The sequence below is a fragment of the Bubalus kerabau genome, chromosome 4 (genome assembly GCF_029407905.1).
Source record: "Bubalus kerabau isolate K-KA32 ecotype Philippines breed swamp buffalo chromosome 4, PCC_UOA_SB_1v2, whole genome shotgun sequence".
Classification (NCBI taxonomy): domain Eukaryota; kingdom Metazoa; phylum Chordata; class Mammalia; order Artiodactyla; family Bovidae; genus Bubalus; species Bubalus kerabau.
The window spans coordinates 163,812,532-163,883,664 of NC_073627.1; the positions used below are offsets into that span (position 1 = coordinate 163,812,532).

Consider the following 71,133-nt stretch of genomic DNA (forward strand, 5'->3'; position numbering starts at 1 on the left):
CCTCCCGGGGGGTGCAGACATGGTCAGCAGGAACCACGGTGCAGAAATGCCTCCCTGCAGACCCTTGCCCAGGGACTGAGCACTTTGCTGTCGCCTTCGGGAGCTGTCCAGGTGGAGGGCAGGCGTGAGCAAGTCAGGGTCAGCCACCAGTGGCAGTCCCAGCCTGCCCCCTCGTCCATGAGTATTAAAATGAACTCGAGGATGCTGCCAGAGGTTGGGGAAGGACCGCAGGAACATCCTTGGCCAGCACACAGTAGGAGCTCAGCAGGACTGTCCCCCCGGCCCCCTGGATCACTCAGCAAATATCATCAATCAAGGCTCCCATGAGATGACACGTTCAGTGACCCAGAAAGGGCCCCTGTCTTCCAACTCCGGGAACTGGAAGGAGGGTGGTCCTGGCGCCGATCAGGAGAAGGAGGGGGTGAGGCCCACCCCATGCCAGACACTCTCCCTCTTGGGGGGCCCGTCGGTCACCTAAGCAGACAGACCCAGCCTGGAACCAGCATTCCAGCTCACACCCATGTGGGACCCCAGTGCCAACAGGAAGAGCAGGCAGGACCCAGGGCTACCAAGAATGCACCCGGTCATTAGGGACTGACCAGGCATCACGTGCCTTGAACACGTCTGGGGAGAACAGAGGAGCCCTGGCATCAGAGGCCCTCCGAGTGGTGGTATTATCATTGGAGCTGAGGAAGCCGAGGGCACAGGGGGGAAGTTGACCAGGCCCCTGTGGTGGTCAGAAGTCCGACCCAGGCCTCCCACTGGGGCTCCGTGGCTTCCTGGCCCGGCGGTGCTCGGGAGCCGTCCTGTCTGTACCTGCCGTGCACACACGCTCCCCGCAGCTCCTGCTGGACCATGAGCCGGGGACGGGTGTACACACAGGATGCCATGGAGGCTCCCACACCACCCTCGGGCCTGAGACTTGGCACCCATAGTTCCCTGATGGCAGTGACAGGGCCCTCTGTGGTGGGCGGCAGCTGTGGGGTCAGGCTGGGCTGGAGAGGTGTGCTGCCCAGGAGCCCTCTGGGGGCAGCTAGGGACCCCAGGCTCGGCCTCACTGAGGCCAACCTTCCAACAACCTAGGTGGCTGCCCTTCAGCAGAAACGGGTGACCGTGACACACAACACGCCGGCTCAGGCAGCCGTGGGGACGAAGAGGGAGCCTTGGCATCCTCGGCCACCAGGAATCCCCCTCGGGCAAGTTTTTGCTTGTCCTGTGATTCCCTTCTTCCTTCTAAAAGGAAAGTGCTGGGAATGACTGTGGTGAGGTCGCTGTTCCGGTGAGTTGAGCTGGGAGCAGAGGTTGAACCCCATCCAGTCTGCCATGGGCAAGCCTTCCCCCTCCCCTCCCCCACCTCGGACGGCACAGTCCTGGTCACTCTTCTGGGCCTTCTTGGCTCTTTAGGAACTTTAAGGTGTGGGGTTTGTTATTTCTTGTCTTTGTCCAGCATTTGGTGGCGGTCCATTGCAAGGGCCCTGACCCTGTCCCCTCCCCGAGCCTCTTGGCCCTCCCCATGCCCACGCCAAGGCTCGAGGCCCCTGCGGTTCTGTGGCCTCCAGACTCCCCACCCAGACTCCCCACCAGGAGTGTGCATCTCAGTAGGGGCGAGGCTGGCACTGAGTGAATCTTCAGTGAGGTTTTTTCCTTAAAAACCATCCTAAGTGACTTTGGCTCCATTGCTTTTTGCCAGAAACCTACAATGGTCCCAAGAACTTTGTACACTCCAAGGGTGGTGGTGACTGGATGTGGAGCCCAGCACAGACCCAAGTCAGTCCTGCCCTGAGTCCCACGGCCCGGCCACACCATCCCCCTTCCATGGCCTGGCTTTCTTCTGCCAGGACCTTCAGAATGGTGGAAAGGCAAGTGTGGCCTCAAGCTGGGGGGCCCAGCGTGGGCTCCTAGCCCCTGGGGGTCCCCTTGGGACATCTGGTGGACCATAGTCCCCACTGCCATTGGGCAGCTCTGTCTCGGGAAATGTTGTGTTTCTTTGCTTTTTTGTGTGATGCAGCACCCCAGTTACTCTCGGGGCGATTGGGAAGTCTGCTGGTGTTACAGGCTCCTGCCTTAGATGGGGAACATTATTGCTGCATTGACGCTGCTCACTCCATACTGGGAATCTGTTAAATACAAATGGCAAGGGGAACAAAGAAAAACAGAAAAAGAAAAATGGAGAGTGGCTTGGTTGCTTCAGGTCTCACCTGTGATTAAGAGTGTGTACAGCCTGCACATGAACCCGAGTTCCCACACCTGCCAGCTATAAGGTGCCAGGCCCTGATTTTAGAACCCTAGCTTCACTAAGGAGTCACTGACAGATACAGTTTTTGTGTATTTCAGGTCTACATTGTGATGACTTGATGCCCATAGACATCATGGAATGATTGCCCAACATATGCATCGCCTCACACAGTTAACTCTGTGTGTTTGTGTATGTTTAAAGTTCTTATAATCCATGGAGAAGGCAATGGCACCCCACTCCAGTACTCTTGCCTGGAAAATCTCATGGACGGAGGAGCCTGGTAGGCTGCAGTCCATGGGATCGCTAAGAGTCCGACAGGACTGATCGACTTCACTTTCACTTTTCACTTTCCTGCATTGGAGATGGAAATGGCAACCCACTCCAGTGTTCTTGCCTGGAGAATCCCAGGGACGGGGGAGCCTGGTGGGCTGCCGTCTATGTGGTCACACAGAGTCGGACACGACTGAAGTGACTTAGCAGCAGTAGCAGTATGCTAGTCTTATAAAACAAGGTGGAGAGTGTTCCTTGTTTACCCTGAGAGTTCCTGTGAGCTTGCTGTTTTTGTCCCTAGATTTTTGGAAGAATTGATTGGCAAAACCAGTTGGTTTCATTGTGGGGAGGCTTTTAATTTCAGATTTATTTTTTTTCATGCAAATAAAATGTTCTGATTTTGTATGTCTTCTTGGGTATATTTAGGTAAAGCATTTCCCCTTTGCTAGGCAGCAGACTCTCCTATTAGTAAGTGAACTGTGGTTCATGATATCTTTCTTATCTGCAAGATGTGTTGTCTCCCCTTTTAAAAATCCTTGATACTGGTGATTTGTGCTTTGTCGCTTTTTCTTAATCAGTCTGTCTAGGGGCTTATCAGTTTTATCAGTCCTTTCAAAGAGCCAACTTTTGGCTTTGTTTTTTAAAAAATTTCATATTTGCTTTATGTTTCCTTATTTTCTACTCCTTTTTCTTCCATCTGCCTTGTGTTTCGTTGGCTATGCTTTTTTTTCTGGTTTCTTGAGGGAGAGGCTCAATTGATTTTAGCCTTCCTTCTTTTCCAGTATATGTGTTTAAGGCTTTAAGTTACCATCTAAACACAGTTCGCTGGGTCCCACAAGCTTGAATAAGCCAAATTTTCATTATCTTTTATGTAAAAGTATTTTCTAATTTACATTGTGTTTTTAAAGATTATTCATGAAATTCTACAAGAAGTATGTCATTTATGTTCCCAATGTTTGGGGAGGTTTTTCTAGTGACCCTTTTTTGATCTCTATGAATTCCATGAAGAGCCCCGTCTTAGTCTTTTGGGGCTACGGTTATAAATACCATAGACTAGCTGATAAACAGAAAGTTGTTTCTTATAGTCCTGGAGGCTGCAGAGTCCCAAGATCACCAGCAGGTGCCACGTCTGGTGAGGCCTGTTTCCTGGTTCCTAGACTGCCTGCTGCTTCTCCCTGTCCTCGCAGCACGGGACCCCATTCCCTCCTGACCTGACCCCTCCCAGAGTCCCTGCCTCCTAGGATCATCACCACGTGCAGGGTGAAATTTGAGGGCACATAAACCATCAGCCCATTGCAATCCGTAAGTATACCCTGCATTCGTTCAGTGCTTTGAAATAATTCGAGCTTTCCTAAGGACCCAATACATATTCATTTTGTTATATGTCCTTGGGCTCTTGAAAATAATATGTATCAGTAGGAATGCAGTGTTACGTGCCTATCAGTTAGATCAGGTTTCTCAATCGTAATTCAGATTTCAGTAGCCATGTTGAATAAAGCAGAAGTAGGCGAAATTACCTGTAATATATTTTATTTTTACACTCTCAACATATGATTATTTCACTGTGTAATCAACATAATAAAACCTAATGAAATATTTTACATTCATTTTTTCATGCTAAGCCTTTCAAATCCAGTGTGTGTTTCATGCTTGCAGCACATCTCATTGTCGAGCCAGTCGCATTTCAGGTACTTCGTGGCTGCAGGTGACTACGTACCGGGGAGCCCAGCTGCATGGGATATGTGCCTTTAATGTCTCCCACTGCAATTATGAACTTGGCTGTCACTCCTTTTCTATTTCTGTCAGTTTTTATGTATTGATATTTTGAGGTTATGTTATTAGGTACATTCAAATTTAGAATCCTCATCTTCTTGGTAGACTGAACTTGTATTAGTATGAGATGCTCCTCTCTATCACTAGTAATGCCTCTTACTTTAGACACTATTTGACGGTGATATTGCCACGTCAGTTTTCTGTCCTTGTTGGCCTGGGTATCTTTTACTTTCACCTGTCTGTGGTCTTCCATCTTAACATGTACCTGTGTGAATAGTGTATAGTTTTCATTTTCCTCAGTTTGACACTTTTTATCCTTTAATGAGAATATTTGCTCTATTTATAGTGTTGATATTTCAGTCTGTAGATGCCATGTGACTGTGTGTCTTCTGTTCGCCCCACCTAGTCTGTGCTCCTTTCTCTTGCCGTCCTTTAGAAGTGTGAGGTGTTTCTCTGGTTCTGTGCTCCTCTGTCAGGTTGTTGGGGGCACATTCGCACACACAGCGCGTGTTTTACATTGAAGTCTAACTTAGCACTTTTACTGCCTCCCTGACACGACTGTTTCCTCCTTGTCACTGCTATCCTTTAAAATTTTAGATATATTTTTGGCGTTATCATCATTGTAGAGTTAATATTTACCCTCACAGTTACCTCATTGTTGGTCTTTCCTTGTTTTTTATATTTCAGTCAGAGACTACTTTTCTTTCTCCCAAAGCACTGCCTTGATATTTTTTTAGTTCATGCCTGTGGGTGATGAGTTGTCTCATTTCCATTTGCCCTAAAAGTCTTCATTTTGCTTTCACTTTCGAAGAGTGTTTTTGTTGAGTATAGAATTCCAGGTTGGTGGTTATTTCTTATTCAGCATTTTACAGATGCCAGTCCATTATCTTCTGACTTCCTTTGACTTGAAAAGTCAGCTTTCAGTGTTGCTGTGCCATTAAAAGCCACTCCTTTTTTCCTCTGAGCGCTTGAACATTTTCTTCTTCCCTTAGACACCCACAGAGCTGCTGAAACCAATGTGTAGTTTTCATTTTTGAGTCAATGCTCTGATTCTTGAACCAACTCTTGCCACTGTCCCTGTCAGTCAGTTCAGTCGCTCGGTGTCTGACCCACTGCAACCCCACAGACTGCAGCACACCAGGCTTCTCTGTCCATCACCAATACCTGGAGCTTGCTCAAACTCATATCCATCGAGTTGGTGATGCCATCCAACCATCTCATCCTCTGTCGTCCCCTTCTCCTCCTGCCTTCGGTCTTCCCCAACATCAGGATCTTTTCCAATGAGTCGGTTCTTCGCGTCAGGTGGCCAAAGTATTGGAGCTTCATCATCAGTCTTTCCAATGAATATTCAGGACTGATTTGTTTTAGAATTGGCTGGTTGGATCTCCTTGCAGTCCACGGGGCTCTCAAGAGTTTTCTCCAACACCACAGTTCAGAAGCATCGATTCTTTGGCCTTCAGCCTTCTTCATGGGCCAACTCTCACATCCATACATGACTACTGGAAAAACCATAGGTTTGACTAAATGAACCTTTGTCAGCAGAGTAATGTCTCTGCTTTCTAATATGCTGTCTAGGTTTGTGATAGCTTTCCTTCCAAGGAGCAAGCGTCTTTTAATTTCACCATCTGCAGTAATTTTGGAGCCCAAGAAAATAAAGACTGTCACTGTTTCCATTGTTTCCCCATTTATTTGCCATGAAGTGATGGATCTAGGAGAAAACAATGGCACCCCACTCCAGTACTCTTGCCTGGAAAATCCCATGGATGGAGGAGCCTGGTGGGCTACAGTCCATGGGGTCGCTAAGAGTCGGACACGACTGAACGACTTCACTCTCACTTTTCACTTTCATGCACTGGAGAAGGAAATGGCAACCCACTCCAGTGTTCTTGCCTGGAGAATCCCAGAGATGGGGGAGCCTGGTGGACTGCCATCTATGGGTCGCACAGAGTAGGACACGACTGAAGCCACTTGCAGCAGCAGCGGATGGGGCTGGATGCCATGATCTTCATTTTTTGAGTGTTGAGTTTTATGCCAGCTTTTTCACTCTCCTCTTTCACTTTCATTAAGAGGCTCTTTAGTTTCAGCCCCTGGAGGCATTTCTTATTCCCCTTTCTGTCTTTTCTCTACCATGAGGGGCCACATTTTAACAATGTGGTTTAACAACAGGCTCCTTCGCTATATTCTATACTTTTTTCCCTCATATATATATATATATATTTTAACCTATCTGTTCTTCAGTTCACTGATCCTCTCTTCAGCTACGTCCAATTTGATGTTAAGCCCAGAGACTGGGTTCTTAAATTCAGTCACTGTTATTTGAAAGTTCTAGAATCGGGTTTGATTCTCAGAAATTTTTCCTTTTGTCAAGTATATTTTTGAACTGGTGAAGTTTGCATCTGATACCTCTAGCATACCTCTGATATGCTGATACACATCTGATACCTCTGGATCGGTTTCAGTTCTTTTTCTCTTGGTCCTGTTTGTTGTTACACCCTTTTTGCTTGTTTTGGTTGCATGTTGGATATTATCTATGGAAAACCCTAGAGTTTCTGGTGATGCTGTCTTCTCCAGAGGTTCCTCTGAGGCAGACCTCTAGTGGGGACAGAGACGTCTGTTCACTCAGGGCCTGAGTGACTTGAGGCTGGGGTGTCCTTGTAAGCTGAGTCTCAGCAGCCTTCACCCACCTTCCCCCCGACCGCAGGGAGGAGCCCTCCAGCATGTCCATCTGGAAGCCTGGGATGCCTCCCATGGCCTCTTCTCGGCCAGTCCTGAGGCCCACCATCTGTCTCCCGAGCACCACGAGGTGATTGATACTCAGTGCTCAGCCGGTTTGGGCAGAGTGTTGGGTACGTTTTCTGTGCCTCCCTTTTCTTGGGGAGCTTAGTCTCTAACATCCGGACTGACTTGTCAGGCCTGAGCTCGAATTTTTGTCTTCCCAGCCCAAGGAACCATCCAGAGCTGTGTTCGCCAGTACCCTCTGCTTGACTTTTCCCCTGCCTTTTCTTCCAAGAGTCAGCTTTGTTCAGATGCCGCGAGGGAAGGAGTGGCCCTCTCAGTGTCCAGCTCCCTCACTGGGCTTTTGTTTGAAATCTTGGATTGTGGCTGCCTAAGGACCTCTTTTTAAAGTGTATTTAGCTTCTCTAGCTCTTGGTAGGCTGACCCACAAGCTGCCTGTGTCTATAACTGGAAGTGGGGAAGCCCTGGGTGTCTTCTCTCATCTGAAGCCACATGTAAAATTCACAGTAATTATATTGATCATCTTTGATACCGGGGAAAACAAGAACCAGAGGTCCATGCTTAGTACCCACGGTTGTGTTTTTGATCAGAATCCCCAGCTTCCCTGGGCTGTGTCAGTGCCACTTCAACTTGGGAAGAAGGTGGAGCAAGCGGCCCATGCGGCCTGGGGACAGAGGAGCCGGTCTGCCCTCTTCCCCTGCCCCTGACGGCCCAGGGCAGGCCTTGTGATGACGGGCTGCTTGTGGTCCAGGAGAAGGCTGAGGAGGCAAGGGTTGCATGAACTGTATTCTGTGACGTGGTCACATGCGTGTTTCCTTTTTCAGTTTGAAAAAATGACTGCTTTTAGTCTTCCCTCCAGTTTGAATTTAAGGTTGAAAATGAAGATTTTATTCTTAAAGTTGAGCACAGTGATTTTACAGTCTTTTTGAAAGCAACAGTTGAGGTTTTAAAAAGACATCTCCGAGAACTCCAGCAGATAAAGCCAAAAAAAAGAGAATGTGTTCAGCGTGAACTGCGGGCGGGACCCCAAACTGTACTCTGTCCCTCCCAGAGTCTGTAATTGCTGAGATGGGTGGATAGAGGGTCCCAAGCACCCTGGGGACCGAGGTCCTCAACTGAGAGCTGAGGTCCCAGCTGAGCCAGGAGCAGTGTGGCCTGTGCCCTGGTGAGTGGAGAGCCGCGAGGCTGGGAGTGGGGCCAGGAGAGGGGGTGGGAGACTCGGGCGCGGAGGTAGGGGCAGCACCTGGCTGGGTCTGGGAGGCGCGGGCTGTCACGGCTCGAGGCAGGGACACCCCTGAACCTCCACCGTGCAGCCGCCACGGGGCAGAGTTGTCTGGCATCCCAGGGTCGAAGTTAAGAGGGCGAGTTCACAGCAGATTGACGGAACTCCTGTATCCACTGTGGGTTCATTTTAAGTGCCTGGAGCGAGGTTGGTCAAGCCCTTGCTGAGCTCGAGGGAGGGAGTCAGTCAGGGAGGACCGAGCTCAGGGTGAGAGTGAGGGGCAGCTAGCGCGGTGAGTCCTCCTCACCTGAGTGGGTTCTGGGGGCACCCTTGAGTTCAGGGGTGCCCTTTCAGTAGCCTCACTGGAGACTTGTTTGGGGGGTGAAGGAGGCAGAAGCCCACTTAGAAGACATGCTCATTCCTAGTGCTGGTGGTTTCTGAAGCAGTTTATACTATTTGGTTCGACTGTGAACCAGTATCCTTGCAGGGTTATGTTTGACGGTGGGCCTGAGCTGTGGGCATGGCTTTCCTTCTCCCACACACCACACTCCCCTGACGTCTTTTTGGCAGCCCCTCCCCCCTCTGTGCACCCCTGATGATGGGCCTGAGCCCAGCCCCCCTGTTGCCATGGAGCCCCTTGTGACTGAGTGGGTTTCAGGTTCTGGGCTCCTGGGAGACATGCTGGAGGCAGAGCCTTCGTGCCATTTCTTCTAGAGACAGCAGTGCTGATGGTCATAGTGTGAGAGCAGTGTGTGTGAGAGTGGTGTGTGAGAGCGGGGTGTGAGAGCGGTGTGTGAGAGTGGTGTGTGTGAGAGTGGTGTCTGAGAGTGGTGTCTGAGAGTGGTGAGTGTGAGAGCAGTGGTTGTAGTGTGAATAGCGGTGGCCGTAGTGTGAGATCGGTGGTGATAGCTCCAGTGCTGAGCTATCTAACCGTGAAACAGCAGTTGCCCCCGAGTGGGGGACTGCCCCCATACGCGAGGATGGGTCGCAGAAGGGCCCGCCTATGGGCACTTTTCCAGCGCTGCAACCCCAAGGCAAAAGCCAAGACAAGGAAGACCTCGGCCTCGGCCCAAGTTCTGGAAGCGGAGTGGACTGACGTGAGAACAGCTGGGGGCTGGGCCCGTGGGATTGTCCCTTACCCAGTGAAGCATTGGGGCTGTGTTTCATTTTGTTAGCATGGTTGTGGGCCCTGCCGGGGGTCCCTGCCAGCCAGGGCGTTTTGGTCTTCTGGGCAAGATCGACCCCAGCAGGTTGACCTTGTAAGTGGTTGTGCAGGTGCTGCGTGGAGGATGGCCGGGGGCCCCACCTTCTGAAGGGAAACGCTGGCTGGAGGAGTCACTGGGGCACGTGGATTGAGCTATAGAGTCAGTCCTTGAAGCAGAAAGGCTAAGCCCCTTATCGTCTCCCATCTTACAAAGCACAGAACAGTGTGTCCAGTATTTTAATGATGGCTACCTACTGCTTACATGTATAACATACACCCTCATAGTTCACATGTCTACTACATGCCTCTTACAAGTGTTGGGCAGTGTTCTAGGTGCTGAATGCTCAGTGTGTAGTAGGGGATATGCAGCCCAGGATTTTTTTATGTGTGTGAAGAAAAATAGAAGAATGAAAGATGCCGTGTGGTTCAGTTTGAGCAAGTTCACCACGTAGATGGCACCGTGTGCACGAAAATTGTGATAAAATACATAAAACATGAATTTAACCCTTTAACCAGTTTATTGAATGACTGTGTGACTTCAGTGGGGTCAGGCTAACAGATGGCTGTGGGGTGCCATCAGCCTTTTTCCCAGAGGAACACTCCAAAGCCTGGTGGCCTTGTAGATCTTCCCTTTCTTCTGCCCTGTCCCCAGTGGTTCTAGGTCACTGGTCTGTGTGTCGTTTAAGAACCTCTTTGTCCAGTTTGTTGTTAGGTTTATGTTTAGGAAAGTTTCTCAGACTTCCCTGGGTCTTGAGAAGGCAGGCTTGGATTCCAGGTTCTCCCCTGCCGCGTGCCTGCCAGGTCGAGGTGGAGGCTAAAGGCTGGTCTGAGTTGTGGTGGTCTGTGTGGTCTTGGGGTCAGCGGACCCCTCTTCTCTGGAGGGGCAGGGAGACCCTCTGTGTGGAGGCTGGAGAGACTTGACAGGGTCAGTCTTCAGTCTCGCTCTCTTTTTAATTTGTGTTTGCATTTAGTTACTTACTCATTTAACTGTTTTCTAGGAGTTGGCATCACCTACGGAAGAAGTCAGTGCATGCCAAGAGCAGCTTCTAGCAAGAGGAAAAGAGATTGCCGAGATGAGAGCTGAAAGGAACAACACCAGGGTCAGTAGGGGGATTCTCACGTGTGGACAGTTGCCCCACGGGGGTCACCACTGGGTTCCGTGTTGCTGTCTTTAAACTCTGTCTGGTTTTCAAGTCATTTTTCACATCTTCCCACTGAGCAGACCGGGGTGGATCAGATCGGGGTTCTCATACTTTGCTTCAAATTGATGATGAGAGCTAATATAATTTTAGTACATTTGAGGGGGGAGTTCTCTTAACTTACATTTTTGTCCATGCTACAGTGTGTGTGAGGTCTTAGTTCCCCGACCAGGGATTAAAACTCAGGACCCCTGCAGCAGTGTGGAGTCTTAACTACTAGGCCACTGGGGAAGTCCACTCTAACTTTCGACTGAACTGGCGGGATTGCGACTTGCCTTAGCATGGTTTCGGTGTTAGCATGAGGCTGAGAGGAGTTATCGGCCCTGAATTCAAGTATGAGGTTGAAGGTGTTCCTTTGGCCCCGCCCTGCAGCTGCTGCTGGAGCACCTGGAATGCCTGGTTTCACGCTATGTGCCGTCCCTCCGGAGGAAGATGGGCAAGCAGCAGGCGCAGTCCCCGGCCGGCATGAGAAGCGAGGTGGAGGTGCTCACGGCCCTGAAATCACTGTTTGAGTACCACAAGGCCCTGGACGAGAAGGTACCCGCCACCCGGCCGTCCTGGATTTGGACACTTGCTGCCTTGTTAGGTGGATGATGCATGTATTTATGTAACTGGTTGACTTTTGAGCTTCTTGAATTCTTGTAAATACATTTTTTCTGTAAGAAGTCAGAATGTTATATGGTTAAAAAGTGTTGCCTGTGTACATGCTCAGTCATGTCCAAGTCTTTGCGACCCTGTGGACTGTAGCCCACCATGCTCCTCTCTCCCTGGGACTTCCCAGGCAAGAATACTGGAGTGGGTGGCCATCTTCTACTCCAGGGGATCTTCCCGACCCAAGGATAGAACCTGCCCTCTTGCATTGGCAGGCGGATTCTTTACCACTGATCCACCTGGGAAGCCCCAGGTAAAAAGTATTAGTTGGCATAAATGTCTCAAGATTTATTATATTCTGTATATCAATTTGCAATTAAAAACTAGGTAATAGGATTATTTTAGGAACTTTTTTTTCCCTCTCTAACTTAGAATTTAAAGCTGTTAATAAGCAGATTTTCTTGACGTTAAGATCAATGAGATGTATTAAATGTCTTCTGTTACAGTAGCCGTGTTAAATTAGGGTGAGTGTACACTAAGATGTGCACTAACATATATACACACTTCAACACACAGTGACTCGGCCCCTTTTATTTCAGTTGAGAGCGATTACGAGGAGCACTTGAAAGGTGTAGTTTGTTAGAAGAAGAATTAGGTGCCACACATAAAGAGATAAGTTTGATCAGTCATCGTGTAATTTCCGTGAAGGGTTTGTCATTTGTATCCTTTCATTTAAAAGAAGTATGAAGGCTGTAGTGGACATCAGATGTTATTTATCTTTCTGATTGAGGACCCTCCCACTTGGGTTATTTTAATGACTAGTAACCTAGACTTGTGGCTCAGAGCTGCAGGATCTCTTAAGTACCCCCTTTGTCCAGTAGAAGACAAAATTCTGACTCTAATCACCTGGTTCTCTTTGGGATGGATAGCATCACCATGTATTTTCTTTTTATGCTGTATTTCAGTTTTGAGTTGAGTTTTTCCAAATGGAGTTTTGCTGTCTTGACTTATTTCTTTATTCTGATTCAAACTTTTGGTTTTAGCTGATGATTCTTAAAGAGAAGAAAAACCCGGAAAAGATACTGATGGACGGGGTGCTTGATGTAAATCCCAAGCAAGAAAACATGCCAAGCGCCGATGGAAAGGCAAGTCCCCGGTCCCACTCGATCTGGTTCTCGTCTTACCATCCAGTCTGTGCAGGGCTGTTGGGACCTCTCACCAAAGCACCATGTAGTTCTGTGAGACTGTGGCAGTCGTGTGAGCTCCAGAGCACAGAAGGCAGTTTTGACCTCACCGGTTGCCCGGAAGTGCTGTGTTCCCTGCCTCCCAAAACAAGGCTGTCTAAGGCTTCCTTTCCCCCTTAGAGAACCCGCGATGGCTCTCTGGCTCGGGTGATCCAGCTCCAGGAAATCATAAACAACCAATTGCGGGAGAGCCAGAGGAAGGAGCTCCTGAGCCAGATGAAGGAGCTTCTGGCAGCCCTCTCTGCCCAGGTGACAGAGATGGAGGAGGACCTGGACACGGCCAGGAAGGACCTCCTCAAGTCCGAGGAAGTAAACGTGAAACTAGAGCGGGACCTCCGCGAAGTGAGTGACGGTGGACGTGTCTGTTGTCCTGAGGTGGAATGTGGGTCCCTCGTTCTCCCGGTGGTCTCAGCCTGGGGATGGCTGCGTGAGCAAGAGCAGAGCTCTGGCGAGACCGCAACTGGCTGCCTCCCCACCTCTGCGTCGAGGTCTCGGGGTAGAAGAGGCCTGGTCCAGGCGGTCCGTTGGCAGTGGACCAACATAAGGGTAGCCCTAGCGCTGTGCTGCACCCTGGGTGTGGGCTGCTCATTTCTACAAGTTCTAGGGGGCCTAGTGTGTTCCTTTTTAAAAAGTTCATTCATCCATTCATTCATTGATTTGAGTATAGTTGCTTTACACTGCTGTGTCAATTTCTGCTGTACAGCAAAGTGAATCAATCATAAATATACACATATATATACACACACACACACATCTCCTTTTTTAGATTTCCTACCCATTAACTTCACCACAGAGCACTGAGTAGAGTTCCCTGTGCTGTACAGTAGGTCCTTACTCATTGTTGACTTTATGCATAGTATCAGTAGCGTATATGTGTCAACCCCAGTCTCCCAGTTCATCCCCCTACCTGCCTGTTGAATGTATTCCCGATGATGCTGAAATTTCCTTCTGATTCACTCAGGCGAGCCTGGTGACGTCTGTGGAGCCCGTTCTCTCGGAGAGATGGGAGCATGCTGTGTGGGCTCTGCTGAGGCAGCTTGCCTGGCCATCTTCTCTAGTTTCTGAGGTTCCGCTCCTTGAAGGGATGTGTGACAGTGACACGGCGGTCAGACAAGACGAGTGGCATTTGCTCACCCTCAGATCCTCAGGCCCGTGCTGTGTAACCATGTAGAATCATGATGCTTCTGGTGGTCATGTCTGCGGGTATCATGATTTATGAGAAACTACCTAACAGTGATTGTGAAAACAGAAGAGTGTTGGGGGCTCAGGCCTCCTCCTCAGCTTTCCTTTGTACACAGGCAGACAGCCCACCCTGCCCCACCCCTCCACCGTGAGACCGTCTCAGAGAGAACCCCTCCAACATGTTTTCCAGCAGGTGGACTTGTTTAGTAGCTTGGTGTGAGTAATTCTGTGTGAGAACTCAAAACAGAAATATTTGCACATCTTTGTATAACCTGTTCACATTACTCTTTGGCAATAGGAGGAGATTAGGTGGCAGAGTTTAATATGTAGAGAATTCTGGAAAAAGCGTTTTTAGAACCTTTCACTTTTAATGTCAGGACTACATTGGTTACTTAGTGACTACGGAGGGACCTGAAATGGAGTTTGAGCTGGCGGACAGGAGCTGCACCGGCAGCAAGTTCTGGTCCTGGTGTGAGCGTTTCACACATGTGGTGTAACTCTGCTTTAGAAGAACTAGGCTTGAGAAGGCTGCTTCCAGTTGTGTTACACTTTGACTTGTGTTTCCACTCATTGATATTCTTACTTTAATTTTGAGGAAATTGCATGAGATTTTTCCAACTTTACCTGAGGAAATGAACCTCAGAGCTCCCTGTTGGATCTGTTGAAGGTCCCTCCCTGTTCTGGGTCAAGCACGCCTGTATGGTGTAGGAGACAGAGGTCCTCGTTTCATGCCAGATCCCTTCCCTCCTGGAATTCTTGCAATGACAGGGTAGTTTAGTGTACTTTTTGTTTGCTGTTTGGGTTTATTATGTAGAAAAGAAGCTTGGTAAATCGAGTGGCCAGACAGACATTAAGACAGATGGGTGCCATTGTGGCAAATGTGACATTTGAGGTACGCGCGATTTTGCTCACGTCTAAGAAAACTGCCATGTCTAGGAGTTTACTTTTGAGGATGCTAATTTTGTGTTTGATTTGAAACTTAGGATTTAGTCCAGCTTTTTTACTCTTAAGTGTGCTGGAGTATTCCATGATAATGACTTACTTTTCTCCTCTGTAATGCCCGGTGTAGGCCATGGCCCAGAAGGAGGACATGGAGAAGAGAATCACTACACTTGAGAAACGCTACCTCGCCGCACAGCGCAAAGCCTCCTCTGTGCATGACCTTGATGATAAACCTGAAAATGAAATCACAAATAAGGATTCTCTGCATCGACAGGTAATGGCCTTTACTGACCTGTGTCTGACTTTTATAGTAGTGAATACTGAGGAAGGAAGGTAAAGACCTTTTCATGTGACTCCCATGTTGGAAATCAAGTCCCAGTGTAAAGTTCTTATGACCCGAAAATACTGTGCTCGAAAGTGTGGATGTACATCATGATAAATCAACTGTACTGAAAAGAAATACAATGTTTAAAAACTGAGGGTGACTGCAACTTACAGGTTTGAATGGTTTGGGATTTGGTTTAACCATTTTGTGGAATTCCACTCCTGACTCTTTTGTTTTACTTGACTTGAATCTGTTGGCTTGTTAGCATTTTTCCTGAAAGAGCAGAGAGCAGCAGGGAACTTCAGGGCAGCTGGCTGCCTGTTGGGAACTGGGGTCTCTGTGACAAAAGGCAGAGTTAGAGCTCCAGTCTGATTAGGGTGTGTACTTCCTATGGTTTGGTGAGCTTTACTCGCTCCTGTTCCCGTGTGGTCTCAGATAATCAGGACTTACCCAGGAAAACCAAATCTGGCTTCTCCAAAACAAAGTGAGTCAGTCTGGTGTGTGTGACAAAGTGTATCATTGGCCCCACCACAAAAATAAAATCCTAGAAAGCCATTGAAATTTATGATGCGAAATGCTAATTAAGAGCATTACGATATACAAAATAATGGCTGTAAAAGGCAGATAAGAAAATACTATGTACCATATGCTGTTGTTTTCCGAGGGTTTTAAAGCATATCATATTGTTTATGTGTGTACATAGAGTAATACCCACACAGAAAGCATAAGAAAACTGCTTAGAAGCAAATGCTAACCTCTCAGGAACCCGAGTGTATAGATAACTTAATTTTTTTTCTTTTTCAAACAAGAATCTAAATGTTCTACATTGAAAGTTTTTCAGAGTAAGAAGATCTGTTAAAAGAATAATCGTGCATTTACAAATATTAGTTGACTGGCATTTCACCAGGCACACTCTGATCAGGTCTGTATTTCAGAGAAGATGAAAGCCGTGTTGTGGCTTACAAGCCCGTGGCCATCTGCGGTCGGTAGGGTTCCCTTCAAATGATGATTCTGGTGATGTTTTAAGAAGGGTCAGTACTGAACCCTTATTCCCTTAACTTGTCAATAAGAATGAATATGCTTCTACAGAAAACTGATCTTCTTTAATATATAAGAACTTTTTTTTTTTTTAAAGACTTCTTTGTGGACGTTTCAGATCAGATCAGATCAGATCAGTGCTCAGTCGTGTCCAACTCTTTGCGACCCCATGAATCGCAGCACGCCAGGCCTCCCTGTCCATCACCAATTCCCAGAGTTCACTCAGACTCATGTCCATCGAGTCAGTGATGCCATCCAGCCATCTCATCCTCTGTCGTCCCCTTCTCCTCTTGCCCCCAGTCCCTCCCAGCATCAGAGTCTTTTCCAATGAGTCAGCTCTCCGCGTGAGGTGGCCAAAGTACTGGAATTTCAGCTTTAGCATCATTCCTTCCAAAGAAGTCCCAGGGCTAATCTCCTTTAGAATGGACTGGTTGGATCTCTTTGCAGTCCAAGGGACTCTCAAGAGTCTTCTCCAACACCACAGTTCAAAAGCATCAATTCTTTGGCGCTCAGCTTTCTTCACAGTCCAAGTCACATCCATACATGACCACAGGAAAAACCATAGCCTTGACTAGACGGACCTTTGTTGGCAAAGTAATGTCTCTGCTTTTGAATATGCTATCTAGTTGGTCATAACTTTCCTTCCAAGGAGTAAGCATCTTTTAATTTCATGGCTGCAGTCACCATCTGCAGTGATTTTGGAGCCCAGAAAAATAAAGTCTGACACTGTTTCCACTGTTTCCCCATCTATCTGCCATGAAGTGATGGGACCAGATGCCACGATCTTCATTTTCTGAATGTTGAGCCTTAAGCCAACTTTTTCACTCTCCACTTTCACCTTCATCAAGAGGCTTTTTAGTTCCTCTTCACTTTCTGCCATAAGGGTGGTGTCATCTGCATATCTGAGGTTATTGATATTTCTCCCGGCAATCTTGATTCCAGCTTGTGTTTCTTCCAGTCCAGCGTTTCTCATGATGTACTCTGCATATAAGTTAAATAAACAGGGTGACAGTATACAGCCTTGATGTACTCCTTTTCCTATTTGGAACCAGTCTGTTGTTCCATGTCCAGTTCTAACTGTTGCTTCCTGACCTGCATACAAATTTCTGAAGAGGCAGATCAGGTGGTCTGGTATTCCCATCTCTTTCAGAATTTTCCACAGTTTATTGTGATCCACACAGTCAAAGCCTTTGGCATAGTTAAAAGAGCAGAAATAGATGTTTTTCTGGAACTCTCTTGCTTTTTCCATGATCCATCGGATGTTGACAATTTGATCTCTGGTTCCTCTGCCTTTTCTAAAACCAGCTTGAACATCAGGAAGTTCACGGTTCACATATTGCTGAAGCCTGGCTTAGGGAATTTTAAGCATTACTTTACTAGCATGTGAGATGAGTACAATTGTGCAGTAGTTTGAGCTTTCTTTGGCATTGCCTTTCTTTGGGATTGGAATGAAAACTGACCTTTTCCAGTTCTGTGGCCACTGCTGAGTTTTCCAAATTTGCTGGCATATTGAGTGCAGCACTTTCACAGCATCATCTTTCAGGATTTGGAATAGCTCAACTGGAATTCCAGCACCTCCACTAGCTTTGTTCGTAGTGATGCTTTCTCAGGCCCACTTGACTTCACATTCCAGGATGTCTAGCTCTAGGTGAGTGATCACACCATCGTGATTATCTGGGTCATGAAGATCGTTTTTGTACAGTTCTGTGTATTCTTGTCATCTCTTCTTAATATCTTCTGCTTCTGTTAGGTCCATACCATTTCTGTCCTTTATCGAGCCCATCTTTGCATGCAATGTTCCTTTGGTATCTCTGATTTTCTTGAAGAGACCTCTAGTCTTTCCCATTCTGTTGTTTTCCTCTATTTCTTTGCCTTGATCGCTGAAGAAGGCTTTCTTATCTCTTCTTGCTATTCTTTGGAACTCTGCATTCAGATGTTTATATCTTTCCTTTTCTCCTTTGCTTTTCGCTTCTCTCCTTTTCACAGCTATTTGTAAGGCCTCCCCAGACAGCCATTTTGCTTTTTTGCATTTCTTTTCCATGGAGATGGTCTTGATCCCTGTCTCCTGTACAATGTCACGAACCTCATTCCATAGCTCATCAGGCACTCTGTCTATCAGATCTAGGCCCTTAAATCTATTTCTCACTTCCACTGTATAATCATAAGGGATTTGATTTAGGTCATACCTGAATGGTCTAGTGGTTTTCCCTACTTTCTTCAATTTAAGTCTGAATTTGGCAATAAGGAGTTCATGGTCTGAGCCACAGTCAGCTCCTGGTCTTGTTTTTGCTGACTGTATAGAGCTTCTTCATCTTTGGCTGCAAAGAATATAATCAGTCTGATTTTGGTGTTGACCATCTGGTGATGTCCATGTGTAGAGTCTTCTCCTGTGTTGTTGGAAGAGGGTGTTTGTTATGACCAGTGCATTTTCTTGGCAAAACTCTATTAGTCTTTGCCCTGCTTCATTCCGTATTCCAAGGCCAAATTTGCCTGTTACTCCAGGTGTTTCTTGACTTCCTACTTTTGCATTCCAGTCCCCTGTAATGAAAAGGACATCTTTTTTGGGTGTTAGTTCTAAAAGGTCTTGTAGGTTTTCATAGAACCGTTCAACTTCATCTTCTTCAGCGTTACTGGTTGGGGCATAGACTTGGATTACTGTGATACTGAATGGTTTGCCTTGGAAACGAACAGAAATCATTCTGTCGTTTGTGAGATTGCATCCAAGTACTGCATTTCGGACTCTTTTGTTGACCATGATGGCCACTCCATTTCTTCTGAGGGATTCTTGCCCGCAGTAGTAGATATAATGGTCATCTGAGTTAAATTCACCCATTCCAGTCCTTTTCAGTTCGCTGATTCCTAGAATGTCGACATTCACTCTTGCCATCTCTTGTTTGACCACTTCCAATTTGCCTTGATTCATGGACCTGACATTCCAGGTTCCTATGCAATATTGCTCTTTACAGCATCGGAACTTGCTTCTATCACCAGTCACATCCACAGCTGGATATTCTTTTGGCTTTGGCTCCACCCCTTCATTCTTTCTGGAGTTATTTCTCCACTGATCTCTAGTAGCATATTGGGCACCTTCTGACCTGGGGAGTTTCTCTTTCAGTATCCTATCATTTTGCCTTTTCATACTATTCATGGGGACGTTTAGGAAAAGCAAATACTCTGGCAGGAGGTGTTCTGCCCACTGAGACCAAGCCCAGGAACAGAGAGAAAAATTCCCGTGACGCAGCTTCCGAAACAGAACTAATCCAGTAGACACGTGCATTTAGGTTTTGTCTCAGCTTACTAAAAACGGCAGCGGCTACACCACTTGGCCTGTTTGGATGCTCTGCTCTCCCTTTGTAGGAGGAGGATAAAAACCGACCTTTGCAGGAGCACCTGGAGCTGGAGGAGCAGAAGCTGCAGCAGACGCTGCCCAGGGCGGAGACGCTGCCAGAAGTGGAGGCTGAGCTGGCTCAGCGGGTGGCCGCGCTCTCCAAGGTGCTGCTCTGGGTCCTTGCGGGGCTGGCGCGGGGAGGGCCTGTTCCATGCTGTCCCACCGTGCCCCTCCCCGTGCTGCTCAGTCCACAAAGGAGCGCAGCCGCGGGGAGCGTGCTGCCCGGCTGAGATGGGAGCACGCCCTGAGTGTCAGACAGTCCCGGCTCCCGTGTCATCCCTCCGTTAATTTCCCTCCAGTTTTGTCCTGTGTTCTGAGTGTCCCCAGGACGCTTCAGCTCCAAGTCACTGCTGCTCAGAGTTCAGTCAGCACCTCAAAGCCTAGCAGGATAGAGAGCTAGAAAAATCCCATTCTCGTTTAAGAGATGGCCAAAATAGCTCTGTAATGAACACAGTTTTAAGTCTTGATTCATACATTGTTGAGTAAGTCACAGCGGGGCACGGTGCAGACCCGGGGCCCCACTCCCAGCTTGCAGTCCCCGGGAGCCCACGGGTGAGAGGCCGCGTCCCGGACCCGTGGCGCTGCTGGGGGCATGTTCCCCACAGCCCGCCAGCCACCCCGTCCTTCTGGTGGGAAAGGTGTTGCCCCACACTGCTGGTGGGTACTGGCTGGGCATGGAGAGGTGGGCCTGTGCTGGTGCGGCTGTCCGGAGCGTTGCCCAGAGCTCAGTGAGCGGCTGAGGGGCTTGCCATTCGCGGGAGGCCGGTGGTGCCGGGTGCTCCCAAACCCTCCCAGAGCAGGGTCACTAACAGCCGCCAGGGGGCACCCTTCTGCCTGTGATCTTCCTCTCAAGGGTTGGTTTCTTCTCTCCCCTGACATCTCTGCTGTCTGTCCCCGGTCGGCCTTGTAGTCTGAACTTTGGTCTTCCGGAAGCTCTGTCACTAAGGAGGCTAAACTGTTGGAACTGACCTCCCAGCTTAGGAAGGTAGAATGTGTGCTCTTGTGCGTCCCGTGCTTGCCACTGCCCTGCCCGCGCTGGCTCGCCACAGGCAGTCTGAGGAGGCTGTGCAGCGGCCGCGGGTGCGGGGCCCGGGGCGGGGGCGAGCACGTCTCCTCTCACGAGCCGGTCACCAGCACCCTCCGTCAGCCACGTGTCACACGCGAAGCTGCGCTGGCTGCGTGAGCAGGCGAGCGGGCGTGCCCCCCGCGAACCCGGAGCCAGTGGTCTGCACAGAGCATAGCCCGCTTGCCACCCCTGCGGTCACAGCCCGCGTGTCATCAGGACAGGGTTGTTGCGAGTGGAGCTGACGCTGTTCTTGGCCGACAGGTGGAAGAGAGACACCGTAACATCAAGGAGAGGCTGCGCCAGATGGAGGCCCAACTGGAGGAGAACAAGAAGGAGCTGCTGTGGGTGCGTGTGCTGATGGGGAGGCCGCGTCCGGGCCAGAGACGTGGCTTGGGCGGGGGCCAGTTCTGCTGTCTCTGCCGCTCAGGTCTCTGCCGTCGAGTGTGTGTGTATAGCCCTGTCTGCTGGTCCAGGCACCCAACCTTGGGAGCAGGGCCAGATGTGGTCACCCGTAGGTGGTGGGCAGGGGCCAGGGGGTCCCCACGTTCAAAGAGGCTGCTTGTTGCTCTGACCAGCCAGGCCGGGGAGCTGCTCGGGATACAGTTGGACCTTACTAGTGCCCCTCAGACAAACCTAAGGGTGACAGCCTGAGGCCTATGGTGCCCAGCTGTGGAGGTGCTTGCCTCGGACATGGCGCTGGAGTCCCACATGCCCAACTGCTGGTCCAGACATGGTGTGTGTGTGTAGGATGGCTGCTCCTAGGCAGGAGGAGAACCATAGTTCTGCTGTGACAGAAGGCCTGTCAGGAAAGGGCGATGGTGGGGGCTCGCATCAGAGAGTCCTGAGAGAGGTTTCCCAGAAGGGTTGGCCACACGGTGATGCAGACCATTCAGGAAATGGAGTGGGGATCCCAGGTCCAGCCTCAAGTGTCAGTACTGTCCCCACCATACCTGTGTTCTTGGGCCTGACTGCAGAGCCTCACACGCGGGCTCCCGGGGGGCTGTGGTTCTGACTCCCATCATGAGACCTGCAGTGAGGCTCCCTCCCTGCTTAGGCAGAGAGGACAAGGTCTCCTGATCGGGGGTGCACTTCCTTACTTTCAGAACTGCTATTCAGAGGCTGTTGCGATTGGGATGCTGTTTATGACTAAGCCAATTCAAAGTCAATTTTTGTTTTGCTTTAAAAATATTTGAATGCCGATGCCTTATTGGGGAAGCTGTGACAGGTTTTATTTCCATGGGCTCAAAAAGGGGTGGCCCAGCCCTGGGGAGGGGTCGTGACACAGACAGAGGGCGAAGGTACTGCCCATGGGGGACAGGGAGCCGGCAAGCCAGCACCTCGAGGCTGCCCCTTGGTTGCTTTGAGGTCATATCTGGGAAATCAAGGCAGGACCTGGGAGAGAGTGGGGCAGGGGGGAGAGACTTGTGGAGAGAAGGGTGTGAGGTGTGAGAGCGGGAGGGTGGCATGGGGCCCAGCAGGCACTCTCCCGTGCGTCTCAGATGACAGAGCCGACCTCGCGGTGTGAGGGGCCATCCCCAGAACAGCCCGAGGGCCTGTGCCCTGAGAGGAGAGCCACGGGGGTGCTGGCCCTCCCGTCCCCTGGCTGCCCCTGCTCGCTCCTGTCTGTGTGTGTTCAGACCAGCATGGGAAACAGAGGGCTGGGAACCTGCGAGGACGGCACTCCCCGGTGAACTAGTACCAGTGATAACCTCTGAGGGGGGACCCAGCGGCTGCGGAGCTGAAGGATTTTTTTCTAATTTTCCTTCAGCGTGGCTGATGGAAGCATGGATGTATTTTTTTACTTTTCGGTTTTTGTCTCTGACTCCATCAGCCCACCCTTGTGAATAACCTCATAGGATTGCCTTCCGTCCACACTAAGACCTGAGTGTCACCAGGCCATCTAGGAACTGGAGTCTCCTCCTGCCCGTTTCTTCAGTACTGCTCGCTTAAGAGATGGCAGTGTCTCATAAGCATGGCCCATGTGTCCAAAGTCAGGGCTTCCATGTAAAATTGTGTTCAGTTCCTGATAGACTTGAGCTGCCCAGAATGTCGCTGACGAGACGTGGTCCTGTCGTGCCTAGGTGCAGCCCCTGAAGGATCAGGACCGGGAGCACGGGCAGCAAGCCAGCGTGCTAGCCAACGTGGCCCAGGCGTTCGAGAGTGACGAGGGCGCGTCTGACGGCGAGGGTGACGGGGTCACCCTCTTCAGCTCGGCCTCTCTGCTGTCGCCCAGCGGGCAGGCCGATGCCGAGACTCTGGCCATGATGATTCAGGAGCAGCTGGACAAGATCAACGAAGAGATCCGGTGGGTGCGCCTGAGCCCAACTCCCCGGAAACTCGGTTCCTCTGAGGAGCTGTCTTCTGCTTAGAGAAGTCTGAGTGTTCCTTAGTAAGAAAACGGACTTCAGGTCTGCTTCAAGAAGTTTCAGTTCTGAGCTTGCCCTTGATTATAGAGCTCAGTCAGCCAGGGCATTCTGTCCACAGTGTGGTGTCGGCACTCTGCGGGGGCGGGTGTTGTGGGGTGTCCCCCTCTCAGCTCTGGGCCCCAAGGTGGGTGAGGTGCCGAGGCGGTGTCTCCTGCGGCCCGTGCATCCTCCGGCACTGAGGGTTCGCCCTCGTGTGTCCCTCGGAGCCTCCCACGTTCTGGTGAAAAGCAACCTGGAACAGAAAAGCTGGGGTTCTGGGGTTGGCAAATTCCCACTCAGATCTGCATTTCCTTTTTAACTTAATACAGTGTGAAGATTGGCTTGTTGTAAGATAGTGATATGTTACTGTATGTTACTCTCAGGACATGTGTTTGAGTTTTTCTCATCTCATCAGTATATTTAAAATGTTTTCTTTAGACACAGTCTTGGCAGTTCTAACAGTTTACAAAACAGGATAGAACCCAAAGGCCCGCCTTGTGGTGAGCAGGGGGCCTTGGGGTCTGGGTGCAGCCGTGTGGCTGGGGGCCCCGAGGCCTGCCTGGTGCCACACCTGCGCACCTGTGCCTCCCGTCCCGAGTCCATGTTCAGAGTGGCCACAGGCCGGTGACCCTGCACAGGACCTGGCAGAGCTGCTGCTCAGATTGTTCTTGTCCCGTCAGCCCTGGCCGAGGTGCCCGTTCCTGCCGGTCGAGTGCGGGGGCTCGGGCAAAAGGCAGGGGTGAACGGCACAGCCAGCAAACGCAGATGGTGCCGCCTGCACTTTTGATGCCGAGACAGACTGCCTTATGGGCCGTGTTTGAGCCACAGACAAGCTCAGAAAGACTGTCTTTCCCCATCCCTGTAGGAAATTTGGAACGGTTATATATTAATATTTTTGTTTTTACAGCAGGTGGTCAGGTAAAAGTGATTCTTTCCTTATGCAACAAGTTGACATGATGTAAATGGTAAATTCTGTCCATCAACTTGTCAACAATGAAAAACTTTCAAGATGTGTAAGTAGAAGTGAAACTTGAGAGTTTACTACCTGTAAGGATCTTGTATTTTAATTTGGAAACCATTTGCATAATCATGCATTTAACCTGTATATAAAATCATCCACGACACATTAGGGGAGAAGAGCAGTAACTAAATTCTAGGTTAATACAGCACATTGACATGAATCCAGAAACTCACACAAAGCTGGTGGAGAACTTCAAGTGATGCGTTTGTACATATACAACCTTTAAAAAAAAATTAAAAGATCAACTCAGCACTTCATCTGGTCTGGAGACTCGTGTTTAGAAACTCCAGCTTGCTCATGAATAGCTGTTTTGGTTATACAGAGTTCCGGATTCCCAATGGAAAAGACTTGAGGCACTGACGTGCATCTCTGCCCTGAGGGCAGGGAAGGTAAAGGTTGTCAACTTTAGGTATCTCCTCACATGGAGAGAGTCGCCACCCAGACCCCATCAGAATGGTAGAGTAAATAAGTCAAATCAAACGTGAATGATCAGGGACCACTTTGTAAGACTCAATGATAAGTTATTTTAAGTTTGAGAAGATTCCAAAGAGGGAAAGTTGAACCTTTTTGCTGAGATGTTAATTGAGCAACTGTTCGTGGAATTTGCTAATCGTGACACAGAATGCAAACCCAAATTTGTTGTCCAGACACATGCCTCTGGTGACAAATGCAGGTGGTGATTTTATTCTATTTTAGGTTGATCCAAGAAAAGGCCGAGGGGATTGAGAGCAGGGTGGGCAAGAGGAGCCCAAGTAACCTTCGTCGTTTTAAAACCTTGAATTCCCTCAACCTGAATCCCGCCTCCTCGCATGCCAGCTCCTTCCCGCCCAGCAGAGGGCGCTCCAAGCCCCGAAGGAGGCGGCGCAGGCTGGCGCGGAAAGTAGACAAGCTGGACATCAAGACTCTGGTATGTGCCTGTGCTTCTCTCCGAGCACACTGTTTTTCTTTTGTTTGTTTGTTTTTTCTCTTTTCACCCAGAAGAAAATCAGGTACATTTGCTACACTCAGAGGTCTAAGATTTTTAAAACTGCCTAGGCTTTCATCGGGCTTCCCTAGTGGCTCAGACAGTAAAGCATCTGTCTGCAATGCAGGAGACCCGGGTATGATCCCTGGGTTGGGAAGATCCCCTGGAGAAGGAAATGGCAGCCCACTCCAGTATCCTTGCCTGGAAAATCCCATGGACCGCAGAGCCTGGTAGGCCACTGTCCATGGGGTCGCCAAGAGTCGGACACAACTGAGCGAGATCATTCCATAATCGCACAGCGACAAATTAGTCTTGATATTTGGACCACCAGCTTAGCACGTCATCATGAACTCAGCCAGAGCCTGCCTCTGTAACGTTGGGCCTGGCCTGTGCTGGGACAACAGCAGCTGCAGGGAAGTTGCTGTTCTCAGGGAGCAGACTGCTTCGTGAGAGTAACCGTAGGCAGCTCTCACGGAGTGTGGAAACCGGGCAGCACATTTCCCACTGGGGATGCCTGGCTGCAGGGTGCAGGGCGTGCGGCGGGAACCAAACCAGGAATCTAAACTGGTCTGCTTGCTGATGGGCCTGGCCGTGCGCTCAGGCCAGCTCTGCGTGTGAAACCAGGTTAAAAGCCCGGTGCCCCAGGGCCCCAGGGAAGAGGTCAGGCTTCTTCACTCTTCCGAGTCTGAAAACGGGATGACGACCTAGGGCTTTTGGTGACAGAGTGTGCGGCTCTGAAGCACGTGTCCCAGCTTTCTTCCCTGCTTGCTTAGGTTTTGTGCATTGCTGTTTACCCATGAAATCAGGTTCACAACACTCTGCTTTGTCACTGCACTTGTATTGTCCCTTTTTTGGTGTTCCACCCACTTCATGTTAGCTGCATTGTTAGTCAGCATATCATTAAATTAAGTGTGAATCATTGTAGCGGCATGTGAAGTGGTAACTAGTCCATTGTGTGGTCTTTGGAGACACTGTTTTTCTAATTTGCATCATTGGCTAATTAGTTGATATTTAAAATTCTTTGACGATTTCTCTGTGGTTTCATGCTTGATTTCCTTCCGAGTATTTGTAAAAGAACAGTTGTGTATATTTTGTCCTGTTGTTGGAGTTCTCTGACGGTGCGTCTGCTTTCATCATTGGTTTTGATTTCCTGGCTCATCCTGTTGTCTGCTTAGTGGTTGTCAATTCAGAGCGCAGCTTCCCACCACTGCCCCCCCTCGCCCCCGAGGCTGTAGTTCACCCATCCATCTCCCCTTCCCCGTCCTCCCACCTGTTCAGGTCATAGCAGTGCTGTGGGTGCACTTAGTCGGGTTTGTGCTTTGTCTTCATGTCTCATTAAATGGTGTTTTTCCCCCAGAGCAGTAAGTTTGAATTAGCCTATCACTATGCAGTTACAAGCATAATGTAGATGGATCCTCAACTACATATCATGTGTAATTCATAAATGAGATTATCCTTACCTATAGAAATGATCTTCTTAAGTGTAGAATTAATGGACTTTTGACACAATATCCTTTCTATGTTGGTGCTTGTATTTAAGACTATAAATCTCATCAGCTTTTGCACAGTTAATGTCTCTACTAGACTCTTTAAAAAACTATCTTCTATGGTGAATAAAATGTAAAGACTGCACCTGCTATTATGCTAGCTTCCATTCTTACATATTTTCACAGGGAACCTGCTTTAATACATTTATTTTGAGAAATTTTAAATCAAATTCTAGGTAAGCATTTTACATTAATATCCAATAGGTGGTTAGATTTGTTCAGTGTTAAAATAGGTATTATGGTAACTTCCTCATCAGTTAAATCACTATTTTAAAGTATAACATCTTTTTTATTAAGAGAAACTAACATATAGAGAAGTTTGGCTGAGAAGAGACAACTGTTAAGGCCCTTTATTGTAGAGAATGCTGTGCTTTAATAAATCATGATGTTGTAATAGAATTGTATCTTCCTGAGTAATAATTTATAGTGTTTAGTAAATCTTGAATAGCTTATTTAATTTCTGTGGTCAAAAAAAATGTTCCGTTTCCAGTTACACGTTCTCTAAATCGTCATCTCACTTCTATGTTTGCCATCATTTTTGCTATACTGTGTTTGTCTATGCTGATTCTTGAAGTTTTAGCTTCAAAGTCACAATAAATCTGGTTTCTCTTCCTTTCTTTGCATGCATCTATCAGCCTAGTGATTTAAGGAAGCATTGTTGAAAGGTAAACTATTTAGTAATTTAGCATGCCTTTGTTTCTCTGTGAAGTATTAGAGAGTCCTTATCATTTTATGTGAATGAACACTGTGTGGTTATGTACTGGTGAAAAATTGACATTTTAATGGAAGTAATGAAACTCACCCACCACTTAAAATATGTTGATGGTTCTGTTGGAAATAGGTCATTCGTTGGGACGATTGTAACAGTTTGCCTATATCCCACTTGTTTGCCTTCTAATCATCTCATGCTTATTTATAGTAGATATAGTATTATTTATTACTTTTAAAATTTTCTTTACTTATTTTTTTAGCTATGCTGCACAGCTTATGGGATCTTAGTTCCCCAACCAGGGATCAGACCGGTGTCCCGGCAGTGAAAATGCCAAGTCCTAATGTCTGGACTACCATGGAATCTCCGCTTAGAGTTTTTTTTAAAACAAATGACTGACTCAGAGCCATAGATGTTAGATTTGGAGGAAGCCAATTTAATGATGGTGGGTAGCAGTGTGCAGGAGACTCTGTGCGCCAGGCACCGTGTCAAATGCTTTCCGAGTCTGTCATGTAATCCCGCAGACACCCAGGTGAGGTCCAGGCTGCTGTTATCCCCATTCAGCAGACATGGACACTGAGGCTTCGAGAGGCCGGGCACCGTGCCCAGGCTCGCACACCCAGTAGCAACTGTATAAGTGAGACCTGTCTGGACCCCGAAGGGGTTAATCTGTTCCCCACACTGTTGCCACCACTGTCTTTCCTGTCTTCAGACCCAGGACCAGCAGAAAAGCTGGGAGTCCAGGCGAGATCATTTTTTTAATTAGTTTATTTTTTAATTGAAGGGTAATTGCTTTACAGAACTTTGTTCTTTTCTGTCAAACCTCAACATGAACCATCCATAGGTACAGATACATCCCTTCCCTTTTGAACCTCCCTCCCATCTCCCTCCCCATCCCACCCCTCTAGGTTGAAACCAATCAGTTCTTAGTGAAGACCTAGGACGGAGGAGCCTGGTAGGCTGCAGTCCATGGGGTCGCTACGAGCCGGACACGACTGAGCGATTTCACTTTCACTTTTCACTTTCATGCATTGCAGAAGGAAATGGCAACCCACTCCAGTGTTCTTGCCTGGAGAATCCCAGGGACGGGGGAGCCTGGTGGGCTGCCGTCTATGGGGTCACACAGAGTCGAACACGACTGAAGTGACTTAGCAGCAGCAGTTTACTTTATGTAAACCGCAGTGAGCAAATTATACTCAAACTGCAAGCACTTCAGTGTGTAGCCCCCAGTCTGTATGTTACTGAGAAATACAAGCCAGACACATGGTGCTCGCATGGAGGGGTTAGGTACCTTTTCTGTACTTCACTTGCTGTCATGGGTTCAGTAACCTGCATCATCACTAAACATGATCTTGGGTGGTGGTACAAGCTGTTTCCTTTTCTCCTTCAAACAGAAAGGTCTGGACGGCTTTGCTGAGAGGTTTCTTACTCTTGCTAGTAGTGCTCCTGAGCAGCATCTGGCGATGAACACAGTCCTTTCATCAGGGCAGTTCATGCCATGCAGGGTTCACAGTGCTGGCGTGGCTCCGCTGTCCTGCCTGTCGGGGCCATCTGGTCGCTGGATGCAAAGGAGGGCGGAGCCTGGCTGCAGGGAGGCTCCTGGCCAGGATCTCTGCACTCAGTAGGGTGCTCTCGCTGCCCCATGGCCCTGCTTCTCTTGAACAAGACAGTCCTTTAAGATGGCATTAAGCTAGAACAACACATTTTTTTGTACTTGGCGGATAGCATCGCTAATATGTTTTCAAATAAGTTTCTGGTTATAATGTAAAGCCTGTGTGATTGCCTTTTTTGACACAGTCTATCGTTAGCCAGTTTTACACTTACCTCACTCCCTCAGCTGCCACCTATACCAGAAGAGGTACAAGATGACAAGACCGCCATCAAATGTGAAGCCTCGACCCCCGCCTTGCTGCGGTTCCTTCGGCTAGACCGGCTGGACAGGGGGTCACAGCACAGAGCCAGCTACGAGGACATCAGGGACGCCCGCAAGTAAGGGGCCTGTGCGCCTCGTCGTTAGTCTCAGGAGCCCTGCGCCTCTTGTCTTCAAAGAGTTGCAAGGATGATTGTAAAGGAATCCCACTGGATTCGGTGCCTGTGTTTAGTGGTGAACTTCAGGTGCCGGGGTAGAAGAGTTCAGTGACCTCAGTGATTTTAAAAAACATCCGTCTCTATGTGTTGACTCCTGTGGGAGATTTCTTCCTGCTCTTGCTAGAGGTCTGCCCAGTCTGGGACGCGTTCCTGATGGTTATGGCTCCGTGCCTCTCGGATTTGTTCTTGAGGGTCCCTCCCTTTTTCTCAGGGGTCTCCTCTCAGGAGACTGTCTGTCACCTCCTGTGACTGACCCTGTCCTCATTCAGACCCCCACCTGCTGAGCTCCCGTCGTGAGCCAGGCAGCACTCGATGGAGGGCACATGTGGTCACCTGACCTGCAGCCCTGCGCACGGTGACCGTCACTCTCCTGCCACGGCCGGGGATGGTCACCCTGTGAGAGGCGGGGGGAACTGCCCAGAGCAGGGGAGCTCGCCTTCTCTGGGAGGGTCGTCACCTGCCAAGCAACGACCCTGAGGGAGGGTTGGAGGGCCCTCTGCACCAGCTCGTCTGGAGTGAAGCCCTCCTCAGGGGAGAGCTCCAGGCAGAGAATCTCAGCTTCCCAGGGCCGTTGTTTGTGGCCGGAAGCCTGCATTGCTCGTGTGGAGTGTGGTTGGGGAAGCAGACTCCACTGTCTGCTGTGAGGTTGAGGCACGGGTGTTGCTGGGTGGCCAGTTCTATCAGTAGGTCTTGTGGAGGGGTGTGTGTTTGCACAAGGGCACCGGTTAAAGGTTGTTTTCTCTCCCCAAAGCTCGACAGGCTCTCAAGACAGCCCTGGGGGCAACCCCAGCAGCAGCCAGGACTCGCTGCAGAAAGCCCCAAAGAAGAAGGGCATCAAGTCCTCCATCGGTCGTTTGTTTGGCAAGAAGGAGAAGGGCCGGCCTGGACACCCCGGCAAGGAGGCGCTAGGACCAGGTGGGTGCCTCACCGTTCAGAGGGAGGAGGGTCTGCATGCATGTCTCTTCTGTGTCTCCCCCACTGTCCCCATGAGGCTCCTGTCACTCACGCTGGGTGTCCTCCTGGGAGGAGCAGAGGAGGCGTCTGTCTTCTTTAGGGTCCGAGATGATTGGATCAGTTGATGAATGGATGTGTGGATGGATGGAAGAATTAAGAGTTAAAGGATGGGTGGATTAGTGAGTGGATGGATGGATGAACAGATGGCTAGCCAGATGGGTGGATGAACAGAGCATGGAATGAATATTGCAGATGTTTATACTGCAGTGCTAGAAACATACTCTACAAAATGGATTGAGTAGGAGCTGGGCAATGAGTGTTTCCTGCAGAACAGTGACAAGTGTTTGGAAACGGTCTAAGGGCTCATCAGTGAGGGGTGAGGTAAAATCTGTGGACACCCCACAAGGAACAGCACCCTCTTCTTCCTGCCACTTTCCCCATCCCCAGGAGCTCATCATGGGTTCTGCCCATGCCCCCTACTCCATCCCACAGCCACACAGGTCCTCCTGGCATCTCCTCATCACACAGTGTTATCAGGCCCCCATCTCACTCGGCTTCATCTCCTGAAGGACAGGGTATGTTCCTGCCTCTTCAGCCAGAGATTTGTTGAGTGTCTTGTTTGTGCTGGGTGTGGGATGTATAGGGGTAAGTAAAACAGATATGGTCTGGAGCACAGTTAAGTGAGAAGAGAGAAAAAGCAGATTATTAAATGCTCTCCTTATTATTAATAAATATGACGCTGAGATGGATGGTGCATTGATTATATACCAGATGCTGTGTGTGCCCCTTACCAAACAGGTGCTGCCACCTCCCTATTTACAGAGGAGGAGACAGTGATGGTCATGCGGTTAGGGAGTGGTGAGGGCAGGTTCACACCCATGCAGTGTGACCATGCACTTTGCCGAGCCCCAGCCACCTCTCTGGTGGATGCAACAGGAATGAGATGGTTCTATGGCATCACTGATTCGATGGACATGAGTTTGAGCAAACTCCAGGAGATAGTAAATTACAGGAAAGCCTGGAGTGCTGCAGTCCGCGGAGTGGCAAAGAGTCGGACACAACTGAGCGACTGAACTAAAACCTGAGTGTGTGCTGAACTGCTTCAGTCGTGTCTGACTCTCTGTGACCCCAGGGACTGTAGCCCACTAGCTCCTCTGTCTATGGGATTCTCCAGGCAAGAAGACGAGTGGGTTGCCATGCCCTCCTCCAGGGGAATCAAACCCCATCTCTTGTTATCTCTTGCAGTGGCAGGCAGGATCTTTACCGCTAGAACCACCTGGAAAGCCCCAGTGAACGCTGACAACTAGGAAATGCAGAAAATAAGGGCTGCTCCTAAGTTAGAAGAGCAGCAAGCACAGATTGTAAAGAGGAAAACACACGATGACCGACAACAGTGCTGACAGAAACAAGCAGGGATGCGTTCACCCACATCAAGAAAATGCGCCCTTTGGAAGAGGAGCCCTTGGAGGACAGTTGGAACCGGAATGGAACCGGAATGAAAACCGAGGCCATGGTCAGCAGAGCCCACTCACACGGCCCGAGTGAGCTTTCTGCGTCCCCAGAGCTGCTGGTGGTAACATCTGGGTGCTGAGGCCGGGCAACGTCCCCGAGTGAGCTAAGGCATCCCTGCTCTCCTTCCAGTGCTGCTGCGGGGCCCTCTGTGGGCGGCCACCCTCATCCCCTGCTCTGCCACCCGCTGGGGCCCGACTGTTCCCCTGGGATCCTTTCAGCCCTTGAGCTTGTGTGTTCCCAGCCCTCTGCCACACCAGACCGGGACTCAACTCAGGACTTGGGCTTGAGATATCGAGGAGACCGTGAATCTGGAAGGACACAGCCCTGGGGCCCTCGAGTGACCACGTGAGAGAGCTGGAGAGCAAAGCCCCCTCGGGGAGGAAGCAGAGCTTTGAAACGTGCCCACACCCACCGCTGCTTCCGGCACAAGTGCCACTTCTTTGCCTCTCCTTGGCCTGAAACAGACCCCAGCTGCTACTGTTGTTCCGCAGGTGATTCCTAAAGATGCACCTCCTGCAAGAGCTATCGTCCTGCTGCTCTGGGGCTGCCTAAGTGTGCTCAGGAGTGTCAGACAAGTGGGGCTGCCACGCCTGATGCTGGGGAAGGGCCTGATGCTGGGGGAGTGCCTGATGCTGGACTAGGGCCTGATATTGGGGGAGGGCCTGTTGCTGGACTAGGGTCTGGTGCTGGGGGAAGGTCTGATGCTGGACTAGGGCCTGATGCTGGAGGAGGGCCTGATGGCGGACTAGGGTCTGATGGTTGGGGAAGGTCTGGAGCTGGACTAAGGCCTGATGCTGGGGGAGGGTGTGATGCTGGAGGAGGTCCTGATGCTGGGGGAGGCCCTGATGCTGGGGGAGGCCCTGATGCTGGAGGAGGACCTGATGCTGGAGGAGGGCCCTGATGCTGGGGCAGGAACATCTGATGCTGGACTAGGGTCTGATGCTGGGGGAGGTCCTGATCCTGGACTAGGGCCTGATGCTGGGGGCAAACGTCTGATGCTGGTGGGAGGTGTGATGATGGTGTGCAGCCTGCTCCCAGATGTACGCAGAGTTGATTATAAATATGAGAAATCTTTTTTTCATACTTTCCTGACCGCCTTGCTATGTTCTTTTTTTCTGAAGCATAATTGCTGTGCAATATCAATTTGATTTCTGCCATACATCAACATGAATTAGCCATAGGTGTACATATATCCCCTCCCTCTTGAATCTCCCTCCCACCTCCCTTTGCTACATTCTTGTTTCTATGGATATATGAATAATAAAGACTGTTGACTAAAATAACATAAAAAGCTCCCACACACAAGCATGCACACGCACACTCCCTAGTGCATCATTCGGGTCCGCGTCAGGGTTGCCCTCGGCCACCCCGCCCTGGGATCCACGGTGAGCCTTGACACCTGCACTTTGTTCCCACCCTCGGCCCGCTGCCCACGCCTCAGCAGCAGAGGGGCCCTGTCCCCACAGATGCTGAAGTGATGAAGCCTCTTGTCTCCGGAGCCAAGGGTACGAACACCTAGTCGGTCGTCCTTTGGGGACACCTATACTTCCGCCTTCTAGCCTTTCCATTGTATCCATCCGTTTCTCTTAACAGAATGTCCGTGTGATGACACGGGCTCCCATTACCAGCTCTGGTCTGTTCTCAGACCAGAGATTACAGAGATTACTGTTACAGCTTACCCTCGGCACTCTCTATTGGCAGCGGGAAATTTTGCTCCAGTACTTTATTGAAGCAGTGAGTGCAGTGAAGTCGCTCAGTCGTGTCCGACTCTTTGCCACCCCGTGGACTGTAGCCCGCCAGGCTCCTCTGTCCATGGGATTCTCCAGACAAGAATGCTGGAGTGGGTTGCCATTTCCTTCTTTAGGGGATCTTCCCAACCCAGGGATCGAACACGGGTCTCCGGCATTGCAGGCAGACGCTTCATCCTCTGAGCCACCAGGGAAGCTCTGACTTTATTGAAAGAAAGCAATAAATAATACTGTGATAAAAATAGTTCAAAAGTAGACTGGACATACTTTGTCACATATTCAGGAAGATCACAAAAGATTAATAGAAAAACAGAATGGTAACAATGAATTGTACAAGGAAATTAAAGGCAGAACCCACATGTAGAGAGACATGCTGTCTCTGTCTACCGAGATATCAGCTGCATAAGGCAGCATCATCTGAACGCATCTCTTACTAGCTTCTTTAATGTGCTGCCGAAAAAGTAAAAGTTACCTTTGCTACTTAAACTATCCAAAATGGCTATGTCATCAAAATCTAAAAATGTACCCCTAGGTCCATTCTTTAAACATGTTTACAAACAGATGTAAAAAGATGATTTACGTAAGAAAAATAAGGCCTTTGTCAGAGCTGCACTCTGCTGTCTGTCTGTCTGGGATGTGGCGCCCTCAGTGTTCAGCTCGATGGCTCCGCAGCGGGTGCAGGGCACCGCGGTTGGTCCTCGAAGAGTCTCACTGGAGGCGAGGGATCCAGGTCCACAGAGACTAGGTTACAGGAGAGATTTTCATAGTCTTCTTCTAGTCATCCTTTCAGCCCAAATTTCATTAGAAGCTCACATTTAACACCCAGTACTTTTAAATCGCTTCACACTGCAGACAAAAAGCATGTCTTCCTAGAAAAAAAAGTACAGTTTAAGTCAGTCGTTAAAATACAACAATTGGTTGAAATTAAGTTCGCTCATTTCAGAGTGATTGTTGGACAGCTTGGTTACATTCTGGAAGGATAATGCACACCGCGTCATGATGATTTTACAATCGCAGTAAAACCTTCTCTCATGGTTTAACATTTAAAAATTAAACAAGAATAATTACAATAAATGCATCATTTACAAAAGCCCTATATTTGTTCATAGGATTTATACAGACAAGCATTACAGTACATTCATTTGAAAGACTAAAATCAGGTATCAGAACATGAACTGATCTGAAAGGAGATTCATAGCCCGGATATACAAGAAAAAGTAAGTATATAAATGAAGTCATAAGTTTACATAAATATAAGAAACATTAAATTTTAAAATATTTTCTCTGTGGTATTCATGAATTTTTCACTAATTAAAAACTCTGTAATAAAATATCTTAGGGTCCATATAACAAGTATTCACAGATTAAAGATTGCATTGAGTTCAAAATGTAGTCTTTGTCGTATTCTGGACGCTGTATAATCGCCTGCAGAATTAGTGCAGGTAAACTGGAAACAAACAGACGAGTCAGTCCAGGGACGGCGGCTGGTGCCGGAGCCCCTGCCCCTTCAGACACCCCACCCCCACCCCATTCTGGGCTTCAGCTGCTTTGAGAATCCAGAGAAACACGAAGGACCAAGCAGATCAAGGAGAGAACTCTGTGGCTGACTTTATTCTGACATATAGCTAAAAGCTGCTGGTAAAAAAACTTAAAACTCAATTCAGCTTTCCAGCTGAGCCGTGAACAGGACAGAGCAGACAGCCTCGTGCTCTCAGAGTGGCTGGAGCAGGGCTGGGCTCCCGGGCTGGACCCACCAGAGGACCACCCAGAGCAGCACCTGCAAGGGACGGTGGCCCCTCAGCGGCAGCCGACCCCCAAATACTGGTGCACTTCAGTGTTAAACACTGGCCTCCGGACGGAGAGGCCCAGGGCAGGGCAGCCTCGTGAACCCTGATGCTCTGGGCCCTGTTCCCTCTGAGAACGTGCACGCAGGGCGTGGCCAGCAGCACTGCCGCTGTGGGAGGGACACCCGTGTGCATGGACGCGAGGGAGACTCGGGCCGTGCTCTGACTACTCCGGCGGCAGCCAGGTGCCAAGGTCATGTTCTCTGCTGCTGAGGGCTCTCCCGGGCTGACCTCCGGAGACCCGCTGACCCTCCAGTCCTAGGGTGTCGCCTCCATGCCCTTGCGGGACCAGGCCAGCCTGTACTCACCCCGAAACTCAGCAGGAGTAAGTCCTGACTGTAGCAGAATCCAGCCTCTGCGTTCCCGCCACGCTTCCTGGTCCCAAGAGTGCGGGAGGAAGCGTGCAAACACAGACTGCGGGTAGTCGTGGAACGTCACATGGGGCACAAGGACACTCACACTCACACCCGCAGCAGCGCCCACTCCTACTGAGGGTCTGGGGAAACTTTTAGAGGGTGGATGAGGCGGAGAGAGTGAGCCTGGGGGCTGTCACGTGGGGGTCCCTGCCACCTGGGGGGGCGGGGTGGTCACACTAGAGCAGCACCGGCACATTCGATGACAGAAACGCCGTCATGGGGACAGCTACTCCACGTGACCAGCTAGCTGCCAGTCTCTCCTGAGACCTCCAGATTCACAGAGCTCCAGATTCACATATTCGACACAGTCTATTGTTACCCAGTTTTACACTTACCTCATTCCCTCAGCTGCCAGCTTTACGGGAAGAGGTACGAGATGACAAGACCACCATCAAATGTGAAACCTCGACCCCCACCTCTCTGCGGTCCCTTCGGCTGGACCGGCTGCAGACGGGGTGCTGTGCACGGCCAGCCACGGGGACCTGAGGGACGCCCGCAAGTAAGGAGCCTGTGCGCCTCGTCGTCAGTTTCAGGAGCCCTGTGCCTCTTGAAAGTGATGGTAGGATAATTTTAAAGGAATCCCAGTGGATTTGGTGCCTGTGTCTAGGGGTGTGTGTGTGCGTGTGTGTGTTTTCTGGTAGGCAGGTTTCTCTGGATCTGGTGTTAAGGTGGATGTCTAACTCTGTGTGTGTGTGCGCACATGCACAAGTGGGTTGTTCTTTGCTCTGTTGCTACACGTGGCAAACTCTAGGAGGTTCTGGTGGCTTCATAGGGAACAATTCAAAGTACTAAGATTTTCTGACCACAGAGGATAATCTTAGTTCTGTCAGTCAACCAGAGACAACATTGACTCAGGGAAAATGCCTTATCTATAAAACGTGAAAAAATGTTTTAGTATTCCAGAAAAAAAATCACTTGAATATAGTTTAACATTTTTGGCATTATAGATGTGAGAATCAGTTTGTTTCTCAAAACTATTTTCTTTCTATTAAGCCCAATTTGTCTCAAAGTTATTCTTTTAATTGCTAAATGTACACAGCCAACGCATCCACTTTCAGAGCATTTTTGAGGGTTGGTGAATCTCAGATTTTCACGTTGTGTGGAAACTCGCAGGGAGAGCACTGCGGGCTCACCAGGTGCTGGACACGCTCCGTGAGGAAGGGAGGCCGAGGGACCGTCCGCATCCCTGTTGGTCATCGCAGTGTCCCGGGCGTGCGGGGACTCCCCTCAGGCATCACGTACCTCCTGCTCCAAATGCTGTCTTTCCTCTTCCCCTTGGTGGACACTGTCACGCGCCAGCTCCAGGGGAAGCCGAGTCAGCAGGTGTGCTGAGCTGTGTGTGTCCTGAAGCCTCCCCGTGGGGCTCGTCCCCAGCTCCAGGCTCTGAGCTGAGCAGCGCTGCAGGAGTGGGGCATGGTGTTGGTGAAGGGGAGCCCAGCGAACCCTCGAAGGAGGTGCTGGGCTGTGTGGACGGTCAGTCTCTGAAAACAAGGCCACACCTGTTGTCTGGGTGGTGCCATGTGTGTAGCATTTGATGGGAAGAAGCTCACACAGCCATCTTGTTAGGAAAGACAGCTTGACCGTGGTGCTCATGTCCTGCTTTAAAGTGCCCGTTGTCATCCACAGATGGTGTGGCTTTCTCTCGGGCGTGTCTGTTCCCCATAGAATTCACGGTATTTCCGAATGTCTTTCTCCTGTGACTCTAACTTTAAGGCAAGGAAGCATGCCACGTCAGTTGACTGCTAAGCAAGTGTTTTGACGAATTGTACTTGGGGTCTCAAATTTGACCCTCGAGGGGGCAGAGGAGGTCTGAGCTAAGTAGCCCCGCAGGGTGGCCCGAGCAGGGTCATCACAGCGTTCCACAGAGCAGGTAGCCCCCCAGGCTCGTCTCTGAAGCTGTCTCTGTAAAGCTAGGTTTCAGCTGAGAGTGAGCCGGTGACAGCAGAGTGATGCAATATCCTATAGCCGAGGAAGGAAATAAACCCCAGCAGAAGCCAAGCGAGTCTTCCATTTGCTTCTGGATGGTGGTTGTGGTTGGGATGCAAACTCCAGGCACGTGATACATGCCTTGTTCCCCTGGGATATGGGAATTTAAAAAGTTTGCCTTTTTTAAAAACTCTCCCTGAGCTATTAAGGGGCTTCCCTGGTAGCTCAGACGGTAAAGCATCTGCCTTCACCGATGTGGCAAACCTGGGTTTGATCCCTGGGAGATCCAAGATCCCCTGGAGAAGGAAATGGTAACTAACCCACTCTAGTACTCTTGCCTGGAAAATTCCATGGGTGGAGGAGCCTGCTAGGCTACAGTCCATGGGGTTGCAAAAAGTTGGGCAGGACTGAGTGAATTCACTTTCACTTTCACTTCTTGAGCTATTAAGATACCTGTTGTGTTTTCTGGTATAATTATTCCTAGAAAACAGAATATTTACTATTCTAGGAAACTTAAGGTTGACTTAAAGGAACAGTTACTTGAAATTTGATGTGAACCATTTCGAGCTTTAACCATACATAGACTTCACAATCTTAAGTAAAGTCTAATGCCATTTGAGTGTATTGAAAAGCCACTGTGTATCTTTAGGGAATTCCCTAGCAGTCCAATAGCTAGGACTCTGCACTTCCACTGCATGGGGCCTGGGGTTTGATCCCTGGTTGGAGAACTAGGGTCCCACAAGCCACACAGGGGCCTAGTCAAAAAAGAATGACCAGTATCTTAATTTAGCACATAGCTAATTAGCTGAACAGCAGTGTAGGATAGAAACAGCCCCCATCCACCCCTCTCCTTGCTTGCTGTGTTAGAGTGTTCTGTGTTGAAAGTCTGCGCTGCTCTTTGTGTGTCTGGTGTGAAATGCTGTGCATCCCTGAAGCTCTCTCAGGGACAGGTTCCTCTGCTCAGACCCCGGTGTGGTTTCTTCTTCTATGTATCTGTCCTCCCTGTTTAGAAAGGGAAGAGTGGATGTTTTTCCTTGACTACCCTCCTCCCTTGGATGTGCAGACTTCTGAATCCTTTAAGGTTGGCAATAACTCTTTCATCGGGAAGGATGTGATTCTATAAGGAATTGCGGGGACTCATTCAGCATTTCATGACTCAGGGTTCTTTGTAATATGTCTGAACTCTCATTAAGTAGATGGCTTAGAAGATTAAAGGAAAATGATGAGATGCATACTATTTCACTTTTGCAAATTTATAAAGAGAATAAATACTTAGGTTAACTTGTTTTATACCCGTGTGTAGTAGTGATTCTTGAATTTTGAATGTTTCGTTACTTGTAGGCATGAGTTGCTGGAGGAAGCCTGGAGACAAGGCGTGCCTTCGCACAGTGGGACGGGCCAACTGTTGTGGTCTGGCTGGAGGTGTGTATGCGCCCCCCCACCCCCACCCGCACCCGCACCCCCGTCCTGGGCCCCGTGTGTCAGTCCCTCCACGGCCATGCATAACCTCTTGCCTCCTGTCTCCCGTCCCAGTTCTGAGTCGGGATGCCAGCCTGGTACGTGGCTGCTTGCGAGCCAACGTGAAGAGCGGCGTCATCGTGCCTCCCCTTTTGGACACGGAGATCCAGCGTGAGATCGGCATCAGCAACCCGCTGCACCTGCTGAAGCTGCGGCTGGCGATCCAGGAGATCATGTCCCTGACCGGCCCCTCCGCCCCTCCCACGTCCAGAACGGTGCACCTCCCTCCTTCCGTAGGGAGAGTTCGCGCCCCGTTTGTGTCGCTTCCGCGGTTCTCTATACAGATGTCCACTGTTCCAGCTTAAATAAGGTTCTAGCATTCAAAACCATGACAGCTTTTCATTTGCAGCAGTTGTGTTGTTAAAAGATAGATGATTGAATACTTCAGACAGATCATCTTTGTAACAGATGGGCTGCAGCGGCAGTGTAATAGAGAAACGGGAGCTTTTGAAAACATGAAAAAGGGACTTCTGCAAACGTGAAAATTGTAAAAAAAAAAAAAAAAGGAAGTTTTTGAAAATGTATTAAAATAAATGTAAATATAAATGTCAAGAAAGTGAAAGAGAAAAGGCTTAGCCCCCAGGCTGCATTGTTTTTCCCTCATTTGACTTGTCAGGCCTGTCCTCTTCAGCAGATTCCTTTTCAGGAGCTGTAGACCCTGGGCTCTCAGGGTTTAAGAGTCCGTACATCCGCCAGGTCACACCAAGTCCTATCGTGCTCATCCAAGTTTCCTCCACGTGGGAAGACCTTGAAAGTCCTGTAAGAGGGTCCTCCTAGTTGGAAAAATGAAAACGAATCTGGTGGAAACGTGGATTGTTGCCAGGAGATCAGGGCCGGCCAGCTCCTCATTTCTCGAGTGCAGACTCAGGACACAGCTCAGTCCCCACGCTTGGTGTGTCCACTCTGGAGAGGAACCCTGGTGAGGAGACGTGACCTCCCAGAGGTACCTGCCCTGAGGAGCAGGTGGAGCCTGACTCAGGCTCACGGTTATTTTACACAAAAAGCGTGAAGGCTTTCTCGTCCGTTTGTCTTCCTTGTTTCTAAGTGTGAGCGTGAGGGTGGTCAATCACCCCGCGCTGATGCGCTTGTTCCTAGAGTATCTGCTCTGCTCTCTGTGCCCGAGGCTTCACCAGAGCCACCTTTTTAGAAATGAAGGTGCTGAGGGTTCCCCGGAGGTTTTATTAAAGTATCTCAGTAAAGGGAGCTTCTTATGAGTTGAGTTTAACAGGTGGTGAACTCAAGCAGCACCCCCGTGAGGATGGGGTTGGGGGTGGGGCATGCGAAGAATCCTGATGAGCTCCTGGGGATGGGGAAGGTGGCAGGAAGGAGGGGGAGGGCTGTTCCTTGTGGGGTATCCACAGATTGTACCTCCCCGCTCACTGATGAGCACTTAGGCCGTTTCCAAACACTTGTCACTGTTCTGGGGAAAACAATTATTGCCCAGCTCCTACTCAATTTTGTAGAGTATGTTTCTAGAATTGGAGTGTAAACATCTGCTTTATTCATTCCATCCTCCGTTCATCCACCCTTCCAGCCAGCCAGCCATCTGTTCATCTATCCATCCACTCACTAATCCATCCATCCATCCACTCAGTAATTCATCCATCCATCCATCCACCCATCCATGCATCCACCTGTCCATCCAGTCAGCCAGTCATCTGTCCAGCCATCTATCTACTCACTAATCCATTCATCCACTCATCCATCCATCTTCCATCTGTCTATCAATCCATCCATCTATCCAACCACCCATCCATCCATCCACCCATCAACTCATTAATCCATCCAATCATCTGTTCATTTATCCATTTATCTGTTCATTTATCCATCCATCCATCTATACAAACTTCCTCCCTCCCTCCCCCAATCCTTTCCTTCCATCCTTCGTTCCTCAGTAGAACTTTACGATTTTGTGCATATTGGTATTTTATTCCTCTTAAGTTTAATCATAGAGTATTTCTATTTCTCCCAGCACCTTGCTTTTTTGGATTGCATCCTTTCTCCGCTGCAGTTTCCAGCAGGTACACTGATTCTTTTGCCAACAATAACTCTGGAGAGTTGTTAGCATCTGACTCCCTGACAGAGCTGTTCTATTATCACCATGTTTCAGCTGATACTTTTGAGTTTTTCAGGTAGGCCATCATATCATCTTCAATCAGTGGCTATTTTATTTCCCTCTTTCAGCAACTACAATTATTATTGACTTTTCTTGTCTGATAGCACATTCTAGAACTTTCAGAGCATTGATAATTTGCAGAGGTGATCACAACATCCTTGACTTGTCCCTGACTTTAATGAGACCACTAGTAACACATCACTATTCAGTGCGATTTTGGCCCTTGGCTTGAAATAGATCTTTCTAACTCTGTTTCAAAGCTGTCTTTTTTGCTTTTAAAGAGTTTTTAGCAGGAAGATGTTCAGTTCTATCCAGTGAAGTGGGAGACAGAGGATGAGATGGTCAGGTTGCATCACAGACTCAATGGACATGAGTTTGAGCAAACTCCAGGAGATAGTGAAGGACAGGGAAGCCTGGGGTGCTGCAGTTCATGGGGTTGCAAAGAGTAAGACACGACTTAGCAACAGAACAACAATAACAACAGCGGGAAGATGTTGCGTTCTATCCAATCTCTTCTTCAGCTTCAAGTCAAGAAGACCACACATGGAGGGGATTGTAGGAGGCCATGATTCTCCTGCCCTGGCCTGTAACTGCCCCCTTTGCCACATTACTTCGCAACATTTCCTGTAAAGAGGCATGGCATATTTCTACAGCTTCTGGGCTGGCCTTGTGACTTGGCTTGGCCAACAGAAAGAGGCAAAGTGACAAGCTTCCAGGGCCTTGAGAGCATTGCTCTCTGGCCACTTCCCTGTGAACTAGCCCAGGCCAGCCTGCTGGAGGACAAGACTCCCATCATTATCCCTGCCAACAGCCAGCTTGTCCATCATGAACCATGGCTACCCTTGAGCAGCCAACCTCAGCTAACCCACCAGCCGACTGTGGACGCAGGAGTGTCCCCACTGGAGATCGACCACACATCAGGCCCCCATCAGCCCCCCGACCCACAGCCTGATGAGAGAGAATGTGTGGCTGTTTGCAGCCACAAAGTTCTGGGTGGTTCACTGTGCAACAGTAGATAACCCACAATGGCTGTTCTCTTTGGGCCTGTTGAACATGAACTGTTATTTACGGTTGTGTCCTGGAAATCATAGAATGAGCCTGTACGTGTGATTGGGCCCAATTTTTTGACATCCTGCCGAGCTGCCCAAAACTCAGAAATGTGACCAGGCACTCTTTATCAGAATTGGCTGAGACTTTATCAAATCGAAGGCTCCATTTGTCTTATTGCTTCAAAAAATGATGCTACTGGGATTTCCCTGATGCTCCAGTGGCTAAGACCCCATGCTCCCAATGCAAAGGGCCTGGGATTGATCCCTGCTCAGGGAATTAGATCCCACATGCCACAACTAAAGATCCCACGTGCTGCAACTAAAAGATCCAGCGCGATGCAGCTAAGACCCAGCGTGGCCAAATAAGTAACTATTTAAAAACTGGTGCTAAGACCCAGCATGGCCAAATTAGTAAATATTTAAAAACTGGTGCTGGAGCCAACTTGTGGGAGAGGATGTGGTATGCTCCCTGGGTTGCCCAGTATGCTGGGTTCCAGGTGTGCGATGCTTAGAGGAGAATGAGTGTGATCTCCAGAGTGAGGACACGGTGGCCGACACCCAGAGGTCTTAGGCCCTGTAGACACAGCCAGCTGAGGCCACTTTCTGACTGGGGAGGAGGGAGGGGGGCTAGCGACAGTTGGTACCGTCCCGTAGTCCGTCACAAAGTCTAAGCCGAAAGAAGTTCCCAGAATACTGCTGTCCCTGGGGTTTTGCTGAGGTGGTTTTAAATTATGTCCTCAAGTTTTGGGGTGTTCCTCTGCTCAGAAGGGAACCCAATCTCCCTCCCCTTAAGTATGGACTGAGCTTAGTGACTTGCTTCTAATGAATAGAATAAGGTAGAAATGACAGCATGTAACTACTGAAAAGAGGGCCGTCAGAGGCATTTCAGACTCTTCCTCACTCTCTCTTGGACTTCCTGCCTTGGGCGAAGCCAGCCGCCATGTTGTGAGGACGCTCAAGCAGCCTGAGGAGAGGTCCGTGTGGGGAGGAGCTGAGGCTCGGCCAACAGCCCTGTGAGTGTGCCATCTTGCAGGCTGATCTTCCAGCCCCAGAACGACCTTCAGAAACCTGCAGCCCTCCATGACATCTTGACGATAACCTCATGAGGGACTCCCAAGCCAGAATCGCACAGCTAAGCCATTTCTGAATTTCTGACCCCACCGAAAGAACCTGAGATAATCAATACACGTTATTTTAAGCCACTAGGATCTGAGGTTGTTTGTTACACAGTGCAAGCTAACTAATATACTTCTTATGGTGGCTCTGGGTGGTCAGTTCATCCATGTCAACTTGTTCTCTTTCATGGACTCAAGGTTCTGGCACAGTTTTCTCTGCTCTAAGATCCCACTAGCATAGACCTCTTAGTTTACTGGATACCCTACTTAAAACATATGCCAACTCTTTGCTTGATAAAGAGTGAGTTTTGGTGTCTGAGACTGGTGTTGTACCTGAGAAGCAGGTCTCTGACCAAGGCTCTTTTACGACCTCTGCAAGAGAAGACCCCGGAAGCTGCCTGACATCTGTCCTAACTGCCCTGCCGTTGGTCTCTCACCCTTGTGTAGGGTTTGGCAGCAAGCTCAACACAGGATACCCCGTGTAGACAGAAGTCATGTTATGGATAATTCCATGGTGGGATTACATGGTTGGTGAGAATGCGGAGGTAGATTGAAGCAGGGGTGGGTTCCAGCACTGCCCTCTCCTGATGTCTTCAAACCATCTTGTGGGAGCTTCACACATGGGCCAGAGACAGGCACACACGATACCTTTTTGGTAATGAAGCCCTTGCACACGGCCAGCACCCAGGAGCCCCCTTCCTGATCCCCAAGGGTAAGCCACTACCCCGATTCTTGTCTGCTCACAACGCTTCACTCACCTATTTCACTCACCTGTCCATCTGGACACCAAATTTGCCTCCAAATCCCCAGACGGAGTCAACCTGAAAGCAGTGCTTGGAGAGCTTTGACTGGTATTCATGGCCGACAGCTGACTGGAACAGGGGCAAAAGTGAAGCATCAGATGCCACCAGCATTGCCACACTGGACCCGCCCCCCAACCCTGAGGCAGCCTGCACTTCTGCTCAGTGTGGGTGGTGCAAACAAAATCACTCAACGTGGAAGCCGGCCCAGAGGGAGGTAACTCCAGGAGGCATCGCAACACCAGGCCCCCCAGTCAGGTGTTCCTGAACCCTCTCCACACCAGGCTCCCCAGAAGTCTCCCAAGAACCCCAGCCATAGAGAGCCTTCTGAGGTGCCTGAGCATGAAGAAACAGGAGGCCAGCCCCCAACCAGAACCACAGAGCCAGCAGCCTGCCAACGACTCCTAAGCCCACTTCCAGGAAGACTGCTGGCAGTGATCACCCTCTTCAAGTGGGACACTGTCAAAGCACGTGACCCAGGAATCAGGGCACAAACTGGAACATGGATGACATGCTTCAGGCACACCCCACGTTCAGGGTCAACACCTGCCACACATCCAGCCCGCCCAGGTGTGCAGTGGGGCCTGCCACCGCCTCATCAGACCCCAGTCAGGGAAGTGGGTCTGGTGACTTCCCAAGCCCACATGCTGACTGAGCAGTCCACCCCGAGCTTTGCGCTGTGTGGTCAGCAAGCCATGGCCCATGCCCACCTCCAGCACCGAGATTCTTTGTAAATAAAGCTTTCTGGAACATACATATGTTTCTGAACAGTTGTTCGTTTACAGAAAATCGATGCCTAACTTTGTGTCAAGACACTACAGCTAGTTCAGGAGCCACCCGAGACCCTGTGGTGGCCAGGAAGCTAAAAATATTTACACCCCGAACCCTGAGTGGCCCCATGCTGCTCTAGTTGCCCAGGCCCGACCCTTAGAGGAAGGCACCAGGCTCCCTCGGCAGAATGGAGAGTGGTCATGGACCTCTCTGTGCACACTGAGGACACAGGACAGATGACTGACGCATGACCCAATGCCAGGCGAGGAGGCGGCTCGTCCAAAGCCTAGTTCCTACTTAGGGGGTCACCCCCACCTTGGCTCCCTCCTACAATAAAGCAAGGGGCCTGCCGGCCCACTACCAACTCCTCTCCCACTTGTTTATCTGGAACTTCAGCGGCAGCTTAGGGTCCAACCCCCACAGGGTCATCACCACTTCTGACAACTCTGCAGGCAGCTCAGGGAGCGCGTTCTTCCACAGCCGGGGAGCAAAGCAGGTTTTACTTTCCAGTCTGGAGCTGTTACTTTCTCTCCCTCCCAGGCTGGATCCAATGCCCACAGTTAACAGCCAATCCAGAGCACCGCCACCTCCAAAAACCTGTGGCAGAGACCACCCATCTGCAGCTTCAGGGGTCTCACCCGGAAAACATCAACAAGGGAACATGGAGGCAGCAGCACCCAAAGGATCCCCCAGCATGACTCTTCATCACTAAGAAGTCAGAGCAAACTCTTCCAAAAATGTGGCCAGAGTGAAAGCTTAGCGATTCTCCCAACTTTCTGATCAAAACAGCTTTCTCCCCCAGATTGGCCTTGGTCTTACACTGACGAGACTCTATTTCTTATTAGACAGTCAGCACCAGGCAGAGCACTGCAGGAAGCAGGGATGACACTCTGGTCGTGGGGGGCACCCCTCTCTCAAGCAGGTGCTGGGCTACGAGTGAAAAGCCCTGTCATTCTGGGCTGAGTCTGATCTGGGCACAAGGGGGACGGAGTGGAATTACAGAGGAACCCGACCCCAGCTGATACCTCAGCACAGAGTAAAGGCAGACATCTCAAGTTACCCAGCCTGGGAAACTCGCACCCACTTCACTGCAGACGCAGCACACCTGCTCCAGTCTACTGTCCTCTCTGCACGGCAGACACAGCCCCCAGCTGACTCAGCCTGGGAGGCCTAATAATAGCCATATGGGAAGCTTAAATAGACCCAGGAAATGAAAAATGTCTCCATAAAATCAAGATCGATGATCACTGAACAAACTCTGTGTTAGACAACACATGTAAGACACAGTATGGAAAAGAAAAAGACTTCGGAAGTAAAAAATGGGAAGGGAGAATGAGAAAGCTATTATATTGACAGAATTGTCTGGTCAGAATACAAGCAGTCTACAAAACGAAAATAAAATAGAAGGTAATGCACAGTTGGATGACATCATCGACTCAACGGGCATGAGTCTGAGGAAACTCCAGGAGATACTGAAGGACAGAGAAGCCTGGTGTGCTGCAGTACACGGGGTCACAAAGAGTTGCCCACGGCTGAGCGACTGAACAACAGCAACAACAATACCTGCTTGTGTCAAGTGAGTAGGAGAGATAATAGCTGTTGTCTGTGTGTGTGTATGTGTGTGTGTTAGTCGCTCAGTCGTGTCCAACTCTTTGTGACTCCATGGACTGTAGCCCACCAGGCTCCTCTGTCCATAAGATTTCCTAGGCAAGAGTACTGGAGTGGGTAGCATATACTTGTATGAGTCATACATGTATGTGTATTGTCTACTGGGTAAATGCTTCAAAGTGAAATTGTTGTGTCAGTGGGTTAGAGAATTTTATACTTTTGCTCAGATAATGATAAAGCCCTCAAAAAAAAGAAAAAAAGGCTGGACCATTTTAACTCACGCTAAGAGTAAACATTCAGAAAACTAAGATCATGGCATCTGGTCCCATCACTTCATGGCAAATAGATGGGGAAACAGTGGAAACAGTGAAAGACTTTATTTTTTTTTACTCCAAAATCACTGCAGATGGTGACTGCAGCCATGAAAATTAAAAGACGCTTACTTCTTGGAAGGAAAGTTATGACCAAACTAGACAGCATATTAAAAAGCAGAGACGTTACTTTGTCAACAAAGGTCCATCTAGTTAAGGCTATTGTATTTCCAGTAGTCATGTACGGATGTGAGAGTTGGACTATAAAGAAAGCTGAGCACTGAAGAATTGATGCTTTTAAACTGTGGAGTTGGAGAAGACTCTTGAGAGTCCCTTGGACTGCAAGGAGATCCAACCACTCCATCCTAAAGGAGATCAGTCCTGAGTGTTCATTGGAAGGACTGATGCTGAAGCTGAAACTCCACTACTTCGGCCACCTGATGTGAAGAGCTGACTCATTTGCAAAGACCCTGATGCTGGGAAAGATTGAGGGCAGGAGGAGAAGGGGATGACAGAGAATGAGATGGTTGGATGGCATCACTGACTCAGTGGACATGAGTTTGAGTAAACTCTGGGAGTTGGTGATGGACAGAGAAGCCTGGCATGCTGTGGTTCATGGGGTCGCAAAGAGTTGGACACGAGTGAGCAAGTGAACTGAACTGAAGAGTAAACAAGTTTCCCTGTCTCCCTACACCCTCGCCACATTGAACTTAAATCCTTTGCTAGTCTAAGAAGTAAAAATGGGGCACCACAGTATTGTGGTTTAATTTCCATTCACATCACAGGAAAGGTTCTTGTGCCTTTCCTTTTCATGTACAATGTGGGCTTGTCAAGGTGTCAGGATAGGAAAAGGGAAGAGCTTGTTGTTTTAGTCGCTAATTCATGTCCAACTCTTTGTGACCCCATGGACTGTAGCCCACCAGGCTCCTCTGTCCATGGGATTTCCCAGTCATGAATACTGGAATGGGTTGCCATTTCCTCCTCCAGGGGATCTTCCCAACCCAGGAATCAAACCCGGGTCCCCTGCCCTTCAGGCAGATTCTTTACTGTCTGAGCCACCAGGGAAGCTCAATTCCATCCATAACTCCCCCTTAGTTTGCCTTCAGTGGTGTTGTCCAAACCAAGGAAGACATTTGATAGCTTCCACATCTCTCATTCCTTCCTTTTTCACCACAGTCCGTATGGGACTCATAGCATGCTTAAGAAGAAATATAAATATTGCACATACAGGGGCAAAAAGTCAGAGGCTGTATCTATAAATCTGTCAAATTAAAGGATAGATCTTGGGTCTAAAAAAAATTAAGTGCTATTGTGTCCACATAACTGGAGGGAGAAGATTAGACTTTCACATAACCTGTCAGAAGCCTGTGGGTCTCCAGTGGAAAACCCCAGGTATTATAAAAAGATTATTTTTTCTATGCTTCTACCACTTCTAAGTTGATCCAAAAAAGCAGGTATGATGGGTATTGTAATTTTTTCCCACTGATCTATATCCTTGCACAAACAATTATTTTCAATTCGTCCCTTGAACCAAAGCAAAAGTTCTTGGGCTTTTCCCTCCTTTTGTGCATCTCCACTCTGCCACAAGGAATTCATATCAGCTGTCTTTTTAAATGGCACCCCACTCCAGTACTCTTGCCTGGAAAATCCCGTGGACGGAGGAGCCTGGTAGGCTGCAGTCCATGAGGTCACTAAGAGTCAGACACGACTGAGCAACTTCACTTTGACTTTTCACTTTCATGCATTGGAGAAGGAAATGGCAACCCACTCCAGTATTCTTGCCTAGAGAATCCCATGGACGGAGGAGCCTGGTGGGCTGCCATCTATGGGGTTGCACAGAGTCGGACACTACTGAAGCGACTTAGCAGCAACAGTCTTTTTAAAACGTTGATCGATTTTTCCTTTGTGAACAAGTCTGTTCATATTATTACCTTTCCCAAGAAAGAAACAGATAATTGGTTGCTTTGTACGATACATATGCTTATATTGTCCCTGAAAGAATTTTCCAGTGACTAAACATACTTTTCCATTACTTTAGAATCTTGACCTGGCTATTGGTTTTCAAACCAGAATAAAAGGGAAGCTAGGAAATAAGTTTTGTAATATTGACAAGTCATTCCTACTTATTGTAAGACTTCTCGAAGCTGATCTCGAAGTTTTGGTAAGAGATTCCAAGAGTCCAGAAAACTTATCTGCTTTTAAAACTTCTGGGATTCTCCAATACAGCTCTGCTTGAAGTGGCAAACTAAGCTGTGGTCAAACTCCCTTGTTCTGTAAGTCCTCTGAGGGACCAACTATATATTCATACTTCTTAAAATACCGAGCCACGTTTCTCTGAGGCTTGGCCTCTTCATTTTGCTTAATATTGTTCCTGGGTTTTAGAAGGAAAAAGTAATCATCAAAAAAAAAAAAAAAATCAAAGGGCTTTTTCAACGAGTTTATCCAGTAGTGAGACAAAAAGCTTTTCCTGTAAGATCGAGAATAAGACCAGGATGCGCTGTTTTACTACTTCTCTTCAATATCTTATTGGCAATTCTATGCACTTTATTTTGGCTATTATGACATCAGCTCCACCTCAGATCATCAGGCATTAGATCCTGAGAGTTGGGGACCCCTGCTCTAGGGGGTGTTCCCTCTGTTGTTGGGGGTGGGCTCTGTAGGCAGTGTCACAGGCCTGGTTGCTGGGGCCTACCCTGTGTGGAGGCTGCCAGTGGTTCATTAGTGGTACCTGGTCCCAGGGAAGCTGGCTGCAGAGCCCCATGGGACCTGGAGCTAGTGCTGGCTCACTGGTGGGTATGGCCAGGGTCCAGAGAACGCCAGGGCTGTTGCCCACCCACTGGTGGGTGAAGCCAGGTTCTGGGGTTAGTGCCAGATGACTGGCAGGCAGAGCCATGCCCTGGAGTCTGGCTACAGGGCCCAGGTATCCCGAGTTGGGGTCAGATCACTGGGGCAGGGTGGGGGTAGGGGGTAGTTCCTGACACAGTTGAGGATCGAATCTGGCATGTCCTGAAGCTTGTATTGGCCTGCTAACAGGCAGGGTTGGGGCCCAGTTGGTCCTAGGACAGGGTGTCACCTGCTGTGTACAGGTTGCATCCACAGTCTGCAGGACTGTGGTTTTCTTGCATTCTGCCCCTTGGTGGGTGAGGCTGTCCGGAGGCTAGTGAAGGTTTCCTGGAGGTCAGGGCCCTTACCTGCCCACTGGCGGGGGAAGCTGGGTCTTGGCCCACTGGTGGGCAGTGCCATGTCTAGAGGCATGCCTAGAGGTGGCGGTGGGCTCAGGACTGTCTTTACTCAGCTGTCTGATGATGGGTGGGACTGTTAGTTGTTTGGCCTGAAGCATCCCAGCACTGTGGACAGTGACTGCAATCATGAAATTAAAAGACACTTGCAGTTTGGAAGAAAAGCTGTGACAAACCTAGACAGTGTGTTAAAAAGCAGAGTCATTACTTTCCGACAAAGGTCTGTATCGTCAAAGCTATAATTTTTCCAGTAGTCATGATTAGATGTGAGTTCAACCAAAAAGAAGGCTGAGAATTCAGGCTTTTGAACTGTGGTGCTGGAGAAGACTCTTGAGAGTCTCTTGGGCAGCAAGGAGATCAAACCAGTCAATCCTAAAGTAAATCAACCCTGAATATTCATTGGAAGGACTGATGCTGAAGCTGAAGCTCCAATACTTTGGCCACCCGATGCAAGAGCTGACTTATTGGAAAAGACCGTAATGCTAGGAAAGATTGAGTGCAGGAGGAGAAGAGGGCAACAGAGAGTGAAATGGTTGGATGGCATCATTGACTCAGTGGACATGAATTTGAACAAATTCTGGGAGATAGTGAAGGACACAGAAGCCTGGCATGCTACAGTCCATTCGCATGCTGCAAAGTGTTAGACATGGCACCCCACTCCAGTACTCTTGCCTGGAAAATCCCATGGATGGAGGAGTCTTGTGCGCTGAAGTCCATGGGGTCGCGAAAAGTCAGACACGACTGAGCGACTTCACTTTCACTTTTCACTTTCATGCATTGGAGAAAGAAATGGCAACCCACTCCAGTGTTCTTGCCTGGAGAATCCCAAGGACGGGGGAGCCTGGTGGGCTGCAGTCTATGAGGTCGCACATAGTCGGACACTACTGAAGCGACTTAGCAGTAGCAGCAAGCGTTAAACATGACTTAGCAACTAAACAACAATAACCACATCCCAGCAGTGGTGCCTACAGGCTGTTGGGTGGGGCTGATCAATCCCACCCAACTCATTAGCTACTGGGGCTAATGAGCTAGGGGGAAGATCCCACAATAGTGCCTATAAGCACCCGTGTCCACCAACAGAAGAAGTTTCCAAGTATGGCTGTTACTGTTCAGTCGCTAAGTTGTGTCCAACTCTTTGTGACCCCATAGACTAGCCTGCCAGGCTCCTCTGTCAATCCCCTTTATGGATCACAGTCTTGTCATGGCAAAGGGGCTTGCATAATTCAATGAAGCTATGAGCTATGCTATGCAGTGCCACCCAAGATGGGTGGGTCACGGTGAAGAGTTCTGATAAAACATGGTTCACTGGAAAAGGAAATGGCAACCCACTCCAGTATTCTTGCCATGAGAATCCCATGGACAGTGTGAAAAGTACAGCTGTTACCAGTGTCTATACCCACAGCCTGAGCCACACCCACCCACTGCCCCTCTGGGACACTCTTTAAGACCAACGGGCAGCTCTAACCCAGCTTTCCATCAAGTGACCACTTTTGCCCTAGGTCCCAGTGCATGTGTGTGCTCTTGAAGACTGAAGTGTCTGTTTCCTCCAGTCCTGTGGGACACGCAAAATTAGGACCCTGCTTGCCTTCAAAGCCAAAGGCTCTGGGGGTTCATCTTGCTGATGCAGGATCCCTGGGCTGGAGAGCCCACCTGGGGCTCAGAACTCTCCGGTGGAAAAACCCTGCAATATAATTCCCTACTTTGTGGGTTGTCCACCCAGGAGTATGGTACTTGATGATAGTGTGAGTCTGCCCACTCCAACCATCTCAGTGTGGTTCCTGCTTTATGTCTTTAGTTGTAGAAGATCTATGCTGGTGGGTTCCTGTCTTTTTTATCAGTGCTTGCTCTGCAAATAGTTGTAATTTGGGCTGCCCGTGAGAGGACCCAAGCTCAGGGTCTTTCTGCTCTGCCATCTTGCCCTGTCTGTATTGTGATCTGGTTTTCAGAATAAACACATGCAAGCGGGCCTCTCCTGTTGTCTCCTCCCCTTCTCTGGCTCCTCCTCCATTTGCCTTCCCAGTTCTTGGTGGGAGGTCTCCTTGCTTGAGTACTCTTAGTGTGGAAGATGCACTGCAGCACCCTCAGCTCAGGGAGGGCAGATCACTTCCTCTTACTGTAAAAAATACTTTGTAAGCACTTCAGCCCTCCTTCCAGCACACCTATCTCTATAGTATTCCAGTCATGGCAGGATGATGTTATGAAAGTAGTACTCCTCAGTTTATCTTTTCCATCTCAAAACTTTGTGTGCCCAAGACTGGCATGGCTGGACCCAAACTAGAATTGGCTGAGTATTTAGGGACATTCAGGGTATGGTGCTCCAGTGGAGTTTGGTAGGGGTCCTACCTCAGTGGCCTTGGTGCAATAGCCCTTTCCTCTTCCCTTTCAGAGGTCCTGCCCTACTGCCCCTCTGTTCCCCGGAAGTCACGTGTTTCTTGCTTTTGTTGTTCCTTTTGTGGAGGACACTCTGCCTTCATCTTCAGAGGGAGATAGAAATGAATTCTTCTCAATCAAGTGTCAGGTCACTTATCCCTTTCTCAGAGGACTTCCTTAGTGCCCACCTAAAGTATTAGCCTTGTCAGTGTTCATCATGTTTATTTAAGGTAAGCTTGATGAGAGCATGAAGGTGCCTTGTTTTATATCCAATCCAAAGAGCACCTGACCCAAGATAGGCACTTAATTTTTTCACTAGTGGTGGTTTATCTTTTTACTCTTCTCCCCGTTGGAAGTTCTTATTTTAGAAGAGTTTGTTGGAAATATCAAACAGTACAAGAAAGGCCATTAGGTACAAAATCCTCATGTGTTTATGAATTCATGACCAAATTAAATATGCAATTTTATATAAAAAGAGGCATGTGTGTGTTTTTCTCCCCCATCCTCCCATTCTCCTCTAGAGTTCTGAGTGATACGGGTGCAGGTGTGTGTGTTCTTCCTCCTTCCTTCTTGCTTTTATGCCTCAGGCTCAAGCTTGCCCTGTATGAATGTGTCTCCCGCTCTGACTCAAGATTTCTGGGCACCAGGTTCCTGGGGGACTGGAATTCAGCCCCTCCTCCATCCCTCTCCTCCCTGCCCTTCCCCTGACTGGGCTGGCCGAGGTCCCTCACAGCCTCCCCAGGTGGTATCTCTTGAGTCCCACCTGGGCTTGCTGGGCTCCTGGAGGTATGGACTGGCTCTGACGGAGCTATTGGGAAGGGGTCCCGAGACGCTGCCTGCCGGGATCCTGCTGTGGCCTCTCACTTGTGAGCCTCCTGCCACTCCTGAGCCACCTTTCCTTTCTGTCCCTGCTGGCCTTTCTGCATCCTCATCTTTGGGCCAGACGACTCAGGCCTGCAAGCTCATGGAGACCTAATTCCCCTGCCGTTGGATTTCAGGTCCTGGCTCTCCCATCCCCCTAGAGTTCTTGAGAGGCCCCCAAGGCCCCTCCTACACCCTTTCCAGAGTGAAGGGGCTGGTGCAGAGCAGCACACCCCACCTCGGAGGCTCCCCTTCTGTCCCTTTCGCCTCAGCTTCAGCCTGAGCTCAGCAGAAGTGAGCTGACCAGCCAGTAGAGGGCAGCACATGTCTGGTTTCCAAGCCTGCCACCTGGAGAACTTGGAGGGGAGGCAGCCATGGCCTTGAGGTCTAGGGCTCAGACACCAAGGGTCACAGTCATTCAAGACCCACTTGACCGGCCACCTCCTGCTCCTTCTCTTGACAAGGCCTTGACCTCAAATCTCTAGGTCTTGGCACCACAAAATTGATGCAGAGGTTCCATTTTGGGGGGGTTTGCTCTATGCCAGATTATTGGAGGTGGAGCCCCCCACACCGGGCCCTGGGACCAAAACCCAGTTCCTCTCCCTAAAGCATCTTTCTTAGATGAGATGACTCCTGAGTGCTGAGGACAGGAGCTCAGTCTCTCTGGCTCCACCTTCATCAGAGGGACCCTGTGTTCTGACTCTAACAAGGGTGTGTGGAGTGAGATACAAATCAGAATCAGAAAAGGGGGACAGGGTCAGTTGTGGCCCAGCTTTCCCCCATGGGGCTGCAAGATACTGTCTTAATCCTCCACCATCCTCCAGTCTCCTCCCTCCTCTTCTCTGGACTGACCTTGGTTTTGCTCCTGTTCAATTCCCCCATTCTTCCCTGTTATCACCAACCAGCACTGGGTAAGGTCACGTACTTCATTATGATCCTTCTTTACAAAGACTCCTATCCTCCATGTCAGTGCCCTTTGCCCTGACCTTTGACCCCTACCGCATCCCACCCCTTCAACACGGTCATATCCTATGGAGTTACCTGCTGAAGTTGACAACAGACTGATTCTCACGATGGGTCCAACACCATGGTGATTCCCGAGCCCACCCTCCCCGCCCCTGCAACCTCATCCCCAGCATGCTGAAGGCCTGCACCGTGCCCTCCAGAGTCAGTCAGTGGGGCCAGGACGTCCTCGGTCACAGCCGGTGACACTGCTTTCCTGAAAAGCATCGGAGTCAATTCTCCCACCTCGACCATTGCCTCATCCACATGGGGTCCCCTGCTTGGCTTTATAAGAATGAGAGCCATCCAGGGTCTTTTTCTGCTTTTCTTCTTTTGAGGGGACAGAGGCCACAATGTTTTTGTCGGTAGTGATTTTGTTCATTGTCTGCGTATTTTTGCAAAATTTACCCTCTCCCCATTAGAAGCTGTGCTGGCCAGCAGCGGGGGGGAGGAGCCCAAAGGAGCATGGGATTGCTGTACTCAGGTCCCATCACCCTCTACTTTCTCTCCCCCTGTTCCAGTGTTTCCTTTTGTTTCCATCTCCAAACCTGAGCGGTAAAGGATGGGGGAAAGAGAAGTTTCTCATTGCACCAAGAAGCACTGCTTCCAGGGCTGAAGCTCTGAAAAACCTCTGCCACCTTCTCAGGCCTGGTTGCCCACAGCCCCGGAAGCAATGCTGGCAGAGGGCAAGCCTTCTGCTTGCGGCTTCTGGCAGCTGCACCACAGAGGTGGAAGCCTGGAGTTGGGCTCTGAAGGCTTAATTTCTACCCTGACTTTTCCAGTGAGGGTTTGAGTAGGCTCCACGTGGAAAGGCCCACAAAGCCTCTATAACCCTTCAAGTCCATAAATGGAGACGTGGGGCCAACAGAGGTAGGACCCTGCCTGCCCACTGCTGCTCCCTGGGAGGGGGCCGCCTGCGCAGACCAGGACACACAGCTTCCCAGCAGGAGAGTTTCCCCTTTGATGCTAGGGTTCTGCGACCCACAGACAAGATGCCACAGTCCTCAGCTCTCTCCCCAATCCCCGCCTCCAAGAGTTGTCTCCCGGCCAGCCATGGAATCAGGACCTCTGCACAGGGCCACTGCTCTGGTCCACGAGGCCAGGCTCCCTCCTCTCTGTGCTGAGTTATGTTGGCTGGTGAGGGCAGCTCCACGCAAAGGGTCCTGGTTATGCGAGTCCTCTGTCCCTGGGAGGTGGAAGGGGCGATGCGGAGGAGCAGAGGGGCAAAGACAAGTGGGGACAACAGCAGCAGGGTCAGAAGAGGGTGGCAGCATCTCAGACCACAGCCGAGGAGGAGGATGGGGACGCCGAGGAGGCGGCCGAAGAGGACGCAAAGGACGGACTATTCCAGAACAGCCAGCGCCGCTTGGGCTGCCGCTTCAGGTGCAGATAGTCCTCCTTCTCACGCTCCTTCCAGGCCCACTGGTAGTGGTCTTCCTCCTTCAGGTACCAGACGGGTGGCCACCGGTGTTTCTCGAAATACTGCTGGTTTTCTGGGGCAGAACGGCAGTAGAGCTGGGTGAGGAAGACGCAGGAGGAGGGGCAGAGGGACTCCCAACCCTGCCCCGCTGCCATGGAACATGCCTCTGGTCCTCCTAGGCCCACATGCCAACCCCTGGGGACCAGAAGCGGAAGCCCTGCCTTCACTGAGCCCCCAAAGAGAGTCAGTTGCCCAAGGAGTGGAGCCGACAGTCCACACTGGGGAAAGGCATTTCCACTTGCGTTTTTCTTCAAAGGCAGAGGGAAGATCCTATCAAGGCTTGGAGAATAAAGCAGGCTGCAACAACGGATGAGGGAGAAACGGTGAGAAGAGCTGTGGGCAAGAAGATGCTCAGCCTGGCTGGGCCGACAGCAGGTGCAGCTGGCAGAGATGAGGTTCTGAGAGGGGAGGTGTGGGGGGTGGGGGTATGCAGGAGGTCAGATGGGAGGGAAGGCTAGGCTGAGGGGTTTGGTCTTCTTCTAGAAGGTGTGGGGGCTCCACGAAAGTTTGGGGCCAGGGAAGTGAGGCAGTTGGAGCTGTGCTTTAGAAAGAAAATGCTAGAAGGGTGATGAGGAGAGAGCAGGAGTGGGAGACCTGGTAGAGCACTAGTGGGGAGGAGGGTCACAGCAGAGCAGACGGTGCCCAGTGAAGAAACTGGGGGAGGCCAGCCACACCTCTCCCTGGATCCCATGAATCCTGGACCCCTGGCTTCCTGTCAGGCCCCAGGACCTGAGACATCAATTAAGCAGAGACCAAGCTGCAGGGACCCCAGAGGATGCCCAGATCTGTGTTGTCCAAGCTGTGACTTGTGCCCATTCCTAGGTTATGAAATTAATGTCATGAGTCGTGAACAGTATTAAAAACAACTGATGAATTTTTCAATATGTGTACTAGGTCACAAGATACAATGTAATTCTTGATAACCTAGAGGGGTGGGATGTGGGGATGGGAGGGAGGCTCAAGAGGCAGGGGATATATGTATAATTATGGCTGATTTGCATTGTTGTTTGGCAGAAACCAACCAACATTGTAAAAATTAACAAACAAACAAAAATGTTTTTCTTAATGTGGAGTTTGGTCCACAAACATCTAAAAAATACCACCTCTAGTCTGACTGTACCTGTGAAAAGCAGGAGCTCAGAGGGGCAGAGTGAATTGCCCAAGGTCTCTGGTGGGCTGGGGTGGGGGGGCCGCCCTCCCCACCAGTGCTTTTTCCAGGACCCCCTCCGCTGGGCTGGGTGCATGTTTGCAGGCTACTCCCCACCCACAGGGGTCTTTGGCAGCCTCTGGGCGCCCTGGGTCAGAGGCTTGGGCCCAAGGAGAGGGAGATGACAAATGCCGCTGGGGATGCTCACCTGGGGACATGGCCTTCATGTCTCGGGGGAACTTGCGACACACATTGTTGTAGTTGGTGCAGATGTGGTGAAGACACCAGTCAGCCGACTGGTACGCACAGTGGAACTGGGAACAGACAGGAGCATGTGTGTGCTGGGACTCCTGGGCCAAGGTCTGCACACAGATGTCTACTTTTGCCTTCAGAGCCAGAGCTTTGACGCAGGTGGGCAAAGGCCCTGAGTCACAAAGAACCCACCTCGAGAGGCAAGGCCACACAAAACCATGACGGAATGACATGGATTTGCTCCTTGGCCCCACCACCACCACCACCTCACCTGTGACCTGCCCCCAGCAGCCCCAGAAACCCACAGTCCTATGAGGTAGCCTCTTACTGGGTCTGCCCTCCTCAGATCTGACCCCTCATCCTCCATGCTGGACCAGAGCAGCCTGCATTAAGGTGCTGACAACCGGGCTTAGAGAGCTGGCCTCCCAGGCATATCTGCCATATTTTAACTTCATAAACTAATCTTTAGAATGTTTGGCACCCTGAGGGCTGGTAGGGGAGATTTTGCTTGCCTGTTTTGGGTGGCTCAGACAGTAAAGAATCTGCCCGCAATGCAGGACACCTGGGTTCAATCCCTGGGTCAGCAGGATCCCCTTGAGGAGGAAATGGCAACCCACTTCAGTATTCTTGCCTGGAAAATCCCATAGACAGAGGAGCCTGGCAGGCTAAAGTGCACGGGGTCGCAGAGAGCCAGACATGACTGAGCAACTGACACTATCACTTGGGAAAATGGAGGAAGGAAGTCCATCTTAGATGGAGAGTCCCCAGTGTGCCTTAAATGACCCCAGCAGGCAGCAACCACGTCTATACAGGGCTCTGGTTTCCCTCTCCGGCCCAACGTTGCCTGAAGTCTCCGTCCCTTCCTGCCACAGCCAGCCTCTTCTCTTGGCATGTTGGGGTGAATCCTCTGGCCTGCAGGATAAGATGGGTCTGCCCACTGGGGGAACCAAGTCTGTCAATGGGTTTCCTTCCTACCCACCACCTCCCGAACCCTCCCCGTTTGCTGCCAACAGGCAGAGCCCAGAGCTGAGAATGTTGGAGAGATTCCTTCCCTGTCATCCTACCTGAGCCAGTTCCAGGAACACAAGGATGTCCCCGTCGATGTCCACCATCATCTGAGTTGCTTCCATCAGCCCAGTCACTGTGTACTGCTCTGTGACACACACACAGCCAGGAATGGGCTGAAGAACCACAGGAGTGGACAGGCACTTGTTTATCCCCGCCCCGACCCCAGCAGGGGCCCACAGCAGGGCAAAGAGAGGTCCAGAGCAAGTCTCAACAGGCCAGGAAAGGCTACAGGAGATTTAAGTCGGCTCCTACCAGTGAGAAAACCAGGATTGGAGCAAGACTTTCCCACTGGAGAGGAGGTGGGAAGTGAAGGCGGAGACTAGAATAACCTATGAAGTTTTTTAAGCTCCATATGTTGCAGCAAGGAGTTATACAGGTGGGGTGAAAGCCCCCAACCCTGAGAATCAGCCATTGATACTGATGGGAGGGGGTATTAAATCTCAAATTTGCTGAGAACTATAGATTAGAACTAAGGATTAAATCAAGTTGTTCATTTTAATTTAGATTTTGTAACAAATTGTGTACTAACCTTGCATTTCATGTTAAGACCTTTCTAGGGAAGAAGTAAACACTTTGAGTTCTGAATTTTAACTGTAGCAGTATAAACTGATAAAGTATTTTATCTTTAAAAGTAATATGTCTCAGCTGAGTCCATGGGAAAAAACCTAGAAACAACAGCCATCCCAATAGCAAAAGCATTGCTAATGCAAATACTGTAGCCTTGAAATCCCATTTCCAACTACAGGAAGCCAAGACTTCTTAGAGAAATGGCTGATACCCGGTATGGGGCAGGAAATGTACACAATGAACCTGGCACATCTTGTCATTCCAGAGCATCGAAAGCTCCTCTAGAGACTTTGCAGCCAACTTGAGAAGACTTCTACAGGTTAAAGGAACAGCAGAGTATCTGAGTTTCCATAAAGCTAATTGCAATGATTTAAAACCGATAGCTGGAATCAAGATTGCCGGGAGAAACATCAGTAACCTCAGATATGCAGAGGACACCATCTTTATGGCAGAAAGCAAAGAACTAAAGAACCTCTTGATGAAAGTGAAAGAGGAGAGTGAAAAAGTTGGCTTAAAACTCAACATTCAGAAAACTAAGATCATGGCATCCGGTCCCATGACTTCATGGCAAATAGATGGGGAAACAATGGAAATACTGACTTTATTTTGGGGGGCTCCAAAATCACTGCAGATGGTGACTGATGCCGTGAAATTAAAAGATGCTTGCTCCTTGAAAGAAAAGCTATGACCAACCTAGACAGCATATTAAAAAGCAGAGACATTACTCTACCAACAAAAGTCCATCTAGTCAAAGCTATGGTTTTTCCAGTAGTCATGTATGGATGTGAGAGTTGGACTATAAAGAAGGCTGAGTGCTAAAGAATTGATGCTTTTGAATTGTGGTGTTAGAGAAGACTCTTGAGAGTCCCCTGGACTGTAAGGAGATCCAACCAGTCAATCTTAAAGGAAATCAGTCCTGAATATTCACTGGAAGGACGGATGCTGAACCTGAGACTCCAATACTTTGGCCACTTGATGTGAAGAATCCACCCATTTGAAAAGATCCTGATGCTGGGAAAGATTGAAGGCAGGAGAAGGGGACGACAGAGGACGAGATGGGTGGATGGCATCACTGACTCAGTGGACATGAGTTTGAGTAGGCTTCAGGAGTTGGTGATGGACAGGGATGCCTGGCATGTTGCAGTCCATGGGGTCACAAAGAGTCGAACACGACTGAGCAAGTGACCTGAACTAAAAACCAATAGAGTATGTTCAAGTCCAAAAATTCATAATCACATGTAATATTAATAACAAAAAATCAACTGGTCACTCTCAAAGGATGATAGGAAACAAATGTGTGTCTTGAAAACTGGTAAACAGGGACTTCCCTGATGGTCCAGTGGCTAAAACTCTACACTTCCAATGCAGGGGACCCAGGTTCAACCCCTGGTAAGGGAGCTAGATCCCACATGCCACAACTAAAGATCCTTCATGCCACCACTAAGACTCCACTGCAGCCAAATAAGTACATGAATATGAGAGAAAAGAAAAACAACTGGTAAATTAAAATGCCACATATTCACCTGCCTTTCCTACATGAACTATTCTACTGGGAAATCAAACTATAGGTGAGGGAAAGTTTCCCTCCTTTGGAAAGTATTCTAACAGATTAAAAAAGAAAAAAAAAAGACCTGGAATATTACCATTTCACAACACTTAATAAATAAATGGATCCAGGCAATAAAACTCAAAGGCTGCTAACACCACAAAAAGAGAGAAAAGCATATGATCTATGTTTCTTGATGAAAAGCAGAAACAGCCTACAAAGTGTAGTCTCACCAAAAGAAGACTGGATCTAATCTAGCCTCTAGACCTGAAGGCCAGTTGATAGGAAGGAAACATGGTGGATACAGAAAGGTGATCAGTAAATAAATCTAGGTTCCCTGGATCAGAGGGTTTTTCCAACATATCACAAGGGAAATTTCTGTTTTTGTTTTTAACAGACAAGGTACTTACAGATTAAAAAAAAACCTTAAAAGATATACAAAAAATAAAATCATGCTATAGTGTTTCAGGATGCACACTTGGATGACATGACTATGAAGAAGAGTAAGGAAAAGCGCTCATCAAATCTTAGCACAATAGGCAGAACGGTTACTCTGGGGTGGGGAGGGCCTATGGTTGAGAGGGACAGACTGGGGGCTCCGGTGTGGCGAGCAAGGGCCACTTTGGTTTGTAATAATTTATTAAGATGAACACATATTACATGTTTTGTGTAATATTTAATATTTTAAAAATTAAGCTTAAACTAATAACTTCATAGTAAGCTTATATCACAAAACATGTCACTTATTATACAACATTTGGCATTTTCCACTGTTCCTTGACAAGGTACATAGAAACATATTTTTTAAAGATGATTTTTAGCGATTATGAAGCATTTCAAAGGAAAGGCCATTCAATGTTATTTTCTATAAGCCTTTCCATGCAGCAGTGAGAGGTAACATTTTTAATGGCTACCTTGCAAAATCCATCCACGTGTGCTTAACCAGTGTGCCTGTTTGACTTGTTTCTGATTGCTTGCTATGATGAAACAAACTTAAGGAAACACCTGAATACATTTTTTTTTCATTTGGGCCATTTCTTTGCAGCAAGTCTTTCAAAAGTTATTTAGTCTAAGAGTTTAGACTGTTTTCTGTGTTCTGGGAATGCTGTACCACTTTTTCAAATTGTTGCAGCTGTGATCTTATTTATTTTTTATTTACTTATTGGTGGCATCACTCAGCATGCGGGATCTTAGTTCTCTTACCAGGGATCGAACCCGTGCCCCCTTCAGTGGAAGTGCAGCCTTAACCACCAGACCACCAGGGAATTCTGCAGTTGAAATCTCTAGAAGCCTCTTACTCCCTGCCCTAAAGCCCTCAGTGTCCCCTGGCCTGCCTCTGCAGTCTCAGCTCTTAATATTTGATTCTGGTCTATCATTTCCACCTCTTCCAGGGACCAGGCGCCACTTTTCAACTCATTTATCATCATAGGATCGCTGCTTCCCTCATAGCCAAGTCCCAATCTTGATCATCTGCCAAGGGCCACAGCAGGTCTAACACCAGGTCCTTCCCTGAACCTCAGCTCAGTATCTGAGGCTTTGCTCTCTGCCGCCGACCCACCCAAGGACATTAACCTGGACATCAATGCCAGTACAGGTACCAACACCAACATCAATGGAACACACATGCTGACTCCAGCTCAGGAGCTCCACCTGTCGGCGGGCACCAAGGGCTCCAGACGGCTTCTCATCTGCACTGCACCATCTCTCCTCCTGCCCTGGCACCCCAAGCGCTGCTCCTTGGTCTCCCTCCTGCCGCAGTCCCTGCTCCACCTAAGCCTCTGGGGTTGGTCCATCCTGAAACCTGAGCTCTAGCTCACAGGATCTTCCAGGAATCAAAGAATTAGGAGTGACCAACAATTAGGTCAATGTTTACTGTGTTTCTAGAAGAAGAAAGAGAAAGGGAAGGTGGAAGAGAAGAAGGAAATGAGAAAGGGGAAGAAAAAGGAAAGGCAGAAGGAGGAGATGCAAGGGTAGGAATGAGGAATGGTGTTCTGTTCTTTTTGGCTTCTTAAGCTTGCCTGAGTGTGGCCAAGCTGAGAACCTCGAGCCCTGGCATCTACTGGTGCCCACGTGCTGCACCGCAATAACCTCTAGAGAGACCTATAAGGTGACCCCACCAAGCATCCCTCTCACACATCTCTTTACATCCACGTCCTCACCGCAACCCCAATATGCACCGATGTATCTCACGCTATGTTAACATATCCCCTTGGTGCTGGTGGCCTGTCCCCTAGGAGGAGACAGATGAGAGAAGAAATCATGACTCCCAGGGGATCCCCTGACTCCTCCTCCTCCTCCCTGGAGGCTCTTCCCCTGGGCTTAGCTACCTGTGAGGGTGACCAAGTGCGGCAGGCAGAGGCGGTTGGCCAGGATGATGAGTTTCATGTCGTCCAGGTCAGGGCTGGAGGTGAACATGCCAGTGTACAGGTACTCCAGCACAGCCCGCATGCAGCTTTTGCTTGTCTAAGGAAATACCACCTGTGGATGGGAAGGAATGGAGCAGGCTGCAGCAAGGTCCAGCTTTAGGGAAAGAACAGCAGTTCTGAAGAACTCAGAAGGCTCTGGCCTGGACAGTTGGTCTCCCATAGACAGACTGCCACCCCTCTGCGGTCCCTGGACCTGCTCAGAACCCCTCCTTCCCTAAAGGCTAATCTCCCACACCAACAGCCTGCAATGAACCCATCTGCTGAGCACCTGTGAGCAGGGCTCCAACAGCTTTTAAAAGGACCTGGACTCGCGTTAGCATCTTTCTGGTTTGGAGGAACCATGAAGGAGTCCTTCTGGTCACCTGCACCCAGCCCCACTCTATCCTTCGGGGAGCAGTGCAAATGGGATGTGGATGAATGGAGCGAACACCAGCTGGTCTCTCTGGGCTGCTCAAAGCTACAGCTCTGGGCCTCTGGGATCTCTCCAGAGCGGGACCAACACAAAAACTGCTTTCTCATCAGCCGCCAGCCTCTCCAGGCTGCACTGGGAATTGGCTGGAACTTTACAGATGCTTCTGTGGCTCTGAAGAGTTCCCATCTCACACTTTGCACATCTCAACCCACTCATGCTTCAGGGAGCAGAGGCAACTCAAACCTCGAACTCTCCTCTTCACCTCCCAGAAGGACTCCCTTTCCAGTGTGTGCTAAGTCGCTTAAGTCATGTCCGACTCTGTGTGACCCTATGGACTGTAGCCCGCCAGGCTCCTCTGTCCACGGGAATCTCCAGGTAAGAATACTGGAAAAGGGTGCCCTTCCCTCCTCCAAAGGATCTTCCAGACCCAGAAATCTTAGGAAATCCCTTCTCAGGGTTATAGGATGCTATGCTCTAACATTCTTTGTTCAGCTTTTCATTCAACTGTTTGCTGAGCACTGACTAAGGGACCAGAGCTGAGAAGGGTACTCAGCAGAAATAAAAGACCTCATCCCCATACTCAAGGGAAACCTCAGATCAGCTGGAGAAACTTGGTGTGGACCCTTGGAACTTTAAGTAGATTCACAAAGGAGGACACTGTTAACTACAAGGCTGAGGGATGGACAGTCAGTGTCAGAGTTCAGAGAAGGGCAGAAAGGAGATCAGACTTGAACTCCAGTCTTGATTTGGCTAGAACTCCCACTGACTCCTGATGTTTCCTCTTAGTAATTTTCTACCCTCTGACTCCCACCCTACACCTTGACTATAAACCCCACTTGATCATGCTCAATTAAGAATTAAAACCACTTCTATACTGAGGTCTCTCTTCCCCTATTGCAATAGTTTCTGAATAAAAATCTGTTCTTACTGCTTTAAGAAAAAAGTTTTTTCTCAACTATAGAGCTAGGATGTGACCATAATTGTCCATCTTGGTATACTGCAAAGTCCATGACTATAGGAGCCATCTCATAAACTTCTCTTGGGCCCATCACTTGGTGGTTTGTATAGAGTCAAGGCTGAAGGAAGTACTGTGAAGTAACAGATGCCTCAGATGGAAAGGGAGTAAACCTCTCTCCCTCCCAGCCGTTTCCATCCTAGCCTTACCTCCCTGGTGGAACTCTCCACAAGTGGCCCCCCAAACATGGCAGCCATCCAGTCACAGCTAGAAATCAACAGGGGCTTGTGGGCGCTGATGGTGCCATCGTCCAGGATGAAGGTCACAGCTGTTGGGTGAGAGAAGATGCATCACGTGAGGATGGGGTGAAAGAATATGGGACAACCAGCCCCACGGGTCGACACTGCTCCAAGATGACTGCTTCCTCCTGAAGCCACACTCTGTGAGCACCACATGACCACAATCTCAAGCTGGGGGCTCTAGGTTTCAGGAGCAGAGCCGCAGTATCTCCAGGACATCAGTGGCTGAGATGACTCAGAATGCTATTCGGACCAACCCAGATTCTGCAGAAAGAGCCTGGAGGGAAGTCCCCTGCCTTTGGGACACCAGCTCCTAAGCCTGTTTCATACCTGAGAAGGTGCCTTTGGCCAAGCACTCCTTAGCCCGGTTGGTCCGGCGGACATGGAAGGCCTTGGTGATCTCCTGGTTCATGAAGGCCTCGTTGTTGAGGATGTTGGCCACCATCAAGTGCAGATCAAAGACCTCAAGCAGCTCAGCGATGTGGGCGATGTGCATGAGGTCTTGCTCATTCTCGTCCAGCTCCCCTGTGTACAGGTACTTGAGAACAGTCTGGAACGGCCCTGGCTGGATGGAGTTGTCCATTTTCACCACCACCATCAGCCGGGATTTATAAGTCAGTGGGTCTTCTGTCATCTCTTCCTGGATGCTCACAAAGGCTCGGCTCCAGGAAGACAGCACTCGACCCCGCCCAGGCAGGTACCCTGTCCCATTGCCCCGTAAGATCCCGTCGCTAGTGGATGCCAGGAGCCCAACAGGCCCAGAGCCCCCGCCCTCCTCCACGCTCTCACACACGTCAAAGCTCGCTGCCCGGAGCAGGAAGTCCCGGCCATGGTGGTGGTGGAGGTGGTGGTGATGGTGGTGGTGTTGATCAGGGTGACCCCGGTGGTCCTCTGAGCGGGGACCCCCTGACTCCGAGGGTCCCCCAGCTCCCCCTCACTCAGGTCCATGAGGAACAGGTCGTAGAACTTGGAGGAGGATGTGGAGAGGTAGATCTTGTGGGCGAAGATGCGCACCCGCTCCTGAAGCACAAGGATGACGTCTGCACACAGCGGGTCCTCCAGGAGGTGGGCAGGGCACTCCTCGCTGCTGGAGGCGGGGTCGGGCACCACAATGAGCAGGGGCGGCGGCTTGGGGGGCAGGAAAGGTGCCTGTAGCAGGGGCTGCTGCACATTGCGGAGGTGGGACTTCCAGAACTGCAGGTGCCGGCGGGAGATAAGCGCTGCCCGGATGGCGTTGTCGAAGACATTCTTGATACCGAACTGCGCCCACACTTGTGTCGTAGTAGGGGATACCCAGCTCCTTGGCCACCTCTCGGCCCTTCTCTGGGGGAAGGATCTCATTGGGCTTCATGGGCCTGGCACGTTCAAGAAGGGAAGCCAAATTCATGTCGGTGGTGGAGGGCTGGGGGGCAGGGAGATGCATTCCCCCGATCCTGTGTGTTTTTCACCTGACTGGGGGCGTCCCTGCTGAGGATCTGGGTCTAAGCCCCGTTCCTGCCCTGCTCATTTCCACTCCCTTTCTCCTCTGTTTGGCCAGATCCTACCATTCTTTCAAGGCTGACTTCTAAGCCCTTCTTCTTCCAGGAAGCCCTCCATGGTAGGTAGGCCTCTATGGCAGGCCTGGGTGATCTCCCCGGCTCAGAGTAGTGAGAGGGCTGACTGCCTCTCTGGCAATTAGTATGCTGGTTTTTAACATATTCACCTATCCAGTTCGTCTCCCAGCAAGATTATAAGCTCCTTTCATACAAAGATTACCTCTCCTTCTCCTTCTCTCCTCATGATGCTTAGCCCAGTATTGCCCACTCAGTGTGTAATAGATGGATGGATGGATGGATGGATGGATGAAAGAAAGATCATTCTAACTGGCCCCCTATGTGAATCTGCTTCAAATGGAGGGAGAGAAGTGAGGCTCTGTGCATTCTCTCAGGGCTGAGCAGGGAGTTGAGAGACACACAACCTCCCTCCACCCCCTCTTCCCCTTCCCCATCTGCCACCTTTCCCTCCCTAGGCACCAGGACTCCCTACCTAGCCAGGGTCTCCTGGCCCTATTGACAGCGTCCAGGTCAGCGTAACGCAGGTCCAGCTGGCAGCCCACCAAGATGACAGGTGCTCGGGGGCAGAAGTTCTTGATTTCTGGGTACCACGTGGTCTTGACATGGTGGAGGGAGTTGGGGTTGGCAACGGAGAAGCACAGAACCACCACATCAGATCTGGGGGTGGGAGAGAGTGAGGTTATAGGCAAAAAAAGCTAGTGATAGGTTCCCTGCTGCTGGAACAAGGGAGAACACATACCCAATGGCACCCCTACACTGCAATCCCACAAATGTCATATGGATCGGCTCACATGATCTTCCCCAAAACATGTAATCATAGCACCTCCTATTTCTATACCCCCAAGTTAGCGCTTGAGAGCTTTCAAAGACTCTTGGGTTGACCTCACAGCTCTCTTGAGATTTAGACATGACCACTTTTACCATCTCATCTGAGAAAACTCATCTCAGAACAGCCTTCCTAATTGCTCAAAGTCCCAGCGTTACTGGTTAACAGGGGAGAACTGAAACCTGGCCTCCTGATTGCAAAGCCGGCTCCCTGCCCAGCCCGGGCTGCCTTCCCGTCAAGGGTCTCCCAAGACTGTTTTCTCCACTCCTTCCTCCCAGTTTCACAGAGTGAAATTCCTTTAACTCAGTTTCACAGAGTGTCCTCATACCTCGGGGAAAAACCCCACCCACTTGGCTCCCTGCAGGCAGCGGGGGCCTTCCCTACCTCCCATAAGCAAAGTGCTGGTCTTTGTGGTGGTCTCCGAAGGTATCCCAGAGGTGGAGAGACACGCTCACATTGTCCACCACGTCTCAGGAACGTTCTAGCATCTGGTGGGGGTGGGAGGGGGCGGGGTGGGACGGGGAGGGGGGGAAGCAAAGGCAATGGTTCCTGGGGACCCTGCATGCCAACTTGGGGTGGGGTTAGCTCACTCCTGGGTCCCACAGCATGGGGGCTTGAGGGACAACTAGTGTCTCCCTCTGTGTGTCCTAGAACACCTGAGTCCCCTAACAAGAGCTGGCCAGGACAGAAGAGACTCCAGAGGGCAGACAGTCATGGGAGTGATGCGATCTCCCAAGGAGCCCATCCTTGTTCCCAGCTGTACCTGCCATCAGATGTTTCCCAGCCTTGGGTCTTTGGGTATCATTAGCCAGCAGTTTCTTTTCTCCTGGCAGCTCTCATCTCTCCAAAGCACCACCCCTTTCCCAGCTCCAGGGCTTCCCATTACTGGGGGCTATGTTACACAAGATGCCCCAGGCTTCTGCTCAGACAAACACAAAAGGCTGGGGACTCCTCCCCTGGAGTGGGCTCCCTTCAGGCCTCTCCCAAGGATCTGTGCTCTTCAGCTGCCTCTACTCAACCTTTAAAGGGCTTCCGTGAGCTCAGCATAAGGCCCCTCTGGAGAGATCCCTGGGGAAGAAGCCCAGATGAGTGAGGCCATAGACTTGCAACCTTACCTCTTGGCATACCCGATACTGGTCAATGGCCCAAACCGTGGGCACGTGGGTAGCAAGCAACTGGTACTGGGTGAGGGTGGCATTGCAGGCCCAGGCACAGATAAGCCTGGTCTTGCCCACAGCATTGTCCCCCACCACCACACACTTGATGGTCTCTACGTTTGGCCTTTCATAATCCATGTCAGAATCCATTAATTGGGACCTGAGGGAGAGAAGAGAAGCAGTCAAGACAACTTCGCACACCAGCCCCTGAGGGCCAGGGCCAGCAGCTCTTCTCTGCCGGGGCTGCCCCCTCTCTGAGCATTTGAGCAGAGAGCAGGACAAGGGAGTGGGTAGCTTTCCGGGCACAGGCTCCACATGGGCCCGAGGAAACAGGAGTCCCTTCAGGCTGAGAGGCACAGCTCCACTGGGTGAATCTCTGGTCTTCCTCCTGGTGTCTCCATCCTCCAGCAGCAGGGCTTCTGGTTGGGGAATGCCAGAGAGAGATCCCAAGGCGGAGTCTGCTGGGGGCTGGTCCCCACTCTCCTGGGAAGAGAGGTGTCTGCCTAGGAAGCTCATTTATCATCTGCTCTCCTCCTCCAGCTTTGTCTTAATTTTATTTCCTCTTCAGGTCCCATTCCAGCTCATGTCTACACCCCTTCCCCACAGTATATGGTGATGTATTTTATAACTTAGAAAAATTCTGTATCCCTAAAACACGTAGTGTTTCTTTTGTGGAAAAAATATTTATGAATGAGATTGTATGATATTGTGGCAGGAGGTTGGGTGGAGGACAGTAGAGAAGTATCAGTGAGTATAAATTTCATATTTTGTACCCAACACATAGCTCAACACTTAGATATTATTCCGTTAAAAAAGAAAGAAAGAAATCACCTAGACCTGCATTCTGGTTTCATGTCTATTGGTAAAGAGCTGCAGGCACTCAGAGAGGCAGGTTTCCTCTCAGATTCCTCCTCTGTGAAGTAAAGGTTTCTACATTATGATCTTGAGTTTTTTTCCTAGCTCCTGCTTTCTGATTTTAAATGTAGTATCTCCTGTAAATGTGTGATTGCAGAAATCCTCTGGTTCTGGGGAGTCTGAAGAACAGAGTATCACCTAAACAGCAGTGTGTCATGGCTGTGCTATTTCTATACTGATGCCCCAATATGTTTTTGGCCAGATACTGAAGCAGCCTAACTTCAGCCATAAAGTACAAACATTGCAGATATTTCAAACACTGCAATGCCTCTATGATGCACAATGCCCCATGTCATTTCTCCTGCTTATTGACAATGCCTCATCATTGTTGTATAAATATGCATACCCTGTTGCATTCCCCATTTATTTCTAGTTCTCATTCCTATGATTTACAGCCATTAGGACTTGGCAAAAAGAGTAATGAGAAGGAAAATACATTATTCTTAGCTTGTGAGATTTACTAAAAGATGCTTACTCCTTGGAAGGAAAGTTATGACCAACCTAGACAGTGTATTAAAAAGCAGAGACATTACTTTGCCAACAAAGGTCCGTCTAGTCAAGGCTATGGTTATTCCAGTGGTCATGTATGGATGTGCGAGTTGGACTATAAAGAAAGCTGAGCGCCGAAGAATTGATGCTTTGAACTGTGGTGTTGGAGAAGACTCTTGAGAGTCCCATGGACTGCAAGGGGATCCAACCAATCTATCCTAAAGGAGATCAATCCTGGGTGTTCGTTGGAAGGACTGATATTGAAGCTGAAACTCCAATACTTTGGCCACCTGATGCGAAGAACTGACTCATCTGAAAAGACCCTGATGCTTGGAAAGATCGAGGGCAGGAGGAGAAGGGGACAACAGAGGATGAGATGGTTGGATGGCATCACCGACTCAATGGACATGGGTTTGGGTGGACTCCGGCAGTTGGTGATGGACAGGGAGGCCTGGTGTGCTGAAGTTCACGGGGTCACAAAGAGTCAGACACAACTGAGCAACTGAACCGAACTGAACTGAACTGTGAGGTTTACAGAGGGAGAAGGCAGGCTTGTTAATATTCTGTTCAGGCACTGCTGTATTATGGGAGACTTTCCCAATCTCTTTCTTTCCTCTTCCTTCCTTCCTGCTCTAGGCTGGATTAGGTGTCGCTCCTTATCCTTCTGTAATCTTGTGTTCCTATCATTTATTGTGCCAGATTGTTTGCTTTCATTTACTTTATTATTATTGGCTGCACTAGATCTCTGTTGTTGGGCGGGTGGGAGGTTTTCTGTCGTTATAGCAAGTGGGGGCTACTCTGCGTTGCAACGCATGAGCGTCTCACTGCGGTTAGGTGGCATCTCTGTTGCAGGGCACAGGCTCTAGGGGCATGGGCTTCAGTAGTTGCAGCTCCTGGGCTCTAGAGTGTACGCTAAGTAGTTGTGGCACACGGGTTTAGTTGCTTAGAGGCACTTAGGATCTTCCCAGACCAGGGATCAAACTCATGTCCCCTGCATTGGCAGGTGGATTCTTATCCACTGTACCACCAGCGAAGTCCCCCATGTTGTTTTCTAAGTTTCTGTTTTTGTGCCTGTATCTCTGACTAGCTGAAGTGCCCTCCTGTTACGGACTGTGTTGTTAATTATGTGTGTTTCTAGCACAGTGCCTGGCATATCCGGAGGACTTTGTTGAATGAATAAATGAATGAATTTAATTGACCAAACTCTGAATAAAGAAACAATTTAATCAAATTGTTATCCTTTATTGCATAACAATATTTACCTGAATACAATGTATTAATACAATAGTTGAATCTTTGATCTGTTCGAATGACTGTTTGTTTCTTAGCTGTTTGGGGCTGAAATACCTCTAAATTTAATTGCCTCCATGTTCAGACGGAGGAGTTTGAGCAAAGAACAGGTGTGGGAAATCCCTTTTCTTTCTTCAAAGCGCCCAGACCACAGAGGCTGTTGCTCCCTACCTATTAACAGCCACAACTCTTTAGAATGACTCAGTGACCATTTGTGATTCTGTTCAATTTCACTCCAAAGAATTGATCCCCGTTTATTTTTTTAATATTTACTTATTTGGCAGCGTTGGGTCTGAGCTGTGGCATGCAGGATCTTTTGTTGTGGCACCTGGGCTCAGTAGTTGAGGCTTAGTCACATGTGGGATCTTAGTTCTTTGATCAGGGATGAAACCCATATCCCCTGCATTGGAAGGCAGATTCTTAACCACTGGATCACCAGGC

At 49.5% G+C, this 71,133-nt stretch overlaps 1 protein-coding gene and 1 pseudogene across 1 annotated transcript; one reads left to right on the forward strand and one right to left on the reverse strand.

Moving 5' to 3' along the window:
• Nucleotides 1-9,217: 9,217 nt before the first annotated feature.
• Nucleotides 9,218-39,373, forward strand: LOC129651051 (liprin-alpha-1-like). Its single transcript, XM_055579777.1, is given in 20 exon segments — nt 9,218-9,334; nt 10,440-10,541; nt 11,013-11,181; nt 11,833-11,924; nt 12,275-12,376; nt 12,596-12,817; nt 14,727-14,873; nt 19,320-19,454; nt 20,261-20,335; nt 20,678-20,761; nt 22,498-22,721; nt 24,539-24,749; nt 26,989-27,018; nt 28,900-29,051; nt 29,902-30,095; nt 34,563-34,581; nt 38,892-38,929; nt 38,932-38,972; nt 39,084-39,120; nt 39,123-39,373. Coding segments are annotated over 20 exon segments (2,442 nt in total).
• A 16,072-nt stretch (nt 39,374-55,445) lies between these two features.
• LOC129651759 (rho-related BTB domain-containing protein 2-like) lies at nt 55,446-68,148 on the reverse strand (annotated as a pseudogene).
• Between the last annotated feature and the right edge of the window lie 2,985 nt (nt 68,149-71,133).